At 44.5% G+C, this 69063-nt stretch overlaps 2 protein-coding genes across 2 annotated transcripts; both read right to left on the bottom strand.

Moving 5' to 3' along the window:
- Positions 1 to 11522: 11522 nt before the first annotated feature.
- Positions 11523 to 15517, bottom strand: LOC103177703 (relaxin-3). Its single transcript, XM_007892008.2, has 2 exons — positions 15283 to 15517; positions 11523 to 12018 (listed from the first exon to the last, which is right to left on the bottom strand). Exons 1-2 carry the CDS (start codon positions 15467 to 15469, stop codon positions 11687 to 11689), a joined length of 519 nt encoding a protein of 172 aa, XP_007890199.1. The 5' UTR covers positions 15470 to 15517; the 3' UTR covers positions 11523 to 11686.
- Positions 15518 to 17022: 1505 nt separating this feature from the next.
- On the bottom strand, positions 17023 to 63640 carry plgrkt (plasminogen receptor, C-terminal lysine transmembrane protein). The gene is made up of 5 exons (XM_042332415.1): positions 63588 to 63640; positions 49935 to 50022; positions 20805 to 20935; positions 18617 to 18726; positions 17023 to 17545 (listed from the first exon to the last, which is right to left on the bottom strand). Exons 2-5 carry the CDS (start codon positions 50013 to 50015, stop codon positions 17424 to 17426), a joined length of 444 nt encoding a protein of 147 aa, XP_042188349.1. The 5' UTR covers positions 50016 to 50022; positions 63588 to 63640; the 3' UTR covers positions 17023 to 17423.
- Between the last annotated feature and the right edge of the window lie 5423 nt (positions 63641 to 69063).

Below are 69063 nucleotides of genomic sequence, written 5' to 3'. Positions count from 1 at the left end.
CCTGACATCCTATGCTTGTGTGAAATTTGTATGCAACAATGTGCACCCAATGTTCTTAGGCTGCCGCTATTGATTAAATTTCATGCTACACCTTTACCCTGGGCGCCAGGCACTTTACGCTGTCTCCTTAGCACTTTATGCTGTCGCTTTACCCTTGACACCTTTGGATTTTGCGCTCAGCACTTTAGGCTGCCACTGTACACTCAAGCAAAGCTACTTTTGCTCCTTGACATTATGTGATACTATGACTTTAGGGTGTAACTCTTTCAAAGTCTACCTCTAAGGTGGAGGAATGCTGTCAGTGGGCAATAGCTGGATGCTGTACTGTGTTTATCAGCAGCTCTCTCCATCTCTCAGACCATCCCATAAAACAAATTAGCACCTGCTTACACTTTGACAATGATGTCTGCCCCAGGTTACTCACCGTTAGATAAATAAACTGTAACTGAAGTGCAGCTATAATGATTTGGAAATATTGTTACTTTCATGTTATATGGCTTTAAACTATAATCCCTGTACATTAATTATTTTGATTCCATATAAAATGATTGCTAATTTGCCTGTTTTCAACTGCTGCCCGTGTCTAATTGGTTGGTGGTGTGGTGTATAGATTAATAACTTTCTGACTGCTAGGAGAAACTATTGGCAGCAGTAGCCATCAGTGGAGGGTTATGCTCAGTTTGCCCCTGTGGCTGATAAAGGTGTTCAATTTCTATTTGGAGACATTTCAAACGTTTGGCCTCGCCCCCTCCTTAGCCTCCTTCAAGTCCCGCCTCAAAACCCTCCTCTTCGACCATGCCATTGGCCACCCCCCTTCCCCTCCCCTCCCTTCTCCCCCCCCCCCCCCCAGGATTGAAATGCTCTGTTCTGCGCCTTGGGGCGTCCTCCCGACGTGAAAGGCGCTATACAAATGTAATCTTGTTGTTGTTGTTTAAGATTAGACACATGATGCAACGTCTTTTGTATTGATTGTTGAGTTCATTTGTTCACGCTTCCCTTCCCCTGTCCTATCTCCAAGTACAGATCTGTTGAGATTCCTGTATGATTTTCTAGCGGTGCCTAATTAAAATAGTACTCAGCACAACTAGCTGAATGGACTATGTGCACTTCCATATAATTGAAGAAAATTAAAGAGCGTTTACATTATTTAAAGTGTAAAAGTTATTTTTCTTTTGCTGTTTTGCATGGGGAATAAATGTGTGTTGATATTCACAGCTTTAAGATACAACATGTAAACAATTGATTCAAGTAAGTTGAATGTTACTGTATATACAAGTATACAGTGCTTTTAATAAAAACAGATTTGCAGCATCTGTAGTATTTTGGAAACAGATTTCCAGCATCTGCAGCATTTTGCATTTTGTGTACTTTTAAGGTGGATAAGTGAGATTTTGAAATTCTATGTTTTTGGTTGGTCAGATTTTGGCATCTACTCTGCTTTTCATATTATATGCATTTGAAAGAGATTGCAAGCTTACTTTATAGTGGCTACATTAAAAGTACTCACATCAGTCAGCAACATAAGGTTCAGCTGAGTAGATCTTAGAATCTTGATTGAGCAATATAATAATAACTTGCATTTATATAGCATCTTTCCCATCAAAAAAATCTCAAAAAGCTTTACAAATATACAATTGATTATTAATGAAATGAATGTTATACAGGCAAGTGTGCTAGCAATGTCCCATAAGCAACAATGAAATGATTAGCCAATTAACACACATTTAGATTCAGAGAGAAATATAAGATATGTTAATGAGGAGAAAGATTGCATGTTTCTTTGAAATAGCAACAGCAGGCATCAAACCAAATCACAAGGCAGATGGAACTAAAATCAAAGAATGGGATAACCATCTGGAAATATATAATAAAATTGTATATAATACTGAATGTTAGATAGGTTTGATGTCTTATCAATTAGCCAAATTGTGAAGGATCCCCAGAAGTAGATAAGATTTATGCAAACCCTCATTGAATCAGCAGTTATCATTGCAGTGTTTTGTTTTGGGAAATGCTCCACTTACCACATTGTTCATATTCCTAGCCTTAAAGTGAAAGCACCAAGGGTGAGAGAATGAAACATGACCAGATGAATCCTTTAAAGAGTTGGAGGTTCNTTTTTGACTGAAGTTTTTTTTGGAAGCTAAAATGTTTTTGGTGGTGCAGAATGTGTATTGTTTGCCTTTGTGTTTCCTATATCTCAAGATGTGGGCATTTCTTCTGTAACACACTAATCTTCGGCTTGCATCCCCTTTATAGTGATGCCTGAGAAGATTCTCAATTTGGCTACCTACATCAGTGTCTCTGTAATAGTAACGTCAGAGAAGTCACACTAAAGCCTGGCATTTAAATGCTGCCAGCACCTGATCTACTTTTGTCTGGTAGCAGGCAAAATGAATTTGGAATTTGTGTAACAAGACAAGTAACAAGATTTTAAAAAATAATGAGTTGGTTTACTTATTGTATCAAAGCAAGATACATTCCAAATCATATGTTTTTAGCATAATACAACTGGTTCCTTATAGTTTAAAAATAAGATCCTGTTTGTGGTTCCCAGGCTATTCAATTCAGATGAGTGACCACAGCACAATGTGTGCCCGTTTCATTTATGTGGATGATGATGAACACACTTTTCCTGAAACAATGACTGGATGTTGCCAGAGATGTGGCTCCAGCACTAAATTGCAAATTTGGGAGGGATTGGCAAAATCATGCTAATTTTCCCCCAAATGGAACAGTAGAGCATAGGCAATATATTAGCAAGAGAGGTGTTACAAAAGTGCTGATGTTAAATACATGACTATCAGTAACTGTTTGTAAGTGTTAAAAGTAAATAATAATACTTGCATTTGGTATAGCCCCTTTCACATCAGAAGAATGTCCCAAAGCGCTTCATAGGATTTACTGTGAAGTGAAATGACTGTATATTTGTAGGTGAACGTGGTAGCCCAGTTGTTCAAAGCAATGTCCCACAAACAGTGTGAAACGAGTGACTGATTTTTATTTTGAGGGATTGTTGGCCAGGACACTGGGAGAATTTTCTACTGTGTTCTTTTCATTCTGACAAAAACTGCTCATTTTGCTCTTGAGGTACACCAAAGATTTCATTTCAATCTGGAAACTCAACACTAATGGTAAACTGAGTAGCATTATTTGGAGGATAATCCTGATAGCAGGTTAGCATTCTACAATCCCATTGTTGATACAGACACAAATTGCTCATAACTATTAAAGATGCCTTTATGCTAAACAATAGAGTAAACTGGATAATTTGTCACTACAAGGAAAGGGCTCAGCGATTAGTTATCTGAAATGGTGACTTTAGGCATAGGTCTCCCAGGCTCAGATGCATTGTATTGGTCTATTTGAAGCCTGTGCCATGGCCTCCCATCCCTATCCTGTTACAGGATAGGGCAGATGGTGGGGCAGGAGGCTATGGCGTGGTCTCCAATAAGCCTTGGTGATGCATCTGAGCAATGTGCACCCATTCTCCTCTGAGCACCCACACCATTAACAAGATAGGGTAGGAGATCCTCTGCGATGCAAGATGCTATCTTATATGTCTATTTATCTGATCAATTTTATATTGCAAGTACTTACAAGAATGAGACGACTTGTGAGTTAAGTGGAGTGACAAATAAAGCGGAGTCACTTATTAACATTTTGCATGGGAAGCAGCCAGGATATTGACAGCATGATATCTTAATTGGTAGTGACAAGTTAAGCCAGGGTCGAGTTTTCAGGAGTTTACTGTAGTTATAAGGGAGCAATACTCACAACTAACTTTAATTACCGAGTAAAATAAGGGTATTTTATGCTCCTTTCTAATAGAAAAAAATGATTGTACAAAAGTTTTCATACTTAGCTTTACTTTTAAAGTGCATTTTTTTAAAATTAGAGAAAGTATTGTGGTATTTGTCATACTATATTAAAAGTTACTTATACATAAACTGTGATAAACATATATATATTTTTGTGACTGAATAAGAGCGAGTTGTGTGCTCCGCTGTTGACTCACTACTTTAATCAGGGTTTCAATAATTTCAAATGAAAGCTTCAGAATTTTGCATTGCTTGTAAACTATTGTCCATTTTCCATATTTTGTCATTTTTATACATGTTTTAATCTCGTGTGCAATGTCTGAGAAAATAATAAAAAGAAAATGATATTTTTACAACTGCCTCTTTGATTAGTGCTGAACCAAACTGTGTATATCACACCTGAATATGTTTGCCTTTGTAATCTTGATGCTTTTTTTTTGTCATTTTCAGTTGTAAATGTACAAAAGAGAATAATGACTTTTGTTCAGGACTGGATGGGAAATGATAAAAGAGGCACGCGCATAGCAATTTGATGGAATGCTTTGTGGTACATTTCAATAAAGATAGCTGTGTAATAGTAGGTCAGAACTGTTTTTTGTCTCTTGAAACAAAAGTACGAATGTGGTTTCAATATTGAATTGTCAAACCAATGCTTTGAACTCCCTCACAATCTTGTGATTCACATTTCGTGGGTAGCTGATTTAGTGAGCACCAGACTTGGGATGAGGATCAGGATTGGGTCCACTTGGCCCTTTCAAGGCCCATAAAATAAGTATCACGTTTATAAAACATCCTCCTGTGGGCTGATCTTGCTCCACAAAGGCACGAATGATAAAAACAGGTCTGCAATAGTACAAGGCAGCAACAAAAACTTGCATTTCTATAGTGCCCTTCATGCAGGGCAGCATCTCGGAATGCTTAACGATGGCAGAGCTTGTGACTGGGGAGAGGGGGAAGGTGACAGGAGGAACAATCACAGAAAGGTCTTCAGGTGTGATCTAAAGAAGGGCAAGGAGGAGGCAAGGCCAACTGATTGAAGCAAAGAGTTCCATAGTGGCTAAAAGTATGGCTGCTGATGGTGGAGTGCAGAGAGCGAGGGACATGCAGGAGGCTGGAACCAGCTGAAAGAAGGCGGAGGGTAGACAAGTGGGATGTAAACAGGTCAGAGAGGTATGGAGGTGCCAGGGCCTGAGGTGATTTGTATGCGAGTGTGAGGTTCTGAAATCAATCAGTGCTTCAATAGGGAGCCAGTGGAGTCTGGCAAGAATTGAGGTGATGGGGGTACAAAGTTTGCGGGGTTAAGGATATGGCCGGCAGAGTTCTGAATTAGTTGGATTTTGTGGACAGTGGAGCTGGGGAGACCAGTGAGGAGATTATTTGAATAAGATTGGACTAATCGAGGTGACAAATGCTTGGATTCGGGTTTTGGATGCATTACGTGTGAGGTATAGTCAGAGGCAGGGAATGTGGCAGGGGTGGAGGAAAGTGGTCCTGGTTATGGATTGGATGTGAGGTAGTAAGGTCAGTTGAGGATTGAACCTAAGTCCTAGATGATGCACATGTTCAATGAGTTGAGGGATAGACCGGGATATTAAGAAGGTCAAAACTACAGGTGAGAAGATGTTGATGGGAGCCAAGGAGCATAGCTTCCATCCTGTCAACATTCAGCTGCACAATCTTGGTGCTCATCCAGGCCTTGATGTCTGACAAACAAGAGGACTGAGCATCGGTGCAGCTCGGGTTGCAGCTGGAGAAGAAGAATTAGATCTGGATGTTGTCTGCATGCATGTGTAAACTGACTCCATTTCTGTAGATGACATCACAGAGATGGAGCAGATAAATGAGGAAAAGAAGGTGGTCAAGGATGGAGCTTTGGGGTACAGGACAGGTGACCCAGTGGGGGCAGGAGGAGTAACTGTTTGCAGAGATGTAGTGATGGCCAGTGGGTCAAATTGACTAGGAGAGTGATGACAGTCGTTTTAAAGAAGGGGAGCGGGACTGGTTGATTTTGTCTGCCAGGAGGGCGACAGAGGAGATGGAATTGGGTGACCAGCAGCTAGGTGGAAAGGGTTGAGACTGCAGGTGGTGAGTTTCATGGAGGGGGTGATGGTTGAGAAAGAGGAGGGAGAAATGGGGGTAAATGAATCTTGGGGGCAGTGGTAGGAACCACGGCGGACAGAGTGGAAATGTAGAAGCATAGGGGAGAGATGAAGAGGAGGGAGCCAAACAGATATTGTCTATGAGACGAATAAGTCAACAAGCTCTTCACACTTGGGATTAGATGTGAGAATCAAGGGTGCTTGAAGGGATGCGCGGAGGAGGTGATGAGGAGTGCAGAACAGGACTTTGGGATTTGTTTCCTAGATAAGATGCCACACCTGGCAATGAACCTTGTGTCAGGTTTCGTACCATCTGCACTCGATCAGATGACACAAAACCAACCTCATGGAGGTTGAAAATTCATTGCCTCTTGTCCATGCCTTCATCACCTCCAGGCTCGACTCCACAAATGCCCTGCTTGTCAGCCTTCCCAACTCCTCTCTCCACAGGCTGCAGATAATCCAGAACTCTGCAGCCCGTGTCCTGTCCCGCACCAAACTCCGTGACCCCATCTCCCCCATTCTCGCCTGACTCCATTGGCTCCCTATCCTTCAGAGGATCCAGTTCAAGATCCTTGTCCTCACCTACGAGGCCCTCCATGGCCTCATCCCACCCTACCTCTGCGACCTCCTAACCCCCTACCAACCCGCTCGTTCCCTCCGCTCAGCCGGCTCTGGCCTGCTCCACGTTCCCTAACCCACCCGCCCCACCATTGGCGGGAGAGCCTTCAACCACTCTGCCCCCAACCTCTGGAATTCCATCAACCCATCACTCCGCCTCACACCCTCCTTAGCTTCCTTCAAGTCCCGCCTCAAGACCCTCTTCTTCGACCACGCCATCGGTCACTCCCCTTCCCCTCCCCTCCCTTCTCCCCCCTGACCCCAGCTCAGGTCTGAAATGCTGTACACTGTCCAGCGCCTTGGGATGTCCTCCCGACGTGAAAGGCGCTATACAAATGTAATCTTGTTGTTGTCATTTGAAGTCCTGCCCCTCAGGGCCTCCTCCATAACTCCCTCTCTGTTATCTTTGACACCCTTGCCCTGTCACCTCCTGCTCCACCTCCTAATCCCATGAATTCCCCCAAATACACCAGCCACCTCCACTCCTTAAAGGCACAGATGCATTCTGCTAAACGCACATGGAACAAATCCAATTGAACAGTCCATCACCAGATTTGGCTGGACTGCATCAAAACACACCACTCTGTCCTCGCCTCAGCCAAATCGTTCTTCTATTACAAGATCATACCGGAGCCCAAGAACAACCCCAGCCTCCTCTTCACCACAAACCAGCTCCTCTGACCACCTTCCCATGGCTTGCCCATCCTATCTTCCAACTCCAAAAGTGAGGATTTCCTAGAGTACAAAATCAAGGGGATTCACTCTCTTGCCTTTCTACTGCTATCCCCTCCCCATCTCCCCCTCTGGCTTCCACCTATCCCTCCTTCCACACTTTTGCTCCCTCTCTCACCTCCATCATTTCTCAAATGAAGCCCACCACCCAGTGCCCCAAACCCATCCATACCCCTCTCCTTACCTCACAGCTCCATTTCCTTGCTCCCCACTAAGGTTGACATTGTCAACCTCTTTCTGTCTACTGGCACCATTCTCACTCACTTAAACAGCCATCATCAGCCTCATCCTCAAAAAGTCTTCCCTTGACCCATCTCTGAACTCAAACTGCTGTCACAATCTCCAACCATTCCTTTCTTTCCAAGGTCCTGAAATGAGTCATTGCTTTGTGCTCTCCTCTCCTGCCACTCCCTGTATGAACTTTGCTAATCTGGTTTCCGTGCAGTCCACAGTGCAGAAACAGCCTCAGTCACAATCTGTCCATCTGTGACCAGGGCTCTTTCTGTCTCCTGGTCCTTTTCGATCTCCAGCCGCCTTCAGCACTATTGACCTTTCTATTCTCACCATCTCTCAGCTCCACCTTCATGGTACTGTCTTTGCCTGGTTTCACTCTTACCTTTCCCATCATCTCCACTTCGTATCCACAAACGGCTTCTCCTCCAGCCCTCGCAATGTCGCATGCGGCGTTCCATCCAGCTCTGTCCTTGGTCATCTCCTATTTAGTATCTACATGCTCCCCCTTGGTGATATGAGGTTAACATGGATGATACCCAACTCTATCTCTCTGCCTCCACTCTCGACTCCAGGAGCACTGCTGTCCTGACAGATTGTCAGACATCAAGTCCTGGATGGGAACTAACTTTCTCCAGTTGAATATTGACAAGACCAAAGTCCTCCTGATTGGCTCCTGTCAGCTCCTCCACCCCTGAAGCCCTGATACCATCACTGTTCATGGTTGAACTCTACACCTTCACTGAGCCAGTCCGGACCCTTGGTGACTTGTTTGATCCTCCACTGTCTTTTATCCCCACATCCGCGCCATGACCCGTTCTGCCTTTGCCCGCCTCTGCAACATTACACACTTCTGCCACTATCTTTCCCCTCAGGCTGCTGAAATCCTCGTCTATGCTTTCATTACGTCCAGGCTTCACGATGCTAAGGCCCTCCTCGCCGGACATCCCAGCTCTTCCCTCCACAAGCTGCAGATTATTCAGGACTCTGCAGCATGTGTCCTCTCCCGACCATCTCTGTGAGCCAATTATCCTCGCCCAGCTCCACTGGCTCCGCATCTCCCAGAGGATTGAGTTTAAAATCCTCATCCTTGCCTTCAAAGCCCTCCCAGTCTTGCTCCTCCCCAACGACTTGTGGGACATTATTATGTGACCTTACCAGCTTTTCCGTTCCCTCCACTCAGCAGGTACTGGCCTGCTCCATGTCCCCCACCCTGCGCACCCCACCATCAGCAGTCTACCGACGTGAAAGGCTCTCTATAAATGGAATCTTGTTGTTGTTGTTGTCTGGCTTTCAGCCTTTCTTCCTCTACCCTCTGCCTCCATCCTGGAATCCCTTTGCTTTGCCCCCTCCTTTGCCTCCTTCAAGGCCTTTCTTAAGATCTTCTTCTTTGACTATACATTCGGTCATTCTTCCAACCCATCGCCTCTTGGTTGAAAACCCCAATTTGGATGTAGACTCTTGACTGTCCAGTGCCTTGGGATGATCTCCCAACGTGAAAGGTGCTCTATGAATGCAATTTGTTGTTGAGCATCTACGTATGGGATTGAAGAGAGTATTGGGTATTATACTAAGGGAAGCGGGTGGGTTTGGAGATGGTCCTGGATTTCAGGGAGCAGGGGAATTGAAAGTGGAGGAGAGTCGATCATTTAGCAGCATGACAGTACATCCGACGATGAGAGAGCATTTGTGAGGGACTTTTTCAACGGGTGGAAAGAAATGGTGAAGGACTTGGTGATGGTTTGTGGTGGGGTGGGGGACTGCATTTAGTATTTAGTTCAATATTTTATGTTTTCCTTTCATTATCGTGTACAGCGGAATCTTGTAGCATAGTGGTTAGAGAACTCGCCTCGCAAGCAAGAGGACTCAGGATCGATTCCTGGTTGGGCGAACTCTTAGGCAAGTTTCCTTATTCCAGACTACTGTTTATCTAGCCATAACTGGGCACCCGATTATTAGTTTATTAGTTGATTGCAGATCGCTTTCAATAATACCTCCAAATAATAAGTAATAATAAATTGTTCACTCAATCCATGACATTACTATGTGCAATTGGCTGCTGCGTTTCACCCACAAAATATACAGTCAATTCAATTTACAGTATATTCTGTGAAACGCTTTGATACGTCTCAACAATGTTATAACAGTGTTTTAACAGTGCTGTATCAAATCCAAGGATTATTATTATTATTATGTGTAGTGTTTGCTTTGTGTCTCCACACTGATGATTTCTTAGTAGTCTGCTGGATAAATCTCTATTCATCGATATGAACATGTCTCTTGGGTCTAGATGAGTCAATTAACATCTCTAAATCTCTTTCATTTTCCCCTTGGCAAATTCAATCCCATCTATGGTGATCTAATGTATTCTAATCTTACTTTACATGTGTCGTACCTTGCATTTATTTGCATTAAACTTCATTTGCTAATGATCATCCCCTGTGCATACCCTATCAATCTCTCTTTGTAGGACCTTTGGGGCCTCCTCTAATTCAAATTTTTCCCAACTCGGTGTCATCTGCAAATTTATCTTAGACTGGATGTGCAAATTCAGGTTATTCATAGAAGGAAGAGCAAGAGTCCTGCACCTTTCATGTTGGGAGATCATCCCAAGGCAATGGACAGTCAAGAGTCTGCACCCAAATTGGGGGTTTGAACCAAGAGACGATGGGTTGGAAGGATGACCGAATGCATGGTCAAAGGGGAAGATCTTAAGAAAGGCACCCCGCTTAATAGCCCCTCCCATTTTGACCCCCTCCCTCCCTCCCTCCCTCACAAAGACCCTCTATTTCCTTTCCTTCAGCCAATTCAGGATCCACATCCAAGTCTTGCCCTTGATTGCCAGTGACCATGATTTGTGAAGGAATCTTTTATGGGGTACTTTGTCAAACATCCTGGAAAATAAAAACCTAAATGGGTAAAGGAATTTCTTTACACAGAGAATAGTGGGAATGTGGAACATACCACCACAAAGAGTTGTTGAGGCAAATTGCATAAATGTATTTAAGGGGAAGCTGGATTGGTATATGAGGGAGAAAGGAATAGAAGGTTATGCTTGAAGGCTTAGTTGAAAAAAGGCAGAAGTTTCACGTGGAGAATAAACACCGGCATAGACCAGTTGGGCCGAATGCCTGTTTCTGTGCTGGATATTCTACTGTATTCTAAACCCCTTTTGGAGGTCTAGATATACTATATTATGGTTTCCCACAGTTAAATTAAATTGTGGAGTCCTGTAGCTCAGTGGTTAGAGCACTTGCCTTGCAAGCGAGACACCTGGGTTCAATTCCAGGCAGGGCGAAACCTTGGCCAAGTTTCCTTACTCCACACACCTGATAATAATTCCTCCAAAAACAAAACAATAATAAATTGGTCATTTTCAATCCATGACTGTTTGTGGGACACTGCTGTGCACAATTGGCTGCCACATTTTGCCAACAAACACACAGTCAATTCACTTTATAGTCTATTCTGTGAAGCGCTTTGAGACGTCTAGAAGACTTGAAAAGTGCTATGTCAAATGCAAGGATTATTATTATTATTAATTATCACCGCCTCAAAAATTCTATGAGATTCGTCTGAGAAGACCTACCCTTTCTGAACTCATATTGGCTGTCACTTATTAAATTATCTTTATACAGGTAATCCTCCACTTCCTTTCACATAATTGATTCCATAATTTTCTAGTTATTTACGTCAGGGTAATGCTTCTATATTTACCACAAGCTTATGTGGAGAACAACACTAGCAAAAACCCGATAGATGAATAGTCTGTTTCTGTGCTGAAACATTCTATAAATTGACACAGAAAAATATAATCTGAACTCTTTAGCATCTTTTAGATTTTACAGCAAGAGATATTATGTTCATAAGGTCCAGAAAACCCTCTAAAAATGAACTCAGGAATTTTGCCACTCAGTTATATTTGTTACATAAATGTTTCTGATATGAATGAAATAGCACCTTAAAAATGTACAGTTGCAAAAAATTTTATTTGTATTTTAAGTTCTTCAATGTGACAACTACTTTGACCATACTAGAAATCACATGTAAATTATGTTGAATTAATATTCCACAAAGTGAGATTTCTAAATACATTATCTCACAATTTAGACTAAACTCTCACTGATGTAGAGTTCAAGTGAATGGAATAAATACAGATGTACAATTAGCATGATTTAGCTTTCAGCAGAGTGCACGGATTTCATTTTTGGTGCAGCCCCACTTGCAGCACATGACTGCCAATCCCAAAGGTTCTTGCCTTTTCCTCCTAAGGGATTTGGCCCAGGGGAAGTTCTCCACCTCCTGGTTCTTCTCGATCCCTTCCTCATTCTGTTGAATGTACTGGCTGAGAGCATTAGGAATCTGCTGCCCAAATTCTCCGTCGTTATAAGGGGTGTCCTTCAGTGGCTGCTGTCTGAAAGGCAGGTCGGGTTTCTGGAAACCATCATTCGCAAACATGTCTTGAAACGTTTTCATACTCTCTGTGTCCTTGTCAGCTGCAGTCTGGGAGGGAACTGGAACAGAAATGATACCAATTGATTCTAGTCACTTAAATACAACGGGAGAGGGGGAAACTTAGCAATACTTTATATAGTTATCACATGAAACATTCCCTGGATGTGCTGGAGATGATGTCCTCCCCTCACACAAACATAGACCAGTTGAGTTGGAGATAGGCACCATTCCCCTTCCATTCTCAGTGGCATTTCGTTCAGCTGTCTCTCCTTCTCCCTCCCAGCTTTGCTCCTGCTCAATCTTTGCAAAGTTCTTTGACACATTCTCTGCACCTGAGAAGTGCTGTACAAGTGCAAATTGAAAAGAGAAATTTGCACCCTCAAATGAAAGAGTCTGGCTAGAATGGCAAGAATACACACCCCTGTGTTGTCTCCGGTTTGTATTTTACCGCAAACGCCCCATTTTTGAAATGATTTCAAAAGAATATTGAGACGGAATGTTGACCTGATTCATAGCAAATTGAAAGTAAAGGTCATCAGAAAGATAAATGTCGCTTTAGAATCGGTGGTGTTTAAACTGCTTCCAGATCTCCTGTGTGATTTTTCAATCCAAGAAACCAGAAGCTTATTAAATTTGTGGCTGTTTTTTTTAAGCTCTCTTCGCTGCATTGGTAGGCAGTCTTCCCTGACGACTTGGCAAATAAATACTTTCATGTTACATTTTATGAGTAGCCTTTGAGATGGTTTATTCTACAAAACTTGTCGCCAGGGCACTTCAATGCATAGTGAAAATATAAAATTTATATGAACTAGTTTTGTAGATTATGCAAAGAAACTGTCTCAAGAGCGATTTCTAAGTGGTAAAGACATCCCACCTCACTTTAACCCTTGGCTATGATTGTCTTTCACACGAGAATGTCTGTGTGTGTGTGTGTGTGTGTCTGTCTGTCTGTCTGTGTGTCTGTGTGTGTGTGTGTGTGTCTGTCTGTGTCTGTCTGTGTGTGTGTGTGTGTCTTGTCTGTGTGTCTGTCTGTCTGTGTCTGTCTGTCTGTATACAGGATTGTTTCTCAGTGATCCTAATAACTTCCTTGAACTCATGAGATCAAAGATTCAGGTTCTCCAGCGGGTGGGACTGCAGCTGATGTCGTTCTTTCTACACGTTTTAACATATGTAAAGGCATAACGTTAATTTGTTTGACAAGATGGGAAAGTGGCAATGACTGGGCTACGGTGATACCTGAAACTTTTCCAAAACAGTTAATGAACAGTTAATGAACTCCGACTAACCAATCCCTGTGATACAAGTATCTCAGCCCCAGTGTTAGTTGTTAGTCTGAGTTCTGTAGCTCAGTGGTTAGAGCACTCGCTTTACAAGCGAGAGACCTGAGTTCAATTCCAGACAGGGTGAAACCTTGGGCAAGTTTCCTTACTCCACACAGAGCCTAATAATAATCCCTCCAAAACCAAAAACAATAATAAATTGGTCATTTTCAATCTACGACTGTTTGTGAGACACTGCTGTGCGCAATTGGCTGCCGCGTTCGCCCACAAATATACAGTCAATTCACTTTACAGTGTGTTCTGTGAAGCGCTTTGGGACGTCCTCCCGACGTGAAAAGCGCTATATCAAATGCAAGGATTATTATTATTATTATTATAATACCGAAGCCTCTCGTCCAGTGCCTCCTCCACCCCAACCTGACCTGTGTCGGTGGTTCTTAGACCATCCGGTGAGACACTCCCAGTTGTCCTGAGAGAGCATTTTGCAGGTGGGGATCCATCCTCTGTAAGACTGTGTCATCCTCTCGGCTGCAACATGTTTGTCCCTCTCTCACACACTGTCCCACTCACTGTCTGTGTAGCTTTGCTTTTTTTTTGGAGACTATTCTTTTTTCTTGGAGACTATTCTCTTTTTTTGGAGACTATTCTTTTTTTTGGAAACTATTCCTTTTTTTTGGAGACTATTCTTCTTCTTCTTATTATTATTATTCTCTTTTTTTGGAGACTTTTTTTGGAGACTATTTTTTTGGGGAAACTATTCTTATGTTTGGAAACTATTCTTTTTTGGAAACTATTCTTTTTTTTGGAGACTATTCTTCTTATTATTATTATTCTCTTTTTTTGGAGACTTTTTTTGGGGGAAACTATTCTTTTTTTGGAAACTATTCTTTCTTTTGGAAACTATTCTTTTTTCTTGGAAACTATTCTTTTTTTTTGGAGACTATTCTTCTTATTATTATTATTATTCTCTTTTTTTGGAGACTTTTTTTTTGGAGACTATTTTTTTTTGGAGACTATTCTTCTTCTTATTATTATTATTCTCTTTTTTTGGAGACTTTTTTGGAGACTATTTTTTGGGGGGGAAACTTCTTTTTTTTGGAAACTATTCTTTTTTTTGGAAACTATTCTTTTTTTTTGGAAACTATTCTTTTTTTTTGGAGACTATTCCTCTTCTTATTATTATTCTCTTTTTTTGGAGACTTTTTTGGGGGGAAACTATTCTTTTTTTTGGAAACTATTCTTTTTTTTGGAAACTATTCTTTTTTCTTGGAAACTATTCTTTTTTTTTGGAGACTATTCTTCTTATTATTATTATTCTCTTTTTTTGGAGACTTTTTTTTGGAGACTATTTTTTTTTGGAGACTATTTTTTGGAGACTATTCTTTTTTTTGGAGACTATTCTTCTTATTATTATTATTATTCTCTTTTTTTGGAGACTTTTTTGGAGACTATTTTTTGGGGGAAACTATTCTTTTTTTGGAAACTATTCTTTTTTTTTGGAGACTATTCCTCTTCTTCTTATTATTATTCTCTTTTTTTGGAGACTTTTTTTGGAGACTTTTTGGGGGGGAAACTATTCTTTTTTTTGGAAACTATTCTTTTTTTTGGAAACTATTCTTTTTTTTGGAGACTATTCTTCTTATTATTATTCTCTTTTTTTTGGAGACTATTTTTTTTTGGAGACTATTTTTTTTGGAGACTTTTTTTTGGAGACTATTCTTTTTTTTTGGAGACTATTTTTTTTTGGAGACTTTTTTTTGTGTGGGGGGGGAAACTATTCTTTTTTTCTTTTGGCCCTCCAGCCCAGAAATGCACCGGACCCGAACCCCCCGCGTTAAAAGGTGAATCGATTCGAGATGATCCCTCCCCCGAGGCTCCAAATCGAGAGAGGGCAACGCTGTGGGGGACAGTCCTGCGGTCCATCCAAATCCTCCAGTGGGAGAAGGATTCGGTGCTGAGAGCTTCACACAGCGGCACAGACACACACACACACACACACACAGAGAGAGAGCTGCGGTGGGGGAGTGATGTGCAAATACTTACCATAGTCCTGATCGTCTGAGAGCCTTCTCCAGCGCGACCCTCCGCAGGTGTAGATGATCGCTCGGATGAAGTCCCTTCCGCACAGCTTCACCCCATACCCCGTGCCCTTGTTGGTCTGAGATAACACAGAGCCGGGAAGGGAGGAGAGGAACATCCCGACGGTCAGGACGCACACCAGACACTTCATCTCGGCTCACAGGTGCTCAGCCTCACGGTGGTGGTGGTGGTGGTGGTGGTGGTGTTGGTGGTGTTGGTGTTGGTGGTGTTGGTGTTGGTGGTGTTGGTGTTGGTGTTGGTGGTGGTGGTGTTGGTGGTGTTGGTGGTGGTAGTGTTGTTGGTGGTGTTGTTGGTGTTGGTGGTAGTAATGGGGGGAGAGTCCCTCACGGTAACTGGAGTGTGTGCTCCTCTCGCTCTGCTCAGGCACCAGGTCTGACTGTAACCTCCTCTGTCGCTCTGTGTTGATCTGCTCTGTCGCCCCTCTTTTTATAGCCAACTCGCTCCTTCGCTCTGACTCACCACTGAGTGTCTGTACCTCACCCCATCCCTCACCTCTGATGACCTCGGAGACTTTGCTGCTCCTCGGATCAGACGCACCGACGAGCTTTCTGCTGCTCATTTATTCCCCTGAACTTTCACTGTAAGATTAGGAAATGAATGAAGAGCGCGGTGCGCAATCTGAAGCATCTGCTTCCATCTCCAGCTGTCCTTCCTCACCCACCTCTGGTCCCTGACCAGGGCGCTTGCTTTCTCCACCGTGCCCGCCTCCGACTGTACCTTACCCCAAATGCAGCCCAAACCCACCTGACCTGAATATAGTAAGTATTGCACATACTGACCCGGACCAAACTCCGTACCCCCATCTCACCAGTTCTGACCAGACTCCGCTGGCTCCCCATCACCGAACGGATTGACTTCAAGATCCTCACGCTCGTGTTCAAATCCATTCACTCCCTGGCACTTCCATACCTCTCCGACCTCCTCACTCCCCAATCTACCCCCTTGACTGGCACCTGCCTCCAGCTTGTCTCTTGCACCCTCCACTCTACCATTGTAGGTCACATTTGCAGCCATTACGCCCTGAAACTGTGGAACACTCTCTCTCAATCCCCCTACCTTGCCCACTCTCGCCCCTTTGTCAAGCCCGGTCTGCAAACCTTCCTTTTCGACCATGCTTACGGTCACTTCCCCCCCACCCCCCCGCCTCTCCCCCAGCTTGGAGTCAGGCTCCGTCACTTTTATGTGCGCTTAAGACGCTACCCTGCGTGGAGGGTGCTCTGTAAATGCAAGCTGTTGTTGTCATTCACTTCACAGCTATTTATAGGACGTTGCTGTTTGCAAATTGGTAGCTATATATGACTGTCACAGTCACTACATTTTACAATAAATCCTGTAAAACATTTTGAGTTGTATAGGCACTATTTGAAATATATATTTTATTATTAAATTTCAGGGATAATATGTAGTAGCCAGGTCAACACACCTTTCATGGTGGGGTGGGTGGGGGGTGAAGGGGTAGCGGGGTAAATATATTTAAAGTCAAAAAATCCAACAGCCCCTCACTAAATTGTATTTTCTGATAACTCTATAAAATATTTTGTACATTTAGTTGATTATATCATGTTTGGTTCTTGTTGCATTCTGCAGCCAGTTGTGGACTTTACAAGTAATAAGAATTCATGCATATGATATAGCGCCAGGGGTGTGAAATGTTCGCTAAATGTTCATGGTGAATACATCGTCTCCGATCAAGTCTTTTATTCTTCATTGTGCTGTGAAACTGTGTACGATCTGCAGATGGCAATACAACCCAGGGCGGCCAGGAACAAATGTAAAGCATCTTTTTACTGTAGTCAAACAACAATTTTGTGCTTGATTCACGCACGGGGATGGTGGGGGTGTGGGGATGAAGAATTTGCGATGTGAATGATCCAAAAGAGCATAAATAAAGAGGAAAGCAAAATAATTAAAAGGCACACTGTCACTTCAAAGGCAAAGCTCTATTTAACATGTACAAGAGTGCAAATCTTGCACATCATTTAGGAGGTAAAATATATGAATGTGGACATTCGGTTGTCAGAATTCCTTTCTTCCTTCATCCTTGATTTCTTGACTTACGTCCCATTTCTTTTTGTGTTTGCCTTCTATTTCTCAATGAAAAATGTGCTCCGAGCCCTCCTGGCTTTCTCAATGCTTTCAAAAGTTGGCACTCCCTTTGGCATCTCCAGTTTTGCCTTTTCTGTATCGATAATATTCTCTGCCTCATCTAGAAAATAAAACACAAAGGAAAACGTGTGCATTGTATTGCCAGAAATATTATAGATGGGTTGAATGCAAAAGGAGCATTGTAAATTATAGAAAACTCTTTGTTTGAAAGTAAATTCAGAGGATGACATAAATATGGATTCACATAGATATGCTAAGAAAAAAAAGATCAGAAAGCAAATTGCTGGCTGTAAAGCAGCTTCTGTAGTCAGGAATGCAACTTTTATAGGTTTTTTTAATCAAACTTGGTAAGAAATTGTGTTTATCGTCTATGGGAGGGGAAGGGGCATGTTGAAAACTGTTAGCATGCTTAATATTATCTAAACCTACCAGAGTTCCATACATGTATGCCAGCTTCACATGGAAATTTCTCTGTGTTTGGAATGGAATGGACACTCTCTGGAGGGTCGCACCCCACTTACTTCCAGGGAATATTCGTTGTGAGAGCCAATGTTTGGGGAGCCCCGGGTTGGGGTACTTTTGGAGTTTAACCAATTCCTGCTGAAACCATCTCTCAATTGAACCAGGTTCCAGCAGAGTGCTCACTTCACAACTATAATAAAAAAACCTCAGGTTAAGGAAAAAGGAATACTTGGAATTACATACTGAAGCAATGAATACAAAAATAGGACATGATATTGAATCTGCACATGTGCCACAGCTGGAGTATATTTTGGGTGGCCCATTATAGAAAGAACATCAGAGTTACCATATAAATTCACTTAGATAATATCGGGGATAAGAGAAAATAGTTTGATGGAAGCCTTAAAAACTGGGAACTTATTTATTGGAAACAAGATTAAAAGGGAAGAAACAGACATGTTCAAAATTATAAAAAGGTTTGAGAATGTCAAATGATTTTAACTGGTTGATGAATTGGCTATGAAAGGGGCATAAATTTAAAACCATTGTGAGAAGCGTAAAGGAAGAGATGACAAGAACTGTTTTGATACAAAGAGCTATTGAGTGTGAAATGAGTTACAATGATTGGTTTGAAATCGAGCCAGTTACAAGATTTAACAGGAAATTGGGTAAACACATAAAGATTAAAGATATATTCCATGTACTTTACCTTTCATTCTTGTCATTAGAGTGCCATAAGCCATGTCATATTGGTAGACTAGAATGATGCTGAGGGGGATAATAGGGGCAAGAAACCCTGGACTCTTCCCCTTCACAGCTCTACAAAAAAAAGTGGAAGAATTACTCTTTCTTGGCTTGCAAAGATATATTCAATGTAAAACTTACTTTTAAAAGAGGTGACTATATATACTGACTATGAACATTATCTACACAACACTCGTTCAGCTACTATTGCTCATAATCTCTATAACTCCCTCGCTCTAATCCTCTGTCTCAACCCCTCTCTGTTTATCTGTTTATGGGACACTGCTGTGCGCAATTGGCTGCCACATTTCACCCACAAAATATACAGTCAATTCACTTTACAGTATATTCTGTGAATCGCTTCGAGACTTCTCGAAGGCATGATGAGTGCTATATCAAATGCAAGGATTATTATCTTTAAATACAGCCTTAAAAACCTACCTCTTCAAAGGTGCCTATAGTCCCCTTATTTCTCCCTCTCCCTTCTTCAGGAACTGGTGTATCAGCCTGGCTAAGTTGGCAGCACTCCCGCCTCTGGGTCAGAAAGTTATGGGTTCAAGCCCCATGTCAGGATTTGAGTCAGTTGACACTCAATACTGGGGGTGTATTCATCGCCGGAGGTGCCGTTCTTTGGATGAGACATTAAACTTAAGTCGCGTCTTCCTGTCCAGGTGAGTGTTAAACATCCCATTGCACTTTTTGAAAAAAGGGAGTTTCTCCCAGTGTCCTGGCCGACAATTCCTCCAAACTAAAATTGGTCATTCTTTTCATGGTTGTTTGTGGGACCCCCAATACCCCTGCCCTCCACTCCGTCTGACCCCAACTCCCAGCTCTGGTCAGAAATCCCCTGACCGTCCAGCACCCTGTGACATCTTTACGATGCGAAAGGTGCTATACAAGTAGAATTTGTTGTTGTTGTTCGCATTTGGGATGTGGTGTTCACCTACAAATATACTGTCACTCCATTTTAAATGAATCCTGTGAAGCATTTTGAGATGTCCTGCTGACATGAAGGGCACTATACCAAATGCAACAATTGTTAATAATTATTAATAATAATTACAATTAGTATTATTTTATCAGACCCTATCATTGTGAATCTTTCCAAGACACTTTATTTTGGTCTACCGGGTGTCTGACACATGTGGAAACCCATCACCATGCTTAAGAGTATCCAAACCAAGCTGAGACACTATCTATGTGAAGGGCACTATATAAATGCATGTTATTGTTGTTGTAGTTGTAATAGTAAATTACTACAGTATGATATTAAAGATATTTTAAAGTATAATTTCTGAAATAGCACAGAATTTTCCAATTAAGCTGTGTGAAATGGTTTAGGAATATAATAATAATCTTTCCATCTGACATATAATGTTAAGAACATCTCATAGTGCTTCATAGTGTAGTAACTATATATTTGTAGGTGAATGTGGCAAAAACAACAACATGTATTTGGGTCACCTCCCCTCTTTTCAAAACTCCACTGGCTCCCTGTCACAGAGTAGATCGACTTCAAGATCCTTATTCTAGTGTTTAAATCCCTCCATTCCTTGGCACACCCCCATCTCTCTCACCTCCTCTCTCCCCGCAGAGGTACCCACTGCCTCCGCTCTACTGGGTTCTTTTGGATGAGTGCAAACTTCCTTCAGCTGAATGTGGACAAGACGTACTCTTTTCACTCATTCTTTTATCAATTTTAAATTCATTAAAAAAAACTGATGATGTTATAACTGCCTGTACCAGGTGATAAACCATTGAGCGTGGCTGCGATCCTGCTAGATCAGTTGTATTCAATAATAATAGTAATAATAATGCTAATCCTTGATTCAATATAGCATCTTATCACGTCGTTGAGACCCGTCAAAGCACTTCACAGTATATAAAGTGGATTGAATGTGTATTTTGTGGGCAAAACACGGCAGCCAATTGCCCACAGTTTTGTGAGCACAAACAATCGTGGTTGAGTGACCGTTTTTTAAAGAATTTGGAGTATATTAAAGAGAGCATATTACTAGAGAGTCATTTTATGATATATTAATATATATTTGTGAGTATACGAAATAGAGTATATTACTAAAGAATCATTTTATGATACAACAAATTATTTGTAATAATATCCTTTTGGAGTTAGAAAAAAAGAATCTGTATACCTTGCTGTTAAGCCAACGGTTGCAAATCCGTAAAATGTTCCAAAGTACTTCAGAAACTCACGGGACCATGCGATCTGCATTGCTACCTGCCTCTGTCGCATTTCATTCTGCATCAACAACTGTCTCTCTAGCTGAAAGAGAGGACAAACAATTCAACATTTGTTGCTAGAGTGAGCACAACTACACAATTACCTTCTCCAACATACAGATAATAAGCCTTTTAATAATAACTTGTACTTCTATACTGTAGCTTCTTTCCTGTGTAGAGAAACATCTCAAAGGGCTTCACAAAACAAGAACAAATTGTAATGTTCTCGATAAGGTTCTTGTTCTTCATTACACCAACAACAAACAACAAATTGCATTTATATAGCACCTTTCAAGTTGGGAGGATGTCCTAAGGCGCAGAATAAAGAGGGGTTTGGCCCCGAGCTGTGGATGGGATAATAAATAATAATCCTTGCATTTGATATAGCGTCTTATCATGTCATCGAGACGTCTCAAGGCGCTTCACAGGATATACTTGAAAGTGTCGTGATTGTTTTTTTGGGTGAAACGGGGCAGCCAATTGCGCCAATTGCCACAAACAGTCGTGGATTGAGCGACCAAGTCTCTGAACATGGCTGAGCCACGAAGAAAGTTCTATTTTTAACATGTAAGATTAATTGGTTACTCATCTTGTCCTGTATTCAATATTCATTTCTATTTCATTTTATATGTTTTTTTCCAACAAGACTTTAAGTGAAAGGTGCTAATATTATATCAAAGTACTTTAAACATGAATTTCATGTGTTTTACTTCAAATAAAATGATACCCTTAATAAAATAATCATTAATTTCCTACATCTTAAAATTACATTTTAAAAATGAGTAGCAGAACGCTGTTAGTCTGATCTGAGGACGTTTTATGTCTAAGCAAGTAGCATAAGAGATAAAACAATTGAGTTAGAAGCACAAATTCAGCTTAAAGGGTATGATGTATTAGCCATTACAGAGACCTGGTTACAAGCTGGGCAGGACTGGGAGCTAATATTGCAGGCTCTAACTCTGCTGCCCGGACCAAACTCCGTACCCACATCTCACCAGTTCTGACCAGGTTCCACTGGCTCCCCATCACCGAACTGACTTCAAGATCCTCACGCTCGTGTTCAAATCCCTTCACTCCCTTGCACCTCCCTACCTCTCCGACCTCCTCATTCCCCAATCCACCACCCGGCGCCTCCGCTCGACTGGCACTGGCCTCTTGCTCACTCCTTGCACCCTCTGTCTCACCATCGGAGGTCGTGCTTTCAGCCACTATCCCTCAATCCCTCCACCTTGCCCCCTCTCTCCCCTCTTTCAAGTCCCGCCTGAAAACTTTCCTGTTTGACCGTGGTTACGGCCACCTCACCCCTCCCCCCGGCTCGGAGTCAGGCTCCGCCACTGCCAAGCGCTCTGAGACTCTACCCTGCATGGAGGGTGCTACGTAAATGCAAGCTGTTGCTGTTGTATAAGATCTTTAGAAAAGACAGGGACATTGGGAAAGGAGGAGGAGTAGCAATATTGATAAAAGACACGGTTACAACAGTGGAAAGGAAAGATTTCAGTAAGGGCGATCAGGCAGTGGAAACACCGTGGGTAGAAATCAGGAACAGCAAAGGAGGTAAGACTCTGTTGGGAGTAGCCTACAGACCTCTAAAGAGTTGTGATGTAGTGGGGAAATGTATAAAAACAGAGATCAGGGAAACATGTAGCAAAAGCAATGTGGTTATAATGGGAGATTTTAGTTTTCACATAGACTGGGAGAAACAGGTAGTAAAGACAACAAATTTCTAGAAAACATTCAGGATAGTTTTTTTGGAATAATATGTGTTAGAACCAACAAAGGAACAAGCCATATTGGATTTGGTGATGAGTAATGAACCAGAACTGGTTAACAATCTGACACTAAGGGAACATTTTGCAACTAATGATCATAATATGATTGAATTTGACATTGGATTTGAGAGGGACCAAGGTTTTAAATTTAAGTAAGGCAAATGTCGATGGGATGAGAAATATATTGACCACAGTAAACTGAGCTGAACTGTTAATGGGTAAACCTGCAGATGAACAATGGAAGTATTCAAAAAAGTATTTGATACAATATAGACCAAGTACATACCCCTAAAATGCAAAAGCTCCAATCGTGTAGTTAAGCAATCATGGTGGACAAAAAAGGTTAGAGACTGCATCAAGCTAAAAGAAAAGGCTTACTCAAATGCAAGAAAAAGTGGGAATGCAGAGGACTTGGTGAACTAACAAAGGCATCAAAAGGATACAAAGAAAGTAATAAGAGGAGCAAAAAGGGAGTCCCCTTTAATAAAATTAATATAAATAAAAATATGGTAATGGAGAAAATAATGAGACTCAAGATAGACAAATCCCAGGACCTGATAGTTTCCACCCCAGGGTGTTAAAGGTAATAGGAGAGGAAATTGCAGATTTGTCATAATTTTTCAAAGCTCCCTAGAGTTGGGAATTGTGCCAGCAGATTGGAAAATTGTGAATGTCACCCCTTTATTTAAGAAGGGAGGAAGAGAGAAACCAGGAAACTACAGACCTGTCAGTTTGACATCAGGTGTAGGGAAAATACTGGAATCCATCATCAGGGACAGAGTGACTGAACACTTGGACAGGTATGAGCTAGTCAAAGAGAGTCAGCATGGGTTTGTGAAGGGTAGGTAGTGTCTGACTAATCTAGTTGAATTGTTTGAGGAGGTCACTAAAATGGTGGATAAGAGAGTGTCTATGGATGTCATTCATATGGACTTTTAGAAGGCATTTGACAAGATTCCACACAAAAGATTATTAGCAAAAATAGAAGTGCATGGAGTCGGAAGTAACCTTGTGACGTGGCTTGATAATTGGTTGGGAGGCGGGAAACAGAGAGTAGGGATAAAGGGAACATTCTCTGATTGGCGGGACGTGATAAGTGGTGTCCCCCAGAGGTCTGTACTGGGATCCCAGTTATTTGCCACATATATACATGACTAGGATGAAGGAATAGAAAGTTTTATATCCATGTTTGCTGACAACGCCAAGCTAGAAAGCTCAGTTAATTGTGTAGATGGGAGTAGGGAGTTACAAAGGGACTTAGACAGATTAAGTGAGTGGGCAAAGCTGTGGCAGATGGAGTACAATGTAGGGAAGTGTGAGGTCATCCACTATGGACCGAAAAAAGGTAAAACAGAATATTTTCTTAACGGAGAGAAATTAAGAACTGTGGAGGAGCAAAGAGATTTGGGTGACTATATCCAAAAATCACTAAAAACTAGTTCCCGGGTGCAAAAAGTAATCAAAAAGGTGAATGGAATGTTGGCTTTTATCTCAAGAGGTCTGGAATACAAAGGGGAAGTATTGATGCTTCAGCCGTAGAGAGCGTTAGTCAGACCCCATCCGGAGACTGCGTTCAGTTTTGGGCACCACACCTCAGGAAAGATATATTGGCCCTGGAGGGGTACAGCGCAGGTTCACCAGAATGTTACCAGGGCTAAAAGGGTTGTTACAAGGAAAGGCTGCGTAAACTTGGATTGTATTCCCCAGAGTTTAGAAGGTTGAGGGGTGATTTGATTGAGGTATTTAAGATGATGAAGGAATTAGATAGAGTAGATACAGAGAAGCTATTTCCTCTGGTGGGGAAATCCAAAACATGGAGCAGAGTCTTAATATTAGAACCAGGTCATTTAAGAGTGAAATCAGGAAGCATTTTCTCACTCAAAGGGTGGTAGAAATCTGGAATTTTCTCCCTGGATCCATCCACATCTTCAAGGTTGATATATTTTTGGTAGGTATTAAGGGATTTGGGGAGAAAGCGGGTAACTGGAATTGAAAGAATTAGTTGAGTTACTTGGGATTGAACCAAAAATGAAATCAGTGCACTATAATAATAATAATCCTTGCATTTGATATAGCGCTTTTCACGTCGGGAGGACGTCCCAAAGCGCTTCACAGAATATACTGTAAAGTGAATTGACCGTATATTTGTGGGCGAACGCGGCAGCCAATTGCGCACAGCAATGTCCCACAAACAGTCGTAGATTGAAAATGACCAATTTATTATTGTGTTTTGTTTTTTGGAGGGATTATTATTAGGCGTGTGGAGTAAGGAAACTTGCCCAAGGTTTCGCCCTGTGCCTGGAAGTGAACTCAGGTCTCTCGCTTGCAAAGCGAGTGCTCTAACCACTGAGCTACAGGACTCCACTCTGCTGAAAGCTAAATTATGCTAAGTGCACATAACTATCTATTCTATACACATGGATTTGGTATTGGTGAAATTTCAGTCTAAATTGTGAGATTTATTTAAAAATCTCACATTTACCACTTTAACGTAATATACATGTGATTCTAGTATGTTGAATACCTTGAAGATCTAAAAATACAAAATAAAATTTTTTAGTAACTCAATACTTTTCAGGAACTACTTATTTCAAATCATTTATGTTAATCAATATAATACGAGTGACAACACGACCAAAGCACTTCAAGGGATACATTACAAAATGTACTGGCTGTGCTCTTTTGTGGGATAAAACGGCAGGTAAGTTCCACGCAGAAATGTCTCACAAAACAACCACAAAGCAAATAGCCAATTTTATTTGGGGGATTGTTGGGCAGGACATCGGTGAAATCTCCCTGGCCTAGACTATATGAGTTCCAAGTCCCGACATGGGGCATGAACCCACAAACTTCTGAGTCAGAGGCGAGAGTGTTACCACGTGAGTCAAGCTGACACTTGAACCAAAAACTTGAGGTAATACTTAAGAGTAGAATACATTTCGAGCAGCTTAAGTCACTCACTGTACAATGTATCTGCAGAAATACAAATCAAAGTATGAAAATTATATATTTTAAGAATATGAAATACTATTTTATTCAAATCTGTGAATCAAATGAAAATATCAGACAAAGTCTGGGTATGGGGGGAAAGGAGGGCAATTGAAGACAAGGTCGAAAAGGAGGGACTTGAGGTGGGTCTTGAAGGAGGCAAGGGAGCGGGCGAGTTGGAGGAACTGCGGGATGGAGTTCTAGAGGGTGGGGCAGAATGGCTGAAGGCCTGCCCGCCAATGGTAGGGCGGGTGAGGCAGGGGACATGAAGCAGGCTGGAGCCCGCTGAGCAGAGGGAGCAAACAGGTTGCTAGGAGATTAGGAGGTCGGAGAGGTAGGGGGGAGCAAGGCCATGAGGGCTTTGAAAGTGAGGATCAGAATCTTGAACTGTATCCTCTGTGTGATGGGAAGCCAGTGGAGTTGGGCTAAGAGTCTGGTGCGGGAGAGGATACGAGCTGCAGAGGTGATCTACAGCCTATTGAGGGAGGAGTTGGGGAGGCCGACAAGCGTAGTTGAGTCTGGATGTTATGAGTGCGTGTATGAGGGTCTTGACGGCCTTTGGTGTTAAAAAGTGGCGGAGCCAGGCGATGTTGCAGAGATGGGGGAAGGCAGAGCGAATTATGGCACGGATATGGAGAAGAAAAGATAGTTGAGGGTCAAAGAAGACGTCAAGTTTCTGGACTGGCTTAGTAAGGTGGAGTGTGCATTCGTGGATGGTGATGTTGTCAGTTCCTGAGATGTGGAAGTGTGACGGGAAACAATCAGGAGAGCCTCAGTCTTGTTGACATTCAGCTCTCATCCAGGACGATGTCTGACAGACATTCTGTCAGGTCAGCAGTGGTCCTGGAGTCAAGAGTGGAAGCAGAGAGGTAGAGTTGGGTGTCCGCCTGGCTGTCCCAGAGCAGCAACCCCAACTGTCCAATCATTCACTCCCTCCTCTCAAACCGCCTCCTTAAGGCAAACACAACATCCCCCTCCCCATACGTACCCTCCCCAACTCTCTACTCACACCACTCTCCACAACCATCTCCCCTGTACATCCTAAAATCCTCTCCGCATTACTCTCTCCTCCCTCCAGCAAACCCACCCGCATTTCCCTCCAAATTGTCCGTTCCCTCTCAAACAAAGCCTTCACCATCCATGACCTCATCCTGGACAAGCACCTTGACATTCTTGGGCTCACCGAAACCTGGCTCTCCTCCAATGACCCTATCCCCCTAGTGGAAGCCTCCCCTCCAGGCTACACCTTCCACCACACCCCCCGTCCAAACCAAGTTGGCGGCGGGGTGGCCCTCATCTCCAAAGCCTTTCTCGGTCTCACCCCCTACTCCTCTGGCTGCTTCCCCTCCTTCGAGCACCTCACCCTCTCCCATCCCTTTCTTCCACTGAAAATCCTCCTGGTCTACCGCCCCCATAAGCCCCCCAGCTTCTTCCACAGACATCTCTACTCTCCTCTCTTCCCTGTCCCTCTGCTCCGAACGCCTGCTCATAATGGGCGATTTCAACCTCCACCTAAACTTTCCTTGCACCACTTCCTCCGACTTCACTGCCCTCCTCTCCTCCCTAAACCTCACCCTTCACATAAATTCACCAACCCACAATTGTGGCCATGCCCTCGACCTCGTTATCACCACGGCCTTGACATTTCCGACCTTAGCATAGTGGACAAGGCCATCTCGGACCACTCCCTCATCTCCTTCTCTCACATCCCTCTCTCCTCCAAGCCCTCTACCATTCTCTACGGCCCATGGAAAAGGCAACCCCCTGAGACCCTCACAAAGGCCCTCACATCATCAAATATCCTATTCTTCTGGCGCTCTGAGACTCTGGCACTCTCCTCCGGCGTGGAGAGCACTATATAAATCCAAGTTGTTGTTGTTGTTTCACCCACGGAGATCCTGAAGCAGCCGTCCAGCTGCTCCATGATCACCTTTCCTCCAACTTCAACTCTCTCGTCCCCCTGAAATCCAGGACCATCTCCAAACCCACCCAATCCCCCGGTACAACCATCTCTGCTGCCTGAAAACCCAAACCCGGCTGCTCAAGCCCTCTCCTGTGGATCAGTCCCTGCCCCCCTCAAAACTGCTGTCATCAACCCCCTCCTCAAAAAACCTTTGCTAGATCCCTCAAACCCCAGCCACTCCCTTCCTCACTCCCTTCGTCTCACTCCCTCTCTTCCAATTTTCAGGTCTTAGCTGAAGACTTTTCTTTTCAACCGCACTTTTGGTCACCTTCCGGGATCAGCCCCGGGATCCGTTATTGTGAAGTGCTCTGAGACGCCATCCGAGGCGGAGGGCGCTATATAAATCCAAGTTGTTATTGTTGTTGTCATCTTCACACATGTGGAACCTGATTGGAGGGGTTTGTGAAGTGAATGGCAGGAGAGGAAGAAGCGAAGCTGGGAAGCAACGACTCGTTCCAGGACCTTGGAGAGGAAAGGGAGTTTGGAGATGGAGTGGTAGTTTGAGAGCAGGGATGGGTCCAGTGAGGGTTTTTCAAGGATAGGAGTGATGACGGCCGTTTTTAAAGGGGTGGGAACGGTGCCAATGGACAGGGAGAGGTTTATGCAGTTCTGTGAGTAGGGGGGAAAGAGGTGGAGCTGGGAGGTAAGGAGAGGGGAGGGATGGGGTTGAGGAAGCAGGTGGTTGGTTTCATGTGAGTTACAGTGGTGGTGAGAGCAGAAGGGGCGACAGGTTTGAAAGTGTGGAGGGCGGGATGTGTAGGGGTTGTGGCGTGAGGGGGTGATGGGGAGGGGGTAGTGGTCAGAAGGACAGAGGCAGCTGAGTGGATCCCCTCGACTTTGGTTTTGAGGAAGTCCAGCAACTCCTCGCAGTTGGCGTTGGAGGAGCAGATGGGGGAAGCATGAGAGGGTGGGCGGAGGAGCCAGTTGGTGATGGAGAAGAGGAGGTGGGGTTGTCCTTGGCCTCCAAAATTGTCTCAGAGTAGAAGGACGATTTAGCGGAAGTGAGGGCAGAGTGGTAAGTTTTGATAAAAAATTATCAAAAAAATGGATCAAATGCACTATATCAAAAGCAAGGATCATTATTATTATATATTACTTTATACATCAACAACAGTCATGGGTTACCAGGAAGGATGGTTGAGTTAAAAGATACTGGATCATTTTTTAAAAATGGGTATTGTATCTATCTGCCTCATATTTTGCCCCTTGGTTTAGTTAGTATCACAAACTGCTTTCAATGTTTTGTTACCGTGGCAAACCACTGATGCTGGTGCACTAGCGACTTCTCTATTGAGGTTGGTGCTAAGGTATGCCGTTGGCACATGGAGAGCTTTAATCTGCTTCGCTGAGTTCTATCGCTGAGCATTAGTAATAATAAATGTGAAATTACTCGTTTGGAGGACTCTTTCTTTCCCCACCAAAACCAAGAAAAAACATTTGACAGTAAATGTATCAAAAGCACAAAAAAATGCTAGATAATTCTGGATAATTGTTTTGAGTGTCAACCGACAGTAATATTAAAAGGAACTTGGGAGTTTTCCTTAAAAGTTTGCAAACACAGAGGGGAACAAGCCTTTCCATGGCATCTTAAAATCCTTAAATAATCCTTACATTATAGTGCCTTTCACATTCCAAAGCGCAGTGACTTTGCGTGTTTTGGGAACTCTTGGGCAGGAGGTGTGATACTCAACAGAAAGATCAATTAGTCTGCATGGTTAACATTCAACTGGAAGAGAGTTGAAGGTCAAAAATGATTGAAAATGTATTACCCATCTTCTCTTATCTGGGGAATTTGATTTGATTCTGCATTTGCATTTCTCAAAAAAATTAGAGATAAGGAAATGTGCCACATCAGTAGTGTTTGCTGTTGGTTATTTTTCTTGCTCTAAAAATGAGCCATGCACACACAGGAAAAATATTTTCCATAGTTCCATGTTAATTAAGTAGGGAAGACTGAAATAATCTAAAGTTAGGAACAATGACAACTTGCATTTATATAACGCTCTTCATACTGCATGAAATCAGCCCTAATTATGATCTTAAAGTCCCAATGTGAATCTTGAATCCACAACTTTCTGACTCAAAGGCAAGAGTGCTACCAACCCGGCCAGACTGATAACAACAACAACAACAATTTTTTAAAATGTCTGTCTTAAAGTTGCTCTTCATGTCTCTGAACTTGTGCCCTTTTGTCTTCCTGCCTTGAAGTACATGGTAAGTATTTTTCCGGGTTTACTATCTCTACCTTCCAATCAGGCTGTACTGACTACCTTGATCTGACTAGATGGACAAGGACTAAGCCTGGATCTGGTCTTACTGTGTTTATTTCATTCCCCTTTGTAATAGATTGCAATTACATTGAGTGGAAACACACCTCTACAAAACCAGTAACTGATCATACTGGTGTTATAGAGCTGTGAAATACATTTCAGCAGAAGCAAACCACTGTCACAATGGATAAGATGATCTCCAGCTTGAATCAGTCCATTTATAATTCTAAGTAAAGTTGATTTTTAAGTAACTGACTATAAAAACTGCTCATATTCAGGAAACACAATGTCAAAGCACAAGCTGCACTATTTCCATAAGTTTCAGAAATCTACACAACCTATTTTCACATTAGGCTGAGAAATGCGTCAAAGGTAATATAATTAGTTTTTTTATTACATTTTCCATGTAAACGAAATAGCTTTTCATGTAAGATAATCCTATGTAGTGAAAATTTAAACCCCTTTGCAGAATCGCCAAAAGACCGCTATGTTAAACAATAAAGTACTAATCTCCCTCTATCTGTCCTTGCCACAAATAGGCTTTCACATTTACGGCATTGATATTTAAAAATGATTTTTGCAGTTTTCTTTTGTCGTTTGTCTTTTCACTGAGTCTGGAAGTCAGAATTTCATCTTTTAAGACCAGTTTTTCTTAAAAATTAAGATCTTACCAAATTGTGGAAAACCTGTTTCCAAATAAGGCAACATTTGCCAATTTTCTGCAATTTTGGATGATCTTAAATCTTAAAACAAAGTGATTTTAAAGGCTCCCTGCTAATCTCTTAAAACTAATATAATAATCTTTGCATTTGATGTAACAGCTATCACAGTGAAATGCCTAAAAGTGCTCCACAGAAATTTTTTGTAAGGTACGGCAACTGTATATTTGGTGGGTTTTGTCCCTCCCACCTTCAGTTTCTCTGATGCACTCTTCACCGGTCTCCCCACTCTTCCTCTCCTGAGACAATAGGAAAAACTAACTGCCATTGATCTCAGAAGATGTTGAGATTTTCTTTCAAAATGTTTGGAGTCAATTGAATGCTAATGGGAACATTATGGTCCCAGTGCTCACCTTCCCCTGCCATGTGCTGAAACTGTGTGAACCACTTTGAATGTCCACTGTGATCTCTTGGATGATCAACCTGTTGATTCAGCAAGTGTATACTTTCCTCATGAACCCACTGCACTTTTGCTAAGGTTTTACATCAAAATTTTTAAAAAAGTGTTGAGTTCTGAAGGGACTCTGCTTACTGAGAGGGGTGTGCTACATTTTGGTGCAACAATGAGAGGCCACTAACACTGGTGTGTTGTTAATAATAATAATAATCCTTGCATTTGATATAGTGCCTTATCACGTCATTGGGACGTCTCAAAGTACAGAATATACTGTAAAGTGAATTTCTGATCTATATTAATTATCTTGACCTGGATATAGGGAGCACAATTTCCAAATTTGCAGACAATACTAAGCGAGGAAAAGTGAGGAGGATAGCACCAGACTCCAAGAGGACTTAGACAGATTGGTAAAATGGGCAGAAACGTGGCAGATGAGGTTTAATGTGGAGAAATGCGAAGTGTTGCATTTTGGCAGGAAGAATGAGAAGAGACAGTATAAGCTGATGGCACAATCTTAAAGGGCCAAATGAACAGAGAGATCTGGGGCCCCATGTAAGCAAATCTCTGAAGATGGCAGGACAGGTAGATAAAGATGTTAAAAAAGCAAACGGGATACTAGGTTTTATAAATAGGGGCATAGAATTCAAAAGTCAGGAGGTGATATTGAATATTTATAAAATGGTGGTTAGGCCTCAGTTGGAGTATTGCGTTCAGTTCTGGGCACTGCACTTTAGGAAAGATGTTAGGGCATTGGAGAGGGTGCAAAGGAGGTTTACCAGGATGGTACCAGGAATGAAGGACCTTAGTTATGAGGAGAGGTTAACGAAACTAGGATTACTCTCCTTGAAGCAGAGACGATTAAGAGTGGATTTAATAAGAGTTTTTCAAGATCATGAGAGGATTTGATAGGTTGAACCGGGAAAAACTGTTTCCATTGGCATGTGGGTCAGTAACCCGAGGACACCGATTTAAGATAGTTGTTAAAGAAACAGAGGGGAGGTTAGGAAACATTTTTTCACTCAGCGAGTTGGTCGGATCTGGAATGCATTACCTGAAAGGGAGTGGAAGCCGATTCAACAGCAACTTTTAAGAGAGAAATAGATGGGTATTTGGGGAGGACAGGATTGCAGGGCTATGGAGAGAAAGCAGGCCAGTGGGATTGAGTTGGATTGTTCTTTTAGGAGCTGGCGCAGATGAGATGGGCCGAATGGCCTCTTTCAGTGCTGTATGATTCTGTGACTGTATGTTCTGTGGGCTAAACGCAGCAGCCAATTGCACACAGCAGTGTCACACAAACAGTCGTGGATTGAGTGACCAAATTATTAAATTTTTTATTAACACTGGTGTTAATAACATAATGAATGCATAAAAATGTCAGGAACATTATTACATTATCTTGCAATACAATACAAATTTCCATTTATATGGCACCTTTCATGTTGGGAAGATGTCCTAAGGTGGTGGACAGTCCAGTACCTGAGCACCTAGGGTTGAGAGGAGTGGGAGGGGGTAAAGACGGCCTGAACTGTGGTCAAATAGTAAGGTCTTGAGATGGACATTGAAGGAGGCAAGGGAAGGGGCGAAGCAAAGGTGCCCCTTTGTGATGGAGTTAGAGAGAGTGGGGCAGAAAGGTTGAAAGCCCGCCGATGAATTTGATCCACTGGGGAAAGGGGATCCAGTGAAGGTGGGTGAGTATGCAGGTGATAGGTTCACAGAGCCTAGTATTGGAAAGGATATCAGCCGCAAAGTTCTGGATGGTCTGTAGCTTGTGAAGGGAAGAGGCAGATAGTCCTTATCTTAAAAGAAGTCTCCCAAAACCTTTGCCAAATGTAACAATCGGCAGCAACGATGGAGAGAGAGAAAACTCAAAACTAACAACATTCTCTCACCCCATTCATAAACCTTGTTATGTTGGGGGGAAAAAAAAGAAAGGTCAGAGCTTCCTAATCTAATATTGCTAATAAATTGCACAAGTGACAAATCCTCTTTATCAGTTTCATTGATTATGCCCCCACCACGAGCTATCATGCTGTAACATTCGTGTCTATTATTAACAGATTAACATCTTCCATAATAAAATGTCTCATCTATGGTAGCTTGATAGACTGACAATCTGCGAAGAATTATTCCTGTAGCTAAAGAATGTCATTTGGCAGTTGCGTCAACAGTAGAGCAGATATCATAAAGAAACCAGAGATCTTTGTCCTTACAGTAGGGATGCTGCAAAACAGCATCGTACCTGTAAAATAATAAATTACCATCTAAAACCAGCAGAGATTTTACAACACCATTATATTTTGATGAACCCACTGAACTTAGCTCTTTAAAAATTCGTACCCATTCATTTCTTTGATGAAATGAGTAGAAATGAAAACTACTTTCCTGAGTATAACTCCCCATTGACGCACAATGTTACAGAGATTAAACTGCTATGAAATAAGGTTGGGTGGAGTCCCGTAGTATAGTGGTTATAGCACTTGCCTCGCAAGCGGGAGGACCCGGGTTAGATTCCCGGGCAGGACAGTTGTTAGTAGATTGGCGGATCGCTTTCCAGGGGTAATAATCACTCCACATATATATATATATATATATATATATATACACACACAAAAACATTAAGTAACTCAATCCACGACAGTGTGTGGGACACTGCTGTGTGCAATTGGTTGCTGCGTTTCGCCTACAAAATACACAGTCAATTCACAGTATATTCTGTGAAGAGCTTTGAGACGTCTCAACAATGTGATAAGGTGCTATATCAAATGCAAGGATTATTATTATTATTGAAACGTTACTATTGAATTCACAACAAAACACTGGTTGATTCTCTCTCTCCCTCTACTGAAGGTGTCAATACTTGCTCTGGTGTGATTCCATAGGCACTGATATTCTCTCTCATGCTTATTATTATTTAGCACCTTCAGGTGTCTCAAGCCCTTCTAGGGTTTATTGTTATCTGTGATTTGACATTTGATATAACACCTTATTACGTCAGGAGGATATCTCAAAGCACTTCACAGGATTTTGCTGTGAAGTGTACTGACTGTGTAGTTGTAGGCAAACGCGTCAGCCAATTTGCACACAGCAATGTCCCATTCCATCTAAACAGGCCGACCGGTTGTTGGTTCATTCGAAAGATGGCGTTTCAGACAACACAGCGCACTGAAGTATCAGTCTGGGCGATGAGCTCAAAGTACCAACATCAAGCTTGAACCCACAAGTGCCTGGCTCAGAGGCAAGAGAATGTTACCAACTGTGCCAGGCTGACAAGACTACGATGACCTGAAAACATTAGAAGCCATTATTACAGGCTGGTTACAACGGTATATAATGAGTTACAATGAGCAGAGAGGTTTTAGGTTTAGGTTTTCTGCCCATACCCTCTGGAAGTCCATCCCCGAATCCCTCTGCCTCACCCCCTCCCTCACCTCTTTCAAGGCTCATCTCATGACCTTCCTCTTATGACATTACCTATGTGAAAGACACTGCATAAATGCAGATTGTTATTGTTGTATTTGCATGAGAGCACACAACTTAGATGAGCCTCCCTTTAAGAGTTTTATTGCAGATCATTGGTTTAAATCAGTGGTGGCCAACCTATTGGTCGGCCATAAAAATAAATTTTCTTGATTAAATATTTCTTGATTTGGACCCGAGCTGGGGGTTGGGATCAGGACGGATGGAGGGTAATGAGGGTATGGGTAGTAGACAAAGGCTCGGTCGAAGAGGAGAGTCTTGAGACGGGGCTTGGGGGAGGCAAGGAAGGGCGCGAGGCTGAAATCATTTTTTTAATGGTTTAAAACACCGGTTTAAATGATTGAAGCTCTTGACTTCTTCTGGGTATAACACCTATTTTTATAACATTTGTGGGAAAATATTTATATGAACAAATAGGGCCAGGAATAAGCACATACTGTTTTTGGGGAGTGGAGGTGAAAAGTAAAGATTTTATATATTTTAAACCTTTATATTTGAACTTTGTTCACAATTTGATACCAAATGCCAACAATCAAGCAAATGGTTGGTTTGAAGAAAGCAGTGAGCCAGCAGCATTTTGCACATGGAATGTCATCAGTGGTTTTAGACTGGAGCCAGGAAGGTCAAAACTAATAGTAGAGACAAAATATTGCATTATATACTGATAAAGTGCCTGTCTAGTGGCAAAGGGAAACTCGAAACTTCAGGATTGCTAAATAGTGGAATAGAAGGCAATTTGTTTTTGTTAAATGGGTAGAATCTGGCATTGCTAGTCTCTGTGATTTGAAGGTAGCATTTTAATCTTCTTTGTCATGTTAGCTTTTCCTGCTTTTTCGCCCCCCCCCCCCCCCCCACCCCAGAAATGCATCTATCTGATCGCAACTCCTCTAAATAATAATAATCCTATTTTGTACCGTGCTTTTCACATTGTGAGGACTTCTCAAAGCGTTACACAGAATTTATTGCAAAGTGTAGTGACTGTTTATTTTGTAGACGTACACAGCAGCCAAGTTATTCACAACAATAATAATAATCCTTGCATTTGATATAGCGCCTTATCAAGTCTTCAAGACGCTTCACAGAACATACTGTAAAGTGAATTGACTGTATATTTTGTGGGAGAAACAACAATGCCACAAAAAGCCATGAAGTGAATTACTAATTTTATCTGGGGGATTGCTGGCTAGGATACCAGGAGTAATTTCTGTCTCTTTTCAAATAATGCCATGGGATCATTAATATCCATCTGAACAGCCAGACTAGACTTAAGCTTAAGGACTCATTCGAAGGACGTTATGTGGGGCGTGAATGCACAATCTTGTCAAGCAAAGGTGAGAGCGCTAACAACTGAGCCAGCTAACACATAATCATATGAAGCGTTTTGAGACTCTTCGAGAAATTTACTTTAGGGAACCACAAATTTTAACCACAAACCACCATCGGGCTAAGGCTACCTGGAATTGTGGTCCTCAGATCATAACAACAAACTCCAAATGATGTGGAAATAAATTTCACTCACTATTTGAAAACAGGGAGATAGACAATACTTGAGCAATGACATTTGAAATGAAAAACTATGATAATAATCGCATTCTTTAAATGATCATTTTTAATGTCAACTCTGGTGAGTGCGAACTTTCCGAGAATCTGTTGGTTTTCTCTTACAAGATAACCTTAGCCACAAAATCGTTCACTGCGATTAACTTCGAAACAATTGCTTCTGTCAGATAAACCAGCATTCGAATTAAAGCTACACTGCTGCTGTATCAATGCACTCAGTTGGTAGAGCACCCATATCGAATAGTAAGTTTGTACGTACATTCACGCACCACATCAGGTCTCTGAGCCGACATACACTAGGCTGTTTTTGACCAGTTCATGGAAATCATTTCAAACTCCTTGTGTACTGGGCTCAGAGAATCCCTCACACATAAAAAGACCAACAAGACAGTTTGTCTGAAAAACAATGTGCTGGACCTTCAAATAGAGCAACTCATTCGCTCACAAAACACAGTCACTTTTCTTGTGAATCTTGTGAATGCTTTGTCATGTCCTCCTGATGTACAAAATGTAAGGATTATTACTATTATTATTATTATTATTAACACCTTCTCTTGAATTTGTTGACACAATCTGTGTAAAATATGAACTGTTTGTTCACCTTTCCTCTTCTGAACTTAGTTTGGTCTCCTCTAGCTTGTCGACAACCATATTAACCTTTTTTAGTGCAAACATTCCCAGCTTCTGTAACTTTCTCTCAAAACTCAGAGTCTAATCCCAGCCATCAATCAGGCTGCTAAACCAACAAGTTTTAAAGTACAGCAAGAGACACAGAGAAAGAAATTCCACCTGGGTTTAGATTTATTCTAATTTCTTAGCATTTCAGTGTCCACAATTGAATAATAATAATAATCCTTACATTTGATAAAGCGCTTTTTCACGTCTTCTAGACCTCTTAAAGCGCTTCACAGAATATACTGCAAAGTGAATTGACCGTTTATTTGTGGGCGAAACGCAGCAGCCAATTGCACATAGCAGTGTCTCACAAATAGTCGTGCATTGAATATGACCAATTAATTATTGTTTTGTTTTGGAGGGATTACTATTAGGCGTGTGGAGTAAGGAAACTTGGCAAATAGTTAAATGCCAACTCAAATTTAAAGCCACATTTCTGTAGAATTTATGAGGATAAAATGGCTCCAAACTGAAGACCACATTTAACAAGGTGCCAAATTCTTTGTGCTCCAAAATGCTAAGGAACTGGAGTAAATTTAGACCCAGGTGAAAACTCCTCCCATTATAACAACAAGAAGAAGATTACATTTGTATAGCGCCTTTCACGTCGGGAGGACGTCCCAAGGCACTGAACAGTGTACAGCATTTCAGACCCGAGCTGGGGTTGGGGGGGAAGGGAGGGGAAGAGGGGTGGCCGATGGCATGGTCGAAGAGGAGGGTCTTGAGGCAGGACTTGAAGGAGGCTAAGGAGGGGCGAGGCAGAGTGACTGGGGGATGGAATTCCAGAGGTTGAGGGCATAGTGACTGAAGGCTCTCCCACCAATGGTGGGGCGGGTGGGTCAGAGGACGTGGAGCAGACCAGAGTCGGCTGAGCGGAGGGAGCGGGCAGGTTGGTAGGGGGTTAGGAGGGCACAGAATCTTGAACTGGATCCTCTGAAGGATAGGGAGCCAGTGGATTCGGGCGAAAGTGGGGCTGATGGGGTCACGGAGTTTGGTGCGGGAGAGGACACGGGCTGCAGAGTTCTGGATTTTCTGCAGCCTGTGGAGGGAGGAGTTGGGAAGGCCGACAAGTAGGGCGTTCGCATAGTCGAGCCTGGAGGTGACGAAGGCATGAACAAGAGTTTCAGCGGCCTGAGGGGTGAGGTAGTGGCGGAGTCGGGCAATGTTACGGAGGTGAGGGAAGGCAGAGTGGGTCATGGCTAGAATAACTAGAATAAAAGGAAACCTGCCATGTTGGGCGGTTGTCAGTAGCTGTTTTTTTCACCAGCATTTATTTGTAAGGTCATAAAAATCTATAGTTAATAAAACTTTCAATTTAGTTTAAGAAGATCTCCTGTACAATGAGAAATGTCATCCTAGGTGTTCTCCCTTGATTTGGCTGGAGTGATACTGATTAGGAAAGAGTGAAAAACAATGACTATTCCTCATGTTGTTATTGTCAGTCCTGCATTTGTGAGGAAGGTTAACATTTGAACATTCACACTACAGTACTTACTGTTTCTCTCTAGGCTTTTGCTCAATGACTCTTTGTTGCTGCTTCTCTTTCCTTTCATGCAACCTCTGGCTCACTGCCCTCACATCTCCTTTCCTCTCCCTGCTCTTTGTTGCATCTTTCTCAGATAATCTGCAATATTTCAATTTGATTATAGAATAGATGTTAATATAAATACAACAATGTTCTGAAAAGGACCTAAACAATTCACCCTGTTTGCCTACAAATTACACAGTCAATTCACTTCACGGTAAAAGGTATGTGGAACTCTTTGAGATATTTTGACAATACGATAAGGCGCTATCTACATATGTGTCAGCCTGGCTCAGTTGGTAGTATCCTCGCCTCTGAGTCAGAGGTTGTGGCTCAAATGCGATTTGGAATTCATAGTCTAGACTGACACTTCAATGCAGTGCTGTGAGGGGTGCTGCGTTGTCGAAGGCGCCATCCTTCAGATGAGACTTTAAACCCAGGTCCCATTTGAGGGTCCAGATGGATATTAAAGATCCCAAGGTACTATCGAAAGAGAAGGGAGTTTCTTCTGGTTTCATAGCCAATAATTCCCACAAAATAAAATCGGTCACTTTATGGCTATTTGTAGAACATTACTGTACGCAAATTGACTGCCACTTTTGCCCATAAAATACAGTCACAATACGCACCATTTTACAGTGTAGCCTATGAATGTGATAAGACACTATATCAAATGCAAAGAATATTATTACAATAGACATTGACCCAAAATCATCTTTATTTTTTACTCAGTGCGTAAAGTGCTTTGAGGCATCCTTGTGATGTAAAAGGCGCAATATAAATGCACATTTTTGTTGTTGTTGGGCTTAAATAACTCTGAAGGATTATTTAAAACAATGTCAACTGTGAGTTCCCTGATGGGTAAAAGGCAAGATCCAAGTATAGCGCTGAGCCTTTCTAAAAGGTGGGCTATGAGAAATAAAAAGAACAAAATCTGCAGCTGTTGGAAAATTAGAAACAAAACCAGAAAATAAATATAAATGAGTCAAACACACAACTGGTCCCAATCAGAGAATATTATAGGACACTCTTAGATCTTATTTGTTTTTCTTCCTGAATGTAAAGCGCTCTCTAGATTTTTCTCCATTTAGGTCATTCTTAGTTTCCTAATAGACTGTCAAGCTTTCCCCTTGCTTATTTAGCTGGTACACTCTTTTTTTTGGTGAGCTGGGTGTCTGACATATGCGGAAAACCATAACCATGTTTAAGAGTATCCAAACCAAGCTGAGAATTCCATGCACCCCACCTAAGAACATAAGAATTGCTAGGTGAAAAAAGACCAAGGTCCATCCAGTTTGCTTTCTACCATCCTGGCAGTCGCATGACATGTCACGTCCCAAACTATATATTGTATCCTGAGATATTTTTTCCTAACAGAACTCTATCTAATTTGTTCTTGAATTAGTCAACACTTTCTGCTTCCACCATCTCCCTAGGGAGCCTGTTCCATAGGTTTACTACTCGCTCATTGGAGTAGCGTTCCCACAGATTTGTTCTGAATTTACTCTCTTCAGTCTATCCTGCCTTCTTCTTCAATGCCCTCAAAACCAGCCTCTTGACCTATGTCCCCATGACCCATCTCCTTGACTTTACTTCGGCCACTTTAACCACCCCCCACCCCAGCTCCCAGTCAGTTGTGTGAGAGACTTTGAGTTGTCATCCCAACACGAAAGATGTGTACATGTAGTAGTGTAAATCTAAGTTTCCACAAAATATCAGTGAGCCTCAAGTAGTATTTAATGAGGGACTTGCAGGGTTCAAACAATCTGTTGTCCTCAAGAGGCAAATATGAAAAAGGACTCCAAGAAATTACCAAAATGCTTCTGAGAATAGAGGTTCCTCAAGTTTACTATAATGTATGTAACCTCTAGGCTCAGGCCAGTAAATCATTAATTCAGTGAACTTATGGAGGTGGGAGATCAGTGAGGTTGTGTCGATATCCACAGATGTGAGTTCACTGACATTTATTTTCTTGTATTGATTTGCAAGCTATTTCAGGCAGTATTTCAAGCCCCATCTCTAGATCTTGTATAATAATGGAAACTAAGTTGCATCTGCCACGGACTACAGTATAACTCTTGAGCAATTATTAGAAACCCAAAATGTCTCATGTCTTGAGACACTAGTCTAGCAAACATTGACTTAAAAATCAATAAAGTATTATGCAAAATGTTAGAAAATTCAATGTCTTCACTATGAGAATGGCAAATGTGAGCTGAGGGAACTACACCTCTGATTTACTCCACTGCTATCTGAGTTCTCAGAAATGATCTAAACAATGACGTAGAAAGGCTTGGCCTCAAACATAGCAGGCTTGTTCGGACTGGGGAATTGTGCTATTAATCCATATCAAGGGGACCAACAAGTTTGTTACATCAGTCGAATTAAACATTGAACGGCTGTGATGGAGCGATTAGCTCGCACTAGACAGAAACTGGTCAACGAGGATGAACTGACTTACCAGGGCCTCCAACAAGTAGCCAAGGCCTGAGATATGTTAATATTTTCTGTAGTGAGAACTGAAACTTGTAGATGGTATGGGGGACCAGCTTATGAATGGATGGTAGGATCTGGTCACAGATTTCACAAAGGGACGATTTCCCCGTCGCTTAATCACTGAAAATCAGTTAAAGGCCTCATTTAACGACTCATGTAAGATAGATGTACCATGGAGGCAAGACATTACTGAGTGCCTATCAACTTCAGTTAAGTTAACTCAGGTTTCCTCCATCATAGTATAGACGAATAGGATTTCCCTAATGGCAGCTCAGTAAGATGTTAGAGTGGCAACTGAGAAGCAGTGACATGTGTCACTGCTTTTCCGACAATGTTAACAGCAGGCATTTTACATGACACAAGACGGAAAGAGCGAATGGTACATGGATACAGCATCCGACATGGTAAACCATTGTGTGTACCAAGTGGAACAACAACAACTTGGATTTATACAGTGCCCGCCACGCGTCTCAGAGCGCTTTACAGTTTAGGATCCCGGGACCATGGAAGTGGAAGATCTGAATCTGCGACAATCTACCTATTCCTTATACCCATATTATTAGAGTCTAGCACAGCTTGAGAGCGTAGACAAATCTCTGGCAGTCTTAAGAATGCGATTACTAATACCAAGGTATTCTTCAAACAACCATTTTCTACAGGTATACTGAGTCCAAGATATCAGCTGGACCTCCGAGGAACAGCTATATCAACATTCCCACTTTCTGGGTTAGTAACAGTGTGCAATCAATACGGAAAGCTGAAGGTGAAGGCTCAGGAGCTTAAATTAGATACAAAATAGAATTGATGTATGGATACTCATGGTGGGACAGTATTTTTCAGGCTGCCTGTATACTCGTCGCTTTTTTATTTTTATTGCAGATCTGTATGTACTTTTATTTGTGCTCTTTAATCCATCCTTATCATTCATAACAGATGTGAGTTCATTCTTATCATAACATCCATCAAGCGGGAACAATTGTTGCAGCAATGGCATCAGGTGAGAGGTCGCAATATATTTCTCCCTCTCAAGGTGGGGACTGTAAACTTACATTCTTTTGCAGAAATTAAAAATAATATTCAATGAGAAAAGCTATAGCAATTAAGGGGGCTAAAATGGCATGTTAAGCTAGGCAGAGGCATTGTGAGAAAATGATCTCGTAAACATGAAATGCAAGTGAGAGGAGCCTTCGGTTAGAATCAAAGCAGCAGAGACAGCAGGAATTCCTAATATCAGTGTCCCTACTCTGCCTGCTGCCCCAACTTAAGGTCAGCCGCTGATTCAGACTGAATTGATATTGTGCAGGGTTTAATCATATTTGGGTAAAACGTAAAGGTGTAAAAGTTAAGGTATAAAACTGGCACGCGTAATATAGCTTATGGTAGTGAGGAACAAGAGAAGGGCAAGACACTCACGGTCAACTCGCTTCCCGCAAGGATTGGGTAATATTGGTCCTTTTGTATGCTACAGTCACTGCGACACATGTATCAAGGTAACTTGCTTATGAAATGATCTTTGTCTAAATCGGCAGGTCAGGCAGCATCTATCTGGACCTGAAGCTTATGGACCTGAAATGTTAACTCATTTTTCTCTCTCCGTAGATGCTGCTTGACCTGCTGCGTGTTCCCAGTGACTTCTGTTTTTATTATTTTATCATGTAATTGGAGGGAGCACTTTGAACAGAAAATATTCTGCTCAAAAATTCCCTTTCGGATGAAACATTAAACCGAGGTCCAGTCTCTTTTTGAATAATGAATAATAATAGATGTTTAACTTCTAGGTGGACGTTTAAGATCCAGGTGTCCTGGCCAACAATCCCCCAAATAAAATTGAGGGTGAGGGGAACAGAACCTGAGGAAAGCGACTGGTTGACTGTGTCAATCAGCAGAGGGGAGAGGAGTGGGAGGTGGGTGACCAGTAACTGGGTGGAAAGGGGGTCGAGGCAGCAGGCTGTAGGCTTCATATGGGAAATGGTGGTTGAGAGGGAGGAGGGAGTAATTCGGGCAAAGGATTTTAGAGAGGGGGGAGTGGTAGGGGCTGTGGCGGAAGGAGGGGGTGATGTAGATAGTTAGGGGTGTGTGGAAGGGGTTGTAGGGGAGGCGGATGCAGCCAAGCAAATATTTTCAATCTTTGACACAATGAAGTCTTGGAACACTTCACACTTGACGTTTGATGTGAGGATGGAGGCAGCTTGGGGGGTGCGCGGAGGAGGTGATGGATGGTGGAAACAGTGACTGTGAGTTGTTTTTTGTCTCTAAAATAGTTTTGGAAATCCTTGAGTCACAGCTGGCAGTGGATTGTGAGGCCAGATTTATGTCATCTGCGTTCGAGCGTTTGGGTTTTCGTTTTGAGGGAGCGGAAGTGACTGTTATACCGGGGGAGCGGGTAGACTTGGAGACAGTCCTGGATGAGTGTTGGTTTGGGTGGGGTGTGGTGAAAGGTGTAGCCAGTGGGGGGGAGACAGACAGACATCCAATCAGGGGGACAGAGTCACAGGGGAAAAGCCAGATTTCTGTGAGCCCAAGAACGTCGATGTTCTCATCCAGGATGAGGTCATGGATCGTGAGGGCTTCACTTGGAGGAAGAGGACATTTTGGAGAGAAATGCGAGTGGGTGAGGTGGTGGAGGAGGGCTTCGCAGGGAGGGTAGGGAGGGTTTTAGGCTCTGGGGGAGAATTGACCGTGGAGGGTGGGGGGGTGTTTGGAGGGTTAAGGATGTGGATGAGGGAAGGGGTGTTTGCCTTTCGGAGGTGGGGGAGGCGGCTGTGTCCAGGAGTGTGGGCGATGGGGCAGTTGCGGCGGCTGCTTTGGGACAACCATCATCGAGAGCCACAATGGGCCTGGCGGAGGATATCAACAACAACAACAAGATTCCATTTATAAAGCGCCTTTCACGTCAGGAGGACGTCCCAAGGCGCTGAACAGTTGGGTCAGGACCCGAGCAGGGGGGAAATGGTCAGGGTGAGGGGAGGGAAGGGAGGGAGCGAGGAGGGGGGAAATGGTCAGGGTGAGGGGAGGGATGGGAGGGAGCGAGGAGGGGGTAGAGAGTCGAGAGGGGAGCTGAAGGCACGGTCAAAGAGAAAGGTCTTGAGACCGGCCTTGAAGGAGGAAAGGGAGGAGGCGGCGAAGGCACTGGGGGATGGAGTTCCAGAGCCTGGGGCTGAGAGGCTGAAGGCCCGACCACCGATGGTAGGGCGATTGGGGCGGGGGACGTGGAGCAGACCGGAGCCGGAGGAACGGAGGGTACGGGCAGGTAGGTAGGGGGATAGTAGGTCAGAGAGGTAGGAGGGAGCAAGGCCGTGAATGGCCTTATAGGTGAGGATGAGGATCTTGAAATCAATCCTCTGGGGGATGGGGGATATCCAGACTGGACCAGAGGGAGGCAGTAATGGGGTCCAGGAGAGAGAGAAGGCGAGAGGGCGGTGGGAGAGAAGGACTGAGTGGGAATAGCGGAGTGTGGGGTGCAGAAGGAGGAGGGCAACTTGGATCAGGTTGGGAGCGCCAAAACACAGGAGCAAAGCATTTATGGTTAGCCTGCAGACATGGCGGGGGCTAGGGGTGACAGGACAGACTGGCTCCTTCCTCAAATATACAGATTAGATCCTTTATCAGAATAAGTATTGTCAAACATAACACGTAGTAAAGACCTGAAACTAGTTGGACAATCAATGGGAGTTGCCAGCCAAACAGAGGCGTGTGGAGTAAGGAAACTTGCCTATCGTTTCGCCCTGCCTGGGAATCAAACCCGGGTCCTCTTGCTTGCAACTAACTTCGATACTGGACGCAATAAATGACAACAAACCCAGACAGTTGAATAGTTTAAAACAAACGAGGAAGGAACATGGACGAAAAGGCATTGAAATAATTAGTCATTATTAATTACTCCCACCACCCGCATCTTTGTACCCTCATTAAAAAGGGTCAGAATCCAAGACATATTATTTTACAATGCACAGTTGTTATGTCCTGGGTAAAAGTGCAAGCAAAAACAATTCAAGATTACTGAAGAACAGAAGTTATTTTTCTGTAAAGGTTTTTTGATTGGTAGAACTGATTCATTATTATTTGGAACGATTATTTGCTTACTAAGTTTTTACACTCAACATGTTCTGTAAAATCAGCAATTCTTGGGAAAATGTTGATATTTTGTTCCGGGACTGGGACACCAACAACAATAATAATAATCCTTGCATTTGATATAGCGCCTTATCACGTCGTTGAGATGTCTCAAAGCGCTTCACAGAATATATTGCAAAGATTAGTGCCTGTATATTTTTTCAATATTTGAATAGCAAACGTCCCCTGGCTCTGTTCTGATTGCAAAGCACTGTGTGAATATGAAGATACAGAGGTAACTTCCCTCTTTCCGCTCCACAGCCATAAATTGTCAGGAGTATATATACACATATATAGGAGTATAATATATACTCTTTGTATCTGAATCACATTGTCAAAACTTCTCAAGAGAGCTTCACAAGATACTGTAAAGTGTAGTGGTTGTGTATTTACAGGCGAAAACAGCAGCCACTTTGCACAGAGCAACGTCCCACACACAACCATGAAGTGAACGACCAATTTTATCTTGAGTAGTTTTGGCCAGAACACAGAGAATTCTCTCTTTGAAGAATAATAATACTTACATTGATATAGGGCCTTATCACGTCTTCGAGACGTCTCAAAGAGCTTCACAGGATATACTGTAAAATGAATTGACTGTATATTTTGTGGGCAAAACGCAGCAGCCAACTGCGCTCAGCAGTGTACCACAAACAGTTGTGGATTGAGTGACCAATTTATTATTATTATTTTTGAAGGAAGTATTACCCCCAGAAAAGCGATCTGAAGTTTCTCCTGGTCATTCGACTAACAACCGGGTTTCTGCTTACTGCAAAGTAAACAGAGGTGTGTGGAATAAGGAAACTTGCCCAACATTTCGCCCTGCCAGGGATAGAACCCAGTTCTCTCGATTGCTCTAACCACTGAGCTACAGGACTGCATGAAATCTTTAATGTCCAACTTAACATGCTGATGTTAAACTTTGGTTAAATCTCAGTTTAACATCTCATCCAAAGATGATGAACAACCCTCAAGCGCCTATTTTTAATAGACGCTTATGATCCAGTGAGTGACCTTTCCACCAGTCTAAATTGTTAAGTAAAGAATTATAATTCAAATACTTTTGAACCTTGGAGCCAGATGATGCTGTGAAATCTAAACAGAATAATAAATGGAACACAAATAACACCATTGAACACATCATGACTGTTGAAAACTGATTAAGATTAAGAGCCTGTTTGCAACAGGCAACCATAGTCAGCAACTGCAGCCTCCAATGACGGAATTGATGAAAGTAACTTGCTTGCAATGTTAAACAATGACTAACACCGAGGAAGGTATTTCATATTTTATAACCCGAATCTCCACTCTTGAAAACGCTCCCCCTTCTGCTCCCAACGCTCCGTTACTCCCACTCAGTTCTTCTCTCCCACTGCCCTCTCGCCTTCGCTCTCTCCTGGACCCCAATACTGCCTCCCTCTGCTCCAGTCTGGATATCCTCCGCCAGGCCCATCGTATCTCTCGATGATGGTTGTCCCAAAGCAGCCGCCGCAACTGCCCCATCGCCCACATTCCTGGACACAGCCGCCTCTCCCACCTCCGAAACACAAACACCCCTTCCCTCATCCACATCCTTAAACCCTCCAAACACCGCCCCCACCCTCCACGGTGAATTCTCCCCCAGAGCCTAAAACCCTCCCTACCCTCCCTGCGAAGCCCTCCTCCACCACCTCACCCACTCGCATTTCTCTCCAAAATGTCCTCTTCCTCCAAGTAAAGCCCTCACGGTCCATGACCTCATCCTGGATGAGAACATCGACATTCTTGGGCTCACAGAAACCTGGCTGTTCCCCTGTCCCCCTGATCGGACATCCGTCTCCCCCCACCCCACTGGCTACACCTTTCACCACAGCGCTGTATACTATACAAAATTATATTTGTTTTGCGCCTTTCTACTTGTGAACACACAACTTTCTGACTCAGAGGCGAGAGGCATACCAACTGAGCCAATCTGACCCTTCATGAGACTGTCAGCCTATCATTATTGGAGAAGCACTGCACTGTTTGGAGGTACTGTCTTTTAGACATTAAACTGAGGTCTCGTATGTCTGTTCAGGTGGACGTCAAAGATCCATATGGTACTTTTTAAAGAAAAGGAAGTTTCTCCTGGTTAATCACTTCATGGATGTTTGTTGGACCCTGCTGTGCGTAAATTTAGTTTGTAGAAACAACTGTAAAATATCTGGAAACATCACGCTTTCGAGTTTCTTTCTACAGAAATGGAGCAATTCAGGTTCAGTTATGCACTGCAACTCAGTGTAATTATAGAGTGCCACCTACTGCTTTTAAACAGAACAAAATGAACTACAAAACGTGGCAATGTTTAAAATATCTACAGGATTTAGTTATAATAACGATACTTACATTTGATATAGCGCTTTTCACATTGGGAGGACCTCTCAAAGCACGTCACATGATATACAGAAAGTCTTGTTTTTCAGCTACCCTATTATCTAAAAAAAATCATAACTTCTTTAAGACTTATTAGACATAGTAATGGTTTTACAACTTTTTGTTCACCCTGTACTATAAAGTGTTGTGACTGTATTTTGTATATGAACATGGCAGCCAATTTGCATACAGCAAATCCCGCAAAGAGCCATGGAGTGAGTGACCAATTTTATTTGGGGGAAATTATTGGCCAGGAAACCAGGGAGAAATTCATTCAATTTTCGAATAGGGCCATGGGATCTTTAACATCCACCCGAACAGGCAGATAGGATGTCTCATCCGAAGGCCAGCATCTCCAATACAGCAACCCGCACCACTGCAATGGAATGTCAGCCCACCAGGGGGCTTGAACCCGCAACCTTCTGCCTTAGATGCAAGAGTGCTACCCATGGAGCCAGGCTGACACATCACTGATGCATTGTTTATAGCATGTCTGTGCTGTGCAATAATATATAAGACAGAAAATCCCATGATAAACTATGGTGTTAAAATTCTCAGAATCTGGTATGTACATTAAAGTTTGGTTAATGCAATTAACATACATCTCTAAAGGTGAGACAGATAGAACTCTGTAAAGATAGAACAAAGTTTAGCTAATAGTTTTTAGGTCAATATGTCAATAGATTAATTTAGGTCAATATGCCATCTGCTATTCAAAGTCACCTAAATATCTTCAAAATAGTCACTACACATGGCAGTAAATCATTAGAGATATTTCAGGATGATGAAGTGCTATGAAATGGTAGTTCTTTCCTTCGATCTGACCTGCAGATAGTAATATTTGCAGTTCTGTTCTGGGATGGTACCCTGTGCTATATAAATGCAAGTTGCTGCTGTTGTAATAATCCTTGTGTTTGATATAGAGCCTCTAACATAGAACAAGGAACTGTTGTCAAGTGTGGTAGCTGTATCTGTAAGCAAACTCTGCCACCAATATGTGCGCAGCAAGCTCCCCTAAACAACAATAACTTGTGTTTATATAACTCCTTTCAAGTGGGTAGCATCTTGGAGTCCTTAAAAGTCCTACACCCGGTCATGAAGTGAATGTGGAGAATTGATAACTAAATCACAGGGGGAAAAAGGTATATTTTCGAATAGTGTCATGGAATTTTCAATGTCCCCCTGAAGGACTTGCAGACAGGACCTTGGTTTAAAGTCTCACCTATTGGGCAACATCTGTGACAAGGCATTGTCACCGGGGAGGGGGAAGAGGAGCATGTTGGGTTGGGGAGGATCTAAAATCACTCAGAGTTCGAGCTGATCATTATCCATCAATTCCTGCTGAAGCGTACGAGTGCTCTTAACATCAGGCAAAGATAAAAACTTGGCTCATCCTGGAACCAAGTAGTCTGCTGACATTCCCTGGGATCTAAAAAGCATTAGTTCTGATGAAATCTCTGGTCTGAGCTAAAATCTCATGACTCTGAGTGCTCTACAATGCCTACATTGGCGGGAGAGCCTTCAGCAACTCTGCCCTCAACCTCTGGAATTCCATCCCCTAATCACTCCGCCATACTCCTTACTTGGCCTCCTTCAAGTCCCGCCTCAAGACCCTCCTCTTCGACCATGCCATCGGTCACCCCCTTCCCCTCCCCTCTCCCCCTTGACCCCAGCTCAGGTCTGAAATGCTGTACTCTCTCCAGCGCTTTCAGACGTCCTCCCGACGTGAAAGGCGCTATACAAATGTAATCTTATTGTTGTACACAGCAGCTTCTCCACTCCAGTACATTTTATAGAAGTGAACATCTGGGTTCACATCTGGAGAATGGCCACTTCAGCAAAGTCACTCAGCACCTATAGAGCCAGACATTATTGATAATATTAATAATTCTTACATTTGATATAGCGCCTTTAAAGGTTTGGAGGATGCTTCATGTATAGGATACAGTGCAAAGTGGAGTGACTGCACTTTGTTGGCAAATGCCGCAGCCAATTTGAATGCAGCAATGTCCAACAGACATCCACGATGTGAGTAACCAATTTTATTTGGGGGATTTTTTGACAGAACACTGGTAGAAAATCCCTTCTCTTTTCAAATAGTGCCATGGGATCTTTAACGCCCACCTGAACAGGCAGACAGGATCATTGCCATCGCTGAGTGCCCTTAGGTCAGGAGGGGAGAAAGTTGGCGTTGGAACAATTTCTGAATATATTAAATTTTGAAAAGAAATGTTTTCATATTTGTTGTTTCCACTTTCATACTGGCAGGCAGATCACACAGCAAGCAGCAACAGGTCACAGCCCCCCTTCAACTCTTAAAATAATTCACATATTTATATCATCTCCCCCTGCAAGAAAAGCACAATAAAATCAGGGAAAGCAACAGGAACATTCAAATAAAACATTCACAGATAATAAAACAGGTTGAAGAATGCATGAAAATGGTTGTTCTGGAAAATAATGAGTCTGCAAATTTCCATTGTGAAACCTTGCCTTAATGTCACTAGACAGTTCAGCATTTGTGCATTTGTTACGTGTAAGCAATATAAAATCTAACTTTACATAACTTTACACAAATCATATATGATATGACTTAAGTTTGACAGAACTCATACTTAGCATAAGTCACGTTACATGTATGGTCCCAACTGAAATGCCTTATGTGAGGTTTACTGTATCACAGAGCCGGGAAGTCATACCTGCAGGGCACCATTTGCTGCCATGAATTCCTGCTGTTTCTTCATGTTGTCTTCCATGGACTTGGACAAAAAGAACCCCATCGTGGACCTATTAAATCCATAAGAAAATAGATGAGGTACTGTATTTAATAACAAAATAATATGGTTCATTCTCCACTCGAAAAGACTTTATTCAACCAGTGTAAAATCTTATATAAGTTTCACCTTCAATCTTATGCAAACCACTACCTACAAAGTTACATACTGTAAACATTTTTAATGAAAAATTTGTCAACAAATTTGGCAAAATTGCCCTTAACATTCTAATAATGTCTGTGATACTCAAAACTGGATACCTTGGTAATTTCTAAATGTAATCCTCATGTGTGAGCACCATTATCACATGGCTCAGTGTCAGTATAAACAATTAGATTGTGGTATGTATAGAACCTTTATCAGAGAAGGGTAACTCAACCTCAATGCTAATCTGGTCTATTGCGCTATATGCAGAGCTGCTAAAAGATGCCTCTAGCATTAGGTCATGAATATTGAACACCCGTTTACTTAAACATCACTTTACAGATGCCTGAATGATTCCACTATTTTCTTATCAACACGTTGTGCTTGTTGATGACATTAATCCCTATAGAGTGGTCAGTTCCAATCAGAAAGACAAACAGTGACAAAAATCACTGCAAAGCCAGACAGAACTAGACAGCAGGTAGCCAAATAATGAGCGATTTTCAGCACTAAAAAGATCAAGTCAATAAACCAGTCAAGAGGGATTGAATTATGTTGTTTGCTATGCAAATGTTGCAAACTCGTCTCCATTACAAACACATAATAATAATAATAATAATAATCCTTGCATTTGATATAGCGCTTTTCACGTCGGGAGGACGTCCCAAAGCGCTTCACAGAATACACTGTAAAGTGAATTGACTGTATATTTGTGGGCGAACGCGGCAGCCAATTGCGCACAGCAATGTCCCACAAACAGTTGTAGATCGAAAATGACCAATTTATTATTGTTTTTGGTTTTGGAGGGATTATTATTAGGCGTGTGGAGTAAGGAAACTTGACCAAGGTTTCGCCCGGCCTGGAATTGAACTCAGGTCTCTCGCTTGCAAAGCGAGTGCTCTAACCACTGAGCTACAGGACTCTACAGGATGCCAACACATGGCATCAAGTCCAATCTGCTTGGCTTGGGTCAAGCAAGTCATCAAGGTAGCTGGAAAATATAGTAGCAAAATGGGTATCTTTAAGGAAGCTAAGTCCTACTCATCATTGTCAGCAAGTTAGCTGGACAGATGTAGAAGATTGTTGGAATATTGTAGGTCTATTTGGCAGCTTGCCCAGGAAGTCTATCTTTGCTGCTTAATTCAGTACAATCCAACACAATGCAGATGAGTCGACTGATCAGAACGGCTATTGGACCCTATCCAATATAAAAGATAATAATAATATTTAATTTGATAAAAGCCTCATCACATAGTCGAGATGTCTCAAAGCGTTTCAGAGAATATACTGTAAACTATAGTGACTGTATATTTTGTCGGCGATAGGCTGTCATTCTTTTATAACAGGGGTGTCAAACTCATCTGGCTGCAAGGGCTATTTAAGTTAGCACTCTTCACTTGGTGGGCCGCACCGTAAAATAAGTTATACATAATACTGGATCTGAAAATGTCTGTAGTGATTGTGTGTATACTTGCTCAAACACACCAATTTGTATGAAACATTACCGTCTTATCCGTTAGGACTTTGGGTTGCAGGGTTAACAAAAACCCAATGGGGTCCTTCTCTATTGTGGCTCTTTTTTTTTGGTCAGCCGGGTGTCTGACACATACAGGAACCCATTCCCATGCTTAAGAGCAACCAAACCAAGCTGAGGTTTCCATGCGTCCCACCTACACATGGAAATCCCAGAAATAGATAGTTGGAATGTGCACTCTCTCCCTGGAGGGACACATCCTGCTGACATAATTCTGGAAAGTATTAGGTGCAGATTGGCAAGAGCCAAGGCTTGAGGACCCCAGAGTATGCTGGAATCTAACCAGCTAACCAGACATTGATATCGCTGTCTGCCAAACGTTGCCGCTGCTTGTCTAGCTGGGACCACTGTATCCATTAGGGCTTTGGCTTGCAGGATTAACAGGAATTGAGTGGGATGACTCCCTGCCCCCAGTGACCGGCCTGCCCTTCCAGATCCTGCCAATGAGCCAGGCTCACTGTGCTGTCATCAGTAGTGCCCTGGGATACTGTGGACCTGCCTGGCTCCAGAACCAGACTACTGAGACCACCAAAGAGGGCTGGCAAATTCCGACATTCCATCGCCAAGCATGTCACGTTGCGGCCAGTTTAGCTCCAAGGAGACCCTGCTTATATTGTGGCTATCTCTAATAGAAATAGCCAGTAAATATTTTCACTGCTAACAATACACCTTTAAAAAAGCAAACTTTTTTTTTTAAAAATCAGCTCATAAAATATCAACGCCTCAAAAACTCTGGATAAACAGTAGCCAGTGTTTAATTATATTATTCCTGTCACCTTCCACCTGTAGGAGTTACTTATGGAATTCCAGAAATCAAACTATTGAATTATTTAACACCATTCTAGTGTGAAATAATCTCCTCACAATCTCAATCTATTTAGCTACAAAACTGCAAACAATTTGTGCTAAAACCATGCACCGTCTGTTTTTTTCTTGTGGCATGAGTCAGGGCAATAATCCAATTGTAAGAATGATGCACAGAATACAAAGGCTCATTCACGCAGCTTGGAGCTAAAGTAATAATAGTTCATTTAACAGACGGTGTTAACAGAGGCAATAAAGGAAGATTCAGTTACAAATGCGTGTGAAGTGGACTTTTCAGATTCTGCTTCGCAAATCAGACCTTTCTGTATGATCCACTTTGACCACATAATCATTCTTTGTTCAATTATTCCTTCACAATATTCATCATCTTAATAGCAATATTACAGCAGCATGTGCAATAATGGACACGATTGTACAAAACCCAATATAGGTGGATTTTATAATTCCCACTTCCTTTACACAGACAAACGTGAGATCAAATTGTGGCAATATGAAGTGCTTTACAAAGTTTCTGTTTTGAAACCTGTTATCAAGCAAATTGAATAAACCCAGTACTGAGATGAGTGGTCGTTTGGTGAGATACACTCCTGCTAATTACCTGTTATAAACCATCGTACATTTGCTTCATCAAAGGCAAGCATTATTCCAGTAAACACTTAAAGAAATAAAACTCATCCTTGAATTTGATATAAAGCCTTTCATGTAAAAAGAATGTCTCAAAGTGCTTCACAGGATTCATTGCATAGTGCAGTGACTGTGTATTTTTATAAGTAAATGTGGCAGCAATTTCCACACAGCAATGTCCCACAAATAGCCTTGAAATGAATGACCAATTTTAATTGGGGGAATTGTTGGGCAGGACACAAGGAGAAACTCCCTTCTCCTTTTTAATAGTGCCATGGGATCTTTAACATCTGAACAGGTAGACAGGACCTCAGTTTAACATCCAAAGGACAGCACGCCTGATAACACAGTGCACCCCCCAGGACTATAATAGAATACCAGGTTTGATTTTGAAAGTACATCTTTGGAGGGGACACAAGCAGAGTCTCCTTAGAGCTGAACTAGATGCTTGGCAATGGAATATCAGAATACAGTCAACTCTCCTCTGCGTCGATCTCAGTTGTCCTTGAACAAGCCTCTGCAGTATTCCAAGGCACTGCCAATGACAACATAACGACGACAACAAAATTACATTTGTATAGCGCCTTCACGTCGGGAGGACGTCCCAAGGCGCTGGACTGACAGAGTTATGGACCCGAGGTCGGGGTCGGGGAGGATGGAGGGCAGGGGGGGAGAGCAGGAGGATCTTGAGGTGGGTCTTGAAGGTGGCGAGGGAGGGGCCGAGATGGAACGACTGCGGGATGGAGTTCCAGAGGGTGGGTGCAGAGTGACGGAAGGCCCGCCCGCCGATAGTGGGACGAGCAAGGCAGGGAATGTGAAGCAGGCCGGAGCCCACTGAGGGGAGGGAGCGAACAGGATGTTAGGGGGTTAGGAGGTTGGAGAGGTAGACCATGGAGGGCTTTGAAGGTGAGGACCAGGATCTTGAACTGTATCCTCTGTGCGATGGGAAGCCAGTGGAGTTAGGCGAGGATGGGGGTGATAGGAGCCTAGGGTCGCGGAGCCTAGTGCGGGAGAGGACATGGGCTGCGGAGTTCTGGATGATCTGCAGCCTGTGGAGGGAGGACTTGTGGAGGTCGACAAGCAGTAAGTTTGCATAGTCGAGCCTTGATGTAATGAAGGCGTGTATGAGGGTTTCGGCGGCCTGCGGTGTGAGACAGTGTAGGAGCCGGGCGACGTTGCAGAGGTGGGGGAAGGCAGAGCGGGTCATGGCACAGATGTGGGTTAGAAAGGATAGTTGAGGGTCAAACAAGTCCCCAAGGTTCTGGACTGGCTCAGTGAGGTGGAGTGTGCAACCATGGATGGTGATGCTGTCAGCACCTGAGGTGATAAGGCGCTGACGGGAGCGAATCAGGAGAGCTTCGGTCTTGTTGACGTTCAAATGAAGAAAGTTAGCTCTCATCCAGGACGATGTCTTCATCCTGTCAGGACAGCTGTGGAAGTTGACCCCATGTCTGCGAATTATGTCACCAAAAGGGAGCATATAGATATTGAAGATGAGGGGACCAAGGACAGAGCCCCGAGGAACGCCACACAAAACATCTGGGGGCTAGAGGAGAAGCCGTTTGAGAAGATGAAGTGAAGGCGGTGTGAGAGGTACGATCTGAACCAATCAAGGACAGTGCCGTGGAGGTTGAGGTGACAGGAGAGGTGGTGGATGAGGATAGTGTGGTCAACGGTGTCAAAAGCAGCAGAGAGGTCAAGGAGGACGAGGAGGCAGAGGGAGCCCTGGTCGCAGATGGACAGAATGTCATTTGTCACTTTGACCAGGACTGTTTCTGTGCTGTGGGCGGCACAGAAACCTGATTGGAGGGGTTCGAGAAGGGAGTGGTGGGAGAGGAAGGAGCGAAGCTGAGAAGCAACAACTCATTCCAGGACCTCGGAGAGGAAGGGGAGGTTGGCGATGGGGCGGTAGTTAGGGAGTAGAGAAGGGTCCAAGGAGGATTTTTGAAGAATAGGAGTGACTAAGGATAGGAGTAACTGGCTTCACTCGCAAGCAGGACTTGCAGGTATAGACCCATCACTGGGGCAGGGATTCTTCCCACTCAACTCCTGTTAACTCTGCAAAGCCCAAAAGGATAGGGTGGTATGAGCTGGATAAGCAGCAGAAAAGCTTGACAGACAGTGTTATCAATGGCAAGCTATAACTGGTTAGATTCCAGCAGAACCCCAATGCACTTCTGGAGCACCTCAGCCTTGGCTCTTGCCAACTTGCGCTTAAACATTTCGGAATTAGGTAAACAGGATGTGTTCCTCCAGGGAGAGAGTATGTGCAGTTCATTCTAGACAGAGAAATTTCCATGTATCGGTGGAAACATATGTGGAATTCTCAGTTTGGTTTGAATAATATGGAGTCCCGTATCAAGGTAGTCAGTGCGCTTACCTCACAAGCAATAGGTCAGGGTGAAATCTTAGGCAAATCTCTTTACTCTTCACTCCTCTGTTTAACTAGCAGTAAGTAGGAACCCAGTTGTTATCGATTGGTGGATTGCTTTCCGGGGATAATAATCCCTCCAAACAATTTTTTTTTTAATTTGGTCATTCAATCCACGACTATTTGTGGAACACTGCTGTGCACAATTGGCCGCCATGTTTCACCCAAAAAATACAGTCAATCCACTTTACAATATGTTGTAAAGCGACCCGAGCCGCTCCCTCTGAAAATGTTCCTGCTCCTACCCCCCACACTCCGCTACTCCCATCCTGTCCTTCTCTCCCCCCGTCCTCCTCGCTTTCTCTCTCTCATGGACCCTACCATTACTTCCCTCTGCTCCAGCCTGAGCATCCTCCAGCAGGCACATCGTGGCTCCCGGTGTTGGTTGTCCCAGAGCAGCCGCCCCAACTGTCCCATTGCTCACTCTCTCCACAACAACCGCCTCTGAAAGGCAAACACCTCTTCCCGCTCCCTCATCTATATCCTCTCCAATTCTCACCTCTCCTCAAACTCCATGGTCACTTCTCCCCCACGACCCCAAATCCTCTATATACCACTCGCTCCTCCGCTTCCACCCCCCTCCCCCACCAGCAAACCTATCCAAATGTCCCTCCAAAATGTCCACTCCCTCTCCAATAAAGTCCTTGCTATCCATGATTTCATCCTGGATGAGCACATCGATATTCTCGGGCTTACAGAAACATGGCTCTCCCCAGGTGACCCCGTTCCCCTCATTGAAGTCTCCCCTCTTGGTTATACTTTTCACCACACCCCCCGCCCCAACCAACCTGGCAGCGGGGTGGCCCTCATCTCCCAAGCTTCTCTTGGTCTATCCCCCTATTCCTTGACTGTTTCTCCTCTTTTGAGCACCTCACCCTCTACCATCCCTCCACTCTCTCTCTCAAAATCCTCCTAGTTTACCACTCCCCAAACCTCCTGGCTCCTTCCTCACTGACATCTCCTCTCTCTTCTCATCCCTGTTCCTCTGCACTGAACACCTGCTGATAATGGGTGATTTCAACTTCCACCTAAACTCCCCTTGCACCACCTCCATGGATTTCACTGCCCTCATCTCCTCCATCCACATCAACTTGCCGACCCACAACCATGGCTACTCCATCAACCTCGTCATCACACATGGCCTTGACATTTCCGACCTGATCACGGACAAATCCATCTCGGACCACTTCCTCATCTTGCTCTTATCCATATTCCCCTTCCCTCTTCCAAACTCTCCACCATTTTTTTTCCACCCCTGGAAAAAGCTTCCCCTTGAGTCCCTCACAAATGTCCTCTCTTCCTCCGTCCTCCTCTCCCTCTGGCCCTCCACCCGCAGCGATTCTGATGCAGCCATCAAGCTCCTGAATGACCATCTCTCCACAACTTTCAATTCCCTGGCTCCCCTGAAATCCAGGGCTGTTTCCAAGCCCATCAGCTCCCCCTGGTACAACAGTCATCTTCGCTCATTCAAAACTCAAACCCGGATGCTCAAGCTTAGTTGGCAGAAATCTGACCTCACGATTCACTGTCATCTGTGGCTCGAGCACCTCTACATCTACTGCGTGTTCCTTTAACAGGCCAAAACTGACTTTTACTTCAAAGTCATCCTGGAGGCCAAAAACAACCTAAAGACACTGTTTTCCACTGTCCATCATCTCCTCCAATGCACCCCATCAAGCCCCTTCTATCCTCACATCAAACACCAAGTACGAAGAGATCCTAGACTTTTCGCCTCAAAGATTGAAAACATCCGCTTGGCTGCATCGTCCTCTCCCCATGTCCCCTTCCACCCCACCCAGACCAACACCGCCTTCTCCCTCTGCCACGGCTCCTGGCACTCCCCCCTCCTTACACTCCTTTGACCCCATTTCTCCCTCCTCCCTCTCAATCACCCCCTGAAGTTCACCACCTGCTGCCATGATCCCCTCCCCACCCAGCTGCCGGTCACTCAACTCCCCCTCCTCTCCCCCCTGCTGGCTGACACGGTCAACCAGTCTCTCTCCTCAGTCTCCCTTCCACTCCCCCTGAAAACCACTGTCATCACACACTTCCTCAAAAAACCCAACCTCGATCCCTCTAATCTCATATTACCATCCCATCTCCAACCGACCCTTCCTTGCAAAGTCCTGGAACACATTGTGCAGGTCACCTTCGGTCACACCTCTCCCTCCACTCCCTCCTCGAGCCCCTGCTGTCGGTTTTCACACTGCCCACAGCACAGAGACAGCGCTTGTCAAAGTCACAAACAACTTCCTCTCTGTCTTATCAGGGCTCCCTCTGCCTCTTCATCCTCCTGGATCTCTCTGCCGCATTTGACAGTCGACCACACCATCCTCCTTCACCGCCTTTCCTCCCTCATCCACCTTAGTGTGACCGCACTCGCACGGTTCGAGTCCTACTTAACCAACTGCCTCCATTTCATCTCAGCAAATGGTTATTCCTCCCGCCCCCACCCGGTCACCTGTGGGGTAGCCCAGGGCTCCATCCTTGGCCCCCTTTTCCTTATCTATATGCTCTCTCTTGGTGATTTCATCCGCAGACACGGGATAAACTTCCACATGTATGTAGATGACACACAAATCTACTTTGCCTCCTCCAGTACCAACTCCAGATCCACTGATGTTCTATCAGCTTGTCTGGCAGACATCAGGGCCTGGATAAGTGCAAACTTCCTGCAGCTGAATGTGGACAAGACGGAAGCCATACCCCTTGGCTCCCGTCAACATCTTCACTCCTGCGAATCTGAACTCCTCAACCTCCCTGGGCTCTCCCTCAGACTCACGGAACCAGTGCACAACCTAGACGTCCGGTTTGACCCCTAGCTGTCCTTCCTGCCTCACATCTAGTCACTGACCAATACCACATTCCTCCACCTCCGCCACATTGCCTGCCTCTGCCCGTACCTTACCCCAAATGCAGCAGAAACCCTCATGAATGCGGTTATCATCTCCCGCCTGGATTACTCAAACGCACTCCTCGCCGGTCTCCCCAGCTCCACTATTCAAAAGATCCAGCTCATCCAGAACTCCGACGCCCGCATACTGAACCGGACCAAACTCCGTACCCACATCTCACCAGTTCTGGCCCAGGCTCCACTGTCTCCCCATCACCGAACGGATCAACTTCAAGATCCTGACACTTGTGCTCAATTCACTTCACTTTCTGGCACCTCCCTACATGTCTGACTTCCTCACTCCCCAATAATAATAATAATAATAATCCTTGCATTTGATATAGCGCTTTTCACGTCGGGAGGACGTCCCAAAGCGCTTCACAGAACACACTGTAAAGTGAATTGACTGTATATTTGTGGGCGAACGCGGCAGCCAATTGCGCACAGCAATGTCCCACAAACAGTCGTAGATTGAAAATGACCAATTTATTATTGTTTTGGTTTTGGAGGGATTATTATTAGGCTCTGTGTGGAGAAAGGAAATTTGCCCAAGGTTTCGCCCTGTGCCTGGAATTGAACTCAGGTCTCTCACTTGTAAAGCGAGTGCTCTAACCACTGAGCTACAGGACTCCACGATCCACCACCCGGCGCCTCCACTCGACTGGCACCGGCCTCGTGCTTGTCCTTCGCACTGTCTGCTTCACCACTGGAGGTCGCATTTTCAACCACTGCACTGAAACTTTGAAAGACTCTCCCTCAATCCCTCCGCCTTGCCTCCTCTCTCCCTTTTCAAATCACACCTTTAGGACCTTCCTTTTCGACCGTCCTTATGGTCCCCCCCCCCCACCCGGCTTGGAGTCAGGTTCCGCCACTGTTAAGCGCTCGGAGCCGCTGCCCTGGGTGGAGAGCACTACACAAGTGCAAGTGTTGTTGATGTTATATTCTGTGAAGCTGTTTTAAGACGTCTCAACAATGCTGTGGCAGATGCAAGGATTATTATTATAATCTTAAACGGGGTGATGGGTTTCCGCATGCGTCAGGCACCTGGCTGGCCCCAAAAAATTGCATTAAAAATTTACATTTAAAGAAACCTCCCACTTGTCCCTGCCCTTGACAAGCTTCTGCGCAGTGACCCTGCACTAACAAGCATTGCTCACTGCGGCAGCAGAGAGTCTGGGAATCCATCATTAACCAGCGACCAGAGCAAACTACTCCCTCCTCCAGACAACTTAAACTTCCAACCAGCAAGGCCCCTGTGGCAAAAAACAACAGCAAGGCTTGGCTTCCAGGACGTCCTGGCACCGGGGCAGGGAATCTTACACCAATAAATAAAAGCAATCAGGAGCAGTCAGGAGAATAACTATCATGGTCTTTCTCCTGACCTTGTGTGTGTAACTTTGCTGTGTGTGTGTGTGTGGCTTTACTGTGTGTGTGTGGCTTTGCTGTGTGTGTGTGTGTGTAGGGCTGTGTGTGTGTAGGGCTGTGTGTGTGTGTGTGTGTAGGGCTGTGCTGTGTGTGTGTGTGTGTAGGGCTGTGTGTGTGTAGGGCTGTGTGTGTGTGTAGGGCTGTGTGTGTGTGTGTGGGGCTGTGTGTGTGTGTGTGTGTGTGTGTAGGGCTGTGTGTGTGTGTGTGTGTGTGTAGGGCTGTGTGTGTGGTGTAGGGCTGTGTGTGTGGTGGGTGTGTGTGGTGTGTAGGGCTGTGTGTGTGTGTGTGTGTAGGGCTGTGTGTGGTGTGTATGTGTGTGTAGGGGTGTGTGTGTGTGTGTAGGGCTGTGGTGTGTGTGTGTGTGTGCTGGGTGTGTGGTGTGTGTATGTGTGTGTAGGGCTGTGTGTGTGTAGGGCTGTGTGTGGCTGTGTGTGTGTGTAGGGCTGTGTGTGTGTGTGTGTGTAGGGCTGTGTGTGTGTGTGTGTGTGTGGGGCTGTGTGTGTGTGTGTGTGTGTGGGCTGTGTGGTGTGTGTGTGTGTAGGGCTGTGTGTGTGTGGTGTGTGTGTAGGGCGTGTGTGTGTGTGTGTGTGTGTAGGGCTGTGTGTGTGGTGTGTGTGTAGGGCGTGTGTGGTGTGTGTGTGTGTGTAGGGCGTGTGTGGTGTGTGGTGTAGGGCTGTGTGTGTGTGGTGTAGGGCTGTGTGTGTGTGGGTGTGTGTGTAAGGCTGTGTGTGTGGGGTGTGTGTGTGTGTAGGGCTGTGTGTGGTGTGTGTGTGTGTGTGTGTAGGGCTGTGTGTGTGTGTGTGTGTGTGTAGGGCTGTGTGTGTGTGTAGGTGTGTGTGTGGTGTGTGTGTGTAGGGCTGTGTGTGTGTGTGTGTGTGTGTAGGGCTGTGTGTGTGTGTAGGCTGTGTTGTTGTGTGTGTGTGTAGGGCTGTGTGTGTGTGTGTAGGGTGTTGGGTGTGTGTGTGTGTAGGGCTGTGGTGTGTGTGTGTAGGGCTGTGTGTGTGTGTGTGGGGCTGTGTGTGTGGTGTGTAGGGCTGGTGTGTGTGTGTGTGTGTGTGTAGGGCTGTGTGGTGTGTGTGTGTGTGGGTGTGTGTGGGCTTGTGTGTGTGTGTGGGGCTCGAGGGTGTGTGTGTGTGTGGAGTAGGGCTGTGTGTGTGTGGGGTGTGGGGGTGTGTGTGTAGGGCTGTGGTGTGTGTGTGTGTAGGGCTGTGTGTGTGTGTGTGTGTGTGTGTAGGGCTGTGTGTGTGTGTGTGTGTGTGTGTGGTGTGTGGGGGTGGTGTGTGGTGTGTGTGTGTAGGGCGTGTGTGGTGTGGTGTGTAGGGCTGTGTGTGTGTGTGTTGTGTAGGGCTGTGTGGTGTGTGTGTGTGTGTGTGTTGGGCTGTGTGTGTGTGTGTGTGTTGGGGCTGTGTGTGTGTTGTGTGTGTAGGGCTGTGTGTGTGTGTGTGTTGGGGCTGTGTGTGTGTGTGTGTGTGTAGGGCTGTGTGTGTGTGTGTGTAGGGCTGTGTGTGTGTGTGTGTGTAGGGCTGTGTGTGTGTGTGTAGGGCTGTGTGTGTGTGTGGGCTGTGTGTGTGTGTGTGTGTAGGGCTGTGTTGTGTGTGTAGGGCGTGTGTGGTGTGTGTGTGTGTAGGGCTGTGTGTGTGTGTGTGTGTGTTAGGGCTGTGTGTGTGTGTTAGGGCTGTGTGTGTGGTGTAGGGCTGTGTGTGTTGTGTGTGTGTGTGTAGGGTTGTGTGTGTGTGTGTGGGGCGGTGTGTGTGTGTGGAGGGTGTGTGTGTGTGTGTGTGTGTAGGGCTGTGTGTGTGTGTGTGTAGGGCTGTGTGTGTGTGTGTGTGTGTGTGTAGGGCTGTGTGTGTGTGTGTGTGTAGGGCTGTGTGTGTGTGTGGTGTGTGTAGGGCTGTGGTGTGTGTGTGTAGGGCTGTGTGTGGTGTGTAGGGCTGTGTGTGTGTGTGTAGGGCTGTGTGTGTGTGTGTGTGTGTGTAGGGCTGTGTGTGTGTTGTGTAGGGCTGTGTGTGTGTGTGTGTGTGTAGGGCTGTGTGTGTGTGTGTGTGTGTGTAGGGCTGTGTGTGTGTGGCTGTGTGTGTGTGTGTGTGTGTAGGGCTGTGTGTTGTGTGTGTGTAGGGCTGTGTGTGTGTGTGTGTGTGTGTAGGGCTGTGTGTGTGTGTGTGTGTGTGTGTAGGGCTGTGTGTGTGTGTGTTGGTGTGGGGGTAGGTGTGTGTGTGGTGTGTGTGTGGGGTGGGGTGTGTGTGTGTGTGTGTAGGGCTGTGTGTGGTGTGTAGGGCTGTGTGTGTGTGTGTGTAGGGCTGTGTGTGTGTGTGTAGGGCTGTGTGTGTGTGTGTGTAGGGCTGTGTGTGTGTGTGTGTAGGGCTGTGTGTGTAGGGCTGTGTGTGTGTGTGTGTGTGTAGGCTGGTGTGTGTGTGTGTGGCTGTGGTGTGTGTGTGTGTGTAGGGCTGTGTGTGTGTGTGTGTGTGTAGGGCTGTGTGTGTGTGTGTAGGGCTGTGTGTGTGTGTGTGTAGGGCTGGTGTGTGGTGTGTGTGTGTAGGGCTGTGTGTGTGGTGTAGGGCGGGTGTGTGTGGGTGTGTGTGTGGTGTGTGTGTAGGGCTGTGGTGTGTGGTGTTGGTGTGTGTGTGTGTGTGTGTGTGTGTAACAGTAACCAGGGCTGTGTGTGTGTGTGTGTGTGTAGGGCTGTGTGTGTGTGTGTGTGGGCTGTGTGTGTGTTTGGTGTGTGGGTGTGTGTGTAGGGTGTGTGTGTGTAGGGCTGTGTGTGTAGGCTGTGTGTGTTGGGTGTGTGTGTGTAGGGCTGTGTGTGTGTGTGTGTGTGTGTAGGGCTGTGTGTGTGTGTGTGTGTGTGTAGGGCTGGTGTGTGTGTGTGTAGGGCTGTGTGTGTTGTGTGTGTAGGGCTGTGTGTGTGTGGTAGGGCGTGTGTGGTGTGTGTTGTGTGTGTAGGGCTGTGGTGTGTGTGTGTGTGTAGGGCTGTGTGTGTGTGTGTGTGTGTGTGTAGGGCTGTGTGTGTGTGTAGGGCTGTGTGTGTGTGTGTAGGGCTGTGTGTGTGTGTGTGTGTAGGGCTGTGTGTGTGTGTGTAGGGCTGTGTGTGTGTGTAGGGCTGTGTGTGTGTGTGTAGGGCTGTGTGGTGTGTGTGTGTAGGGCTGTGTGGTGTGTGTGTGTGTGTGGTGTAGGGCTGTGTGTGTGTGTGTGTAGGGCTGTGTGTGTGTGTGTGGTGGTGTGTGTAGGGTGTTTGTGTAGGGCTGTGTGTGTGTGTGTTGTAGGGCTGTGTGTGTGTGTGTGTGTAGGGCTGTGTGTGGTGTGTGTGTGTGTGTGTAGGGCTGTGTTGTGTGTGTGTAGGGCTGGTGTGTGTGTGTGTAGGGCTGTGTGTGTGTTGTGTGTGTGTGTAGGGCTGTGGTGTGTGTGTGTGTGCTGGTGTGGTGTAGGGCTGTGTGTGTGTGTGTAGGGCTGTGTGTGTGTGTGTAGGGCTGTGTGTGTGTGTGTGTGTGTGTGTAGGGCTGTGTGTGCTGTGTGGTGGTGTAGGGGTGTGGTGGTGTGTAGGGCTGTGGTGTGTGTGTGTGTGTGTGTAGGGCTGTGTGTGTGTGTGTGTGTGTGTAGGGCTGTGTGTGTGTGTGTGTGTGTAGGGCTGTGTGTGTGTGTGTGTGTGTAGGGCTGTGTGTGTGTGTGTGTATAGTAGGAGTTTCCCTGATGAGCTGCTGCACTCACCGTCCTTCCTGTGTCAGTGCAGCTCTGGCAGTGTAGGAGGCGGGGCCGGGCCTCCCGCCCGGGGGGGAGGCCCGGGGGTGGGGGGGGCGTCCGGGGTGGGGGGGGGAGGCCCGGGGTGGGGGAGAGGCCGGGTGGGGGGGGGAGGCCCGGGGGGGAGAGGCCCGGGGTGGGGGGGAGGCCGGGGGGGGAGAGGCCCGGGGGGGGGGATGCCCGGTGGGGGGGAGGAGGGCCCGGGGGGGGGGGGGAGGGCCGGGGGGGGGGGGAGGGCCGGGGGGGGGCCCGGGGGGGGGGGGGGGGCCGGGGGGGGGGGGGGGGCCTAGGGGGGGGGGGGGGGGCCCGGGGGGGGGGGGGGTGCGGGGGGGGGGAGGCCGGGGGGGGGGGGGAGGCCCGGGGGGGGGAGGAGGGCCGGCGGGGGGGGGGAGGAGGCTCGGGGGAGGAGGCCGGGGGGGGGGGGGAGGCTCGGGGGTGGAGGCCCGGGGGGGGGGGGAGGCCCGGGGGGCGGTGGGGTACCCGGGTGGGGGGTCCCTGTCACACTAAAGCTCTGCGCTGCTGCAGCTCAAACTCAGACCCAAAGACATTAAACCTTTTCACGGGCAATACCCCCAAACACACACTCACTCACACACTCACTCACACACACCTGTGCACAGCGCGTGTGCAGTGATGGGATGTCACCTGAAGAGCACAGTGCGGTTGTCTCAGAGGGGAAAGGGCAACACGCAACAGGAGATGTTGTGCCTTGTGTTTGTTTGGGATTTCTGTTGGACCCCAAATATACTTCAATACATCGATATATATTTTCAAAAAGAAAGGGACTTCTGTCTTATAATAATAATAATAATCCTTGCATTTGATATAGCGCTTTTCACGTCGGGAGGACGTCCCAAAGCGCTTCACAGAACACACTGTAAAGTGAATTGACTGTATATTTGTGGGCGAACGCGGCAGCCAATTGCGCACAGCAATGTCCCACAAACAGTCGTAGATTGAAAATGACCAATTTATTATTGTTTTGGTTTTGGAGGATTATTATTAGGCTCTGTGTGGAGTAAGGAAACTTGCCCAAGGTTTCGCCCTCTGCCTGGAATTGAACTCAGGTCTCTCACTTGCAAAGCGAGTGCTCTAACCACTGAGCTACAGGACTCCACAAGGGGACTCCACAAGGTCTTAGTTGGCACTTGAGGCAGTGGTTTTATCTACTTGGAGCCATGGAGGGAGCTGCAGGTTTTTGGGGGATTGATTTATGGGCAGGTGTCAGATGCAGCTTTATTTTGTGAAATGTGAAGAATTTCCCAACCAACATTTCCCCCACCCACAAACACATGCCCGCGTTAAAAATCCCCCAAATAAAATTGGTTTTACTTCATGGCTAATTGTGGGACATTGTTATGTGCAAATCGAAGGCCAATTTTTGCCTTCAAACACACAGTGACATCACTTTACGGTAAACACCGAAGAGCTGAGCCAAACCCAAGTAGTACTGTAGTACATTTTGTACATTTTAAAAAGACCAAAGAAAGAAATTGTTCATTCATAATGAACTTAAAGAACACAAAGAACCAGGGATGCTGATGGAATGTTTTGTCACACATAACTATTGAGACTGAGACCATAACTTTTAAACAAGAGTGAACTAGCGCAATATGAAACTGATGCAGGAAATTCTGCAGGTTATTGAGATATTAATAATAATAATCCTTGCATTTGATATAGCGCTTTTCACGTCTTCTAGACATCTCAAAACGCTTCACAGAATATACTGTAAAGTGAATTGACCGTATATTTGTGGGCGAAACGCGGCAGCCAATTGCGCACAGCAATGTCCCACAAACAGTCGTAGATTGAAAATGACCAATTTATTATTGTTTTGTTTTGGAGGGATTATTATTAGGCTCTGTGTGGAGTAAGGAAACTTGCCCAAGGTTTCGCCCTGTCTGGAATTGAACCCTGGTGTCTTGCTTGCAAAGCGAGTGCTCTAACCACTGAGCTACAGGACTCCAAGATTAGGTTATTGAGCTAGACTAGCTCCAGTTAAGGAGCTAACCATAGGGAAATCTTGATGACTTAAATGACCTCCTTCTATGCTGTAATTTCTATGATTGTATTTTACCACTAAATACAGCCCATACAGAGTTTAATAATAATAAATAATAATAATTCCTGCATTTGTTCTAGTGCCTTTCACGTCGGAAGGACGTCCCAAAGCACTTCACAAAATTTGCTGTGAAGAAGAACAACAAATTACATTTGTATATCGCCATTTACGTTGGGAGGACATCCCAAGGAGCTGGACAATCAGTGTTTTGGACCCGAGCTGGGGGTCGGGATTGGAGAGGGTGGAGGGCAGAGGGGGAAGGAGGGTGACTGAAGGCATGGTCAAAGAGGAGGTCTTGAGATGGGTCTTGATGGAGGGAAGCAAAGGGGTGAGGTGGAGGGACTGCGCGATGGAGTTCTAGAAGGTGGAGCAGAGTGGCTGAAGACCCTGAATAGTGGGGCAGGCCAAGGGGGGAATGTGAAGCAGGCCGGAACTCATTGAGTGGAGGGAGCAGGCCGTTCGGTAGGGGGTTAGGAGATCGCAGAGGTAGAGGGGAGGAAAGCCATGGAGGGCTTTGGAAGTGAGGATCAGGATCTTGGACTGCATCCTCTGTGTGATGGAAAGCCAGTGGAGTTGGGTGAGGATAGGGGTGATAGTGTCAAGGAGCCTAGTTCAGGAGAGGACCTGGGCTGCAGGGAGTTTGTGTCATCATGCCTGGATGTTATGAATGGCACGAAAGTGGTGACATCATCCGCAGACATGGGGTCAACGTACACATGTATGCGGATGACACCCAACTCTATCTTTCTGCCTCACCCTCAACTCCAGGACCACTGCTGTCCTGACAGACTGTCTGTCGGACATCAAGTCCTGGATGAGGACAAATTTCCTACAGTTGAATGTGAACAGAGACTGAGACTTTCCTGATTGGCTCACGCCAGCGCCTCAGCACCTCAGCTCAGGCAACATCAACCTCCATGGTTGCACACTATAACTCACCAAGACAGTCAGGAACCTAAGTGTCTTGTTCGACCCTCAACTGTCTTTTTTCCCCCATATTCAAGCCATGACCCGCTCTGCCTTCCTTCACCTCCATAACATCGCCCAACTCCACCACTACCTCACCCCTCAGGCCACTGAAAATCTTGTTCATCCTTCATCACCTCCAGGCTCGACTATGCAAATGACCTGCTTGTCAGCCTTCCCAACTCCTCCATCCACAGGCTGCAGATAATCCAGAACTCTGCAGCCCGTGTCCTCTCCCGCATCAAACTCTGTGACTCCATCTCCCCCACTCTCGCCCGACTCCATTGGCTCCCTATCCTTCAGAGGATCCAGTTCAAGATCCTGGTCCTCACATACAAAACCCTCCATGGCCTTACCCCACCCACCCACAGCAATGTCCCACCATCAGTCACAAGTGAATGAATAATTCTATCTGACAGTGACCGCTTAACCCCTTACCAACCTGCCCGTTCCCTCCGCTCAGCCGGCTCTGGTCTGCTCTACACCCCCCGACCCACCTGCCCCACCATTGGCGGGAGAGCCTTCAGTCACTCTGCCCCCAAGCTCTGCAATTCCATCCCCCAGTCACTTTGCCTCGCCCCCTCCTTAGCCTCCTTCAAGTCCTGCCTCAAGACCCTCCTCTTTGACCATGCCATCGGCGCTATACAAATGTAATCTTGTTGTTGTTAATGCACACCCAAACAATACAATACATTTATATCCTCCCTTTCATATTGTCTTAAAGCTCTTTATGGTGTTGGATAGCCACCCATGCTGGGAGTGGGAGTTTAACATCTCGTCCAGGTAATGAAAATTCCAACAATGCGTGCTCTCCCTGCACTGCACTGGATTCGCAGTGTAGACTATGAGCTCAAAGTCCCAACATGGGGAATGAACCTAAAACCTTTTGACTAAGAGGCTAGGGTGCTATCAACTGAGCCAGGCTGACACCAAATTGTTAATTAGTTTGCTGAGCAGAAAAATAGGATAGTTAGAGCAGCACAACAAAAAACTCTTTTCCTCTGTTATACAAACTTATTTAGAAATTACTAAAAGTTATGTACTGTGTTTGATTCACTCTCTTAATGTAGTACAGTATCCTTTTGGTCACATCTGTTGCACGTGACAAGCTGACTGCAGATCCTCATTGGTTCCTTTTCAGTATTGGTTTTAATGATAGTATTGTACTTTTTGCAAACGTGCATTTCCTTCCTCCCCAAAAGGTTCACTGTAATGAAACCAGTTCTGTGCCCAATTACAACGTCATGAAGAAACTGGAATTTATCCTCTGTTTTTCCCAGATCGTTGAAACTCTGAACCAGATCCAGGAGGTGCTAAAGGAGTTAGGGTCATAACTGTACATTTTCCTGTACCAGGCTACCCACGTACCTATCAGGCACAAAACAGAAGTCACTGGGAACACTCAGCAGATCAGGCAGCATCTATGGAAAAAGGAAAGTGAGTCAAAGTTTCGGGTCCATGACCCTTCATCAAAAGGTTTCAGATTTCCAGCATCTGCAGTATGTTGCGTTTTACTTATCAAGCTCCAGTGCATTGATTGTATGATCATTGAACTAAGCTTCAAATCAAGACTTGGTCTCTGACTTTCTGACCTAAGTAATCTCCTTTAACCTTACTCGAAAAGAGAAGGGCGTTTCTCCCAGTGTTCTGGCCAACAGTCTCCCAAATAAAAAAATTGGTTACTCGCTCCATGGCTGTTTGTGGGATGTTGCTGCGTGCATATTGGCTGCTACATTCATCCACAAAATATACACAGTCACATCACTTTACAGTAAAGTTGTTTGAGAAGTCTTGAGGGACATGAAAAAGGCACTATATAAAATTATTATTGTTACTCTTTGCTCATCCAATTTTGGTCTATTGATTATCCCTCACTCCCTCAATTCCACCATTGGTGACCAAGCCTTCAGACACTATGTCTTTGTGCCTTGGAATTTTCTTCCCTTCGCTTTATTTCTCCCTGCCTTCAAAATCCCTTTCAAGAGTATAATTTTTTAATCATGCTTTTGGTCAACAACCCCTATTTTCCCCCTTTTCTCTATCATAACTATAAAGTACGTTCAGACATTATTGTATATAAAAGGCACAATATAAGTCAAGTTGTTATTGTTGTGAATTCAAAGTACCTAATTCAAGAGCCAGCTAAACTAAATTACAGCCAACTGACCGACAACAACAACAACAACAATAACTTGCATTTATATAGTGACCTTGATGCAGGGCAGCATCTCGGAGTGCTTAACAGTGGGAGATCCTGATGCCAGGGGGAGGGAGGACATGACCAAATGCACCGTCGAAGAGGTGCTTATGGCCATCTCTTTCAAGATCCATCTCAAGATCATCCTCTTTGACCACTCCTTTGTCATCTCTCCCCTCCCAATCCCTTTTGGCTCCCACCCTCAGCTCGGGTTCCAA

This window comes from Callorhinchus milii, unplaced genomic scaffold (genome assembly GCF_018977255.1).
Source record: "Callorhinchus milii isolate IMCB2004 unplaced genomic scaffold, IMCB_Cmil_1.0 Scaffold1, whole genome shotgun sequence".
Taxonomy (NCBI): domain Eukaryota; kingdom Metazoa; phylum Chordata; class Chondrichthyes; order Chimaeriformes; family Callorhinchidae; genus Callorhinchus; species Callorhinchus milii.
The sequence above is the reverse complement of the archived record's forward strand: the minus strand, read 5'-3'. Positions and strand labels throughout refer to the sequence as shown.

Excerpts from the sequence above, each read along its gene's own strand:
- plgrkt (XM_042332415.1), bottom strand. The coding sequence starts at position 50,015 with ATGGGGTTCTTTTTGTCCAAGTCCATGGAAGACAACATGAAGAAACAG. Across the intron at positions 18,727-20,804 it reads ACCGTTGGCTTAACAGCAAG|AGCTGTGAAGGGGAAGAGTC; the intron begins GTATACAGATTC and ends TTTTTTTTGTAG. Across the intron at positions 17,546-18,616 it reads TCTAATGACAAGAATGAAAG|ATGAGGCAGAGAATATTATC; the intron begins GTAAAGTACATG and ends TTTATTTTCTAG.
- LOC103177703 (XM_007892008.2), bottom strand. The coding sequence starts at position 15,469 with ATGAAGTGTCTGGTGTGCGTCCTGACCGTCGGGATGTTCCTCTCCTCC. Across the intron at positions 12,019-15,282 it reads CTCAGACGATCAGGACTATG|TTCCCTCCCAGACTGCAGCT; the intron begins GTAAGTATTTGC and ends TTTCTGTTCCAG.